Source organism: Sparus aurata, chromosome 21 (assembly GCF_900880675.1).
Source record: "Sparus aurata chromosome 21, fSpaAur1.1, whole genome shotgun sequence".
NCBI classification, from domain to species: domain Eukaryota; kingdom Metazoa; phylum Chordata; class Actinopteri; order Spariformes; family Sparidae; genus Sparus; species Sparus aurata.
The window spans coordinates 21,473,960-21,546,048 of NC_044207.1; the positions used below are offsets into that span (position 1 = coordinate 21,473,960).

The 72,089-nt window shown below is 41.2% G+C and overlaps 1 long non-coding RNA gene across 1 annotated transcript; it reads left to right on the forward strand.

Annotated features, from left to right (window-relative positions):
- Positions 1-842: 842 nt before the first annotated feature.
- Positions 843-10,225, forward strand: LOC115572017 (uncharacterized). The gene is made up of 3 exons (XR_003982016.1): positions 843-995; positions 5,984-6,401; positions 7,577-10,225. It is a non-coding gene; the product is annotated as an uncharacterized LOC115572017 (long non-coding RNA).
- Positions 10,226-72,089: the final 61,864 nt, after the last annotated feature.

Here is a 72,089-nt window from a genome sequence, read left to right on the forward strand (position 1 = left end):
AATCAGCAATTGTTTGTGCAAGAAGATGTGACCATGAGACGAAATGTAAATTGAAATGAGCTCTGAACAAGTAGCAACAAAACCTGAATACTTGCGTTGTGAACCCTCTTGTAAACAAAATTGCTGAACAATCAATCAAATGAATAAAACCTCTGCAATGTAAACACAATCGAACGCAATTCTAAAAAGTCGAGACAACAAATCGCCTCGGGGTCCTCACGAAACAAAACATACTGTAGATTGTCCGTAACTTGTTTCCTGAGGTTCTTTGATTCGCTCTGTTAATTTGGGAGGAAATCCATTTGCTAATTGATTGGTGCATATTTTGAAACAAAGCTGCTGATTGGTTTACTCATGGCCTGATTGCTATTTATGTTTGAGTTTCAACAGCTTCCTGTTGGGCAATAAAGTCTTGCAAAACACGGGGGTTCGCTCTCCAAACACTCGCTTAAGGAGATCTGATCGGGATCAAGAATTTTTTTTACTGCTGCCCTCTGGAGAGTCAATCACATTATTTATCCCGAGGAAGTCCAGTCACTCAACATTATAAACTTCATTCTGGTGTTTTCCAGAAAGGATGAATATTTGAAGGTCTTACAGGATGAACTAAGCCATAATCGACAGTTTCATGCAATGAAACCTGCCAAATGTTTAATCAAAGAGTCTTAACACTGTGCCTGTGCATTACTCAGCACATTCTGCAGGTCCTTCCTGCAGACTGGGTCGCAACATACTCAGTCGAGACAGACAGGTGGCAGCAGAGAGCCATGAGGCCGCAGCAGCTGATGCCCCAGGGTCCACACTGCAACACAATTAAAATGTATGTGTCGTTTATTCCAGTGCCAGCTCCATCTTTGTGTCACATCTCGGGACGTCCAGATTTCCAGAGGGGAGCAAAAAGCACTTCGACGACAGGCAGCGGTGACACAAAGAGAAAGAACCGCAGAGGGACACCAGGATGAAGAGGGATGGGATGCAGGGCCCGGGACAATACGGTAGAGCATGTTTTATATCACTTGTGCTGCAGAAAAGTCTCCTGCATGTTATGTGGAAAAGGGAATACAAGCAGGGTATGAATTTATGATATTGCACATGAAAAAGTAACCAAAAAATGGAGTAATATTCAAGCTGTGAGGAAAGAAAGGCTGAATTTTTGTTAATATCTCACTTGTTGAACAAAGCGTCTATAAATCAACCCCCGTCGCGATTCCTTTCTCTGTGTCTCGCCAACACTGGGGACAAGGCGAATGTTTTGTCAGGATCTGTGCGCGGTGTCAGCCTTTTTTGGCACAGGGGAGTGATTTAAGGGGGCATGGCGTGCTTGTCATGCCCCCGCGCCTGACTGTTCCAGTCTGCCCTCAGAGTGTGTGCAAACAAATAAAGCGCCGGGGCCTTTTTAATTAGCTCCAGGGCAGAGATTGACAGCTCGTAGCGGTAGAGATAGCACAGTAACCAGCTATTAATCTAAATATTTGGTAGGTTGCACCATCGAGGCGGTAAGCGTGGGATCTCTGGAGGCACATTAGTGGGTGGAAAATTGAAAACAAGTCACAGTGCACTTGTTAGTAATGTGTGTAGTAGTAGTAGTAGTAGTAGTAGTAGTAAATGTGTATTGTTAGCAATTGAGCAGAATCTGTACAACTAGTTCTCTGTGTGATTTCCTTTTATTATCTGACAAGACTATCATTTATGATAAGGCAAGAAAGGATTTTTTTTTTAAGGTTTTATTTCTCTAAATTGTCTTTTTTTGTTAAAGCTTTATTGTGTCACAGAGCATTGACAGCTCGCCCACACATGGACACCTTAAAACAATGTTGATGTTGACCTCAAGGGTATAAAGGTCAGCCTAAATCACAAACCTACAACTTGAGAGGGACAGGTCTCAACCGAAGCGTATAATGTCTTGGGTGATTGAGCTGTACATCAAAATGTAGGGATTAGAAAAAAATATATATATACACATATATTTTCCCTGTTTTAAATGAATCATTTCAACCTTCAGCTAGTTATTGGGAATTAAGGAGTAAAATGGATGAATAGCAAATGATGTGCGAAAACAAGATAATACATGAAAATCAACAGATTATTAATACCGATATCGAGACAGGAATCACAGTCTGACACTTTGTCGAAACAAATTCCAGCTTTTGATCTTAAACTCACTCCCAATAATTGTTGTTGTCATTGAGTCGGTGGGCTGTAATCCCGGGGTAATGCATATCTTCATAGGCTCTTAGAGGTTTTATTACGCTGACGGTTTTGGCACGGCATCAGAGGCGAGCCGGGGCAGATGAAGAATAGAAATTCCATGACATGTGCGAGATATCGGATTTCAGCTCTATGCAAAATCCTGCAAACCGCTCCGTGAACAACACATTACTCTCTCCGATTATCGTTCTGGAATCAGCGACAATACTTCATATGCAAATGCTACAGCGCCGAGCCGAGGTATTTGTTTATGAGAGAGCAGTTGCAATCATTCAGTTGTGTCACCGGACAAGTATCAACATGTTTCTTTCCCTGATCTTTCCCCATGCTGAATAATTGGCATGTATTATTGATAGTGTGGGTTTAGTATCTTTATTTTTAGGCCTCCATTTTTTTTATTGACCCCCTTATTAACCCCCATATTTAAAAATATCAGATTTCAACAGTACCCTGATCATGACCCTGGATTATTTTATTTTTTTACAGTTTGTTCAGGGTCATGAAAGTCATTATTTACTGTGCAACTGTGTGAGGGCATATCTGACGCCGATGGGCCTCGTGTTTATTTAATGCCGACTAAATGACGGGGTTCGGGCCTGCAGCTTCCTCTGCTCCTAAAATGTAATTATAGGGGGATTCCTTTCCTGCGCAGGCGTTTGACATCTCTGTTGAACTCTTCATGATACACTGATTCATGAGGCATTGTAAACATCCACATAGCTGAACACAGTTTTCATCATTGTTTCTTTGTTAAATTATTCGATTTTTTTTTTTTTTGACCTATTGTTTCTTAAATGTTACGCAGATATCTATAATCCCTCAAAATCCAAAGAAAATAAATGTGCAATGTAATTTAACAATTCTATCTCAATATCTCATGGCATTGCTTTTTTTTTGTAAAATTGAATTACTAATTGGAAACTCAAACAAATGAGACTTCCCATCATGCTCTGCATTTCTGACCCCACGGAAACCCCTTGGTAATTTTCGCCTGAAGTGTTACAGGATGTACCGTACGTGTAATGAGTCTGTGCTGGGGGAATAACGAAAATCATTACAACCATGACGTAGCCCGGGGGGTTAGTTTACTGTACAAGAACAATTAAAACAAATTTCCGCCTCTCTGGACAATAATATACAGTTTCATGCTGGAGAGTTGTTTAACCATTTGAACGCTCAATCGAAAACATCTCCAACTGCGACCAAAAATATTAAAAAGTCCTGTTTTATGCTACAATTTCTTTCTTTCTTTCTTTGAAAAATGTTAAATCTATTTTTTACATAATGCCTTCTAAACTTCATTCAGAAAAAAAAATAATTTCCAGAACACATGTATTTATTTATTAATTGAAGAGTCCTATTACATTTTTAGTTCTGGTTTTAAATTATAAACATTAATATTTTAGGGGTGATAGATTGATGATAGATGATAGACAAGAACCCGTCTCTCTAAAGGTCAGACCTGATTGTTAAATGTATGTGTGTGTGTGTGTGTGTGTGTGTGTGTGTGTGTGTGTGTGTGTGGATATTTTGGAGACTTGCAGCTGATCCAGTTGAGTTCATCCTGTCGGGATTTTATTTAATCTTTAATTGATCCTCTCCCGTGGATAAATAAAGTATCTATCTATCTAACTAATCCCTCTCACATCGGCGTTGTCACCTCTACGCAAATAAAGGATCAAGGTGAGCATGTTCAGCACGGCCTCGGAGAAACTCACAATTTAATTTTGGTTTGTTGGTGTGTGGAAAAGTAATTAAAACACATTCCACTGTGTCGGAACAACGATGAGGCGCTCACAATCCAAGCCATTTAGACAGGAAAGTAACTTTCAAACGGTACCAGATAAGCAAAAAGTAAAACAATTATTATTGCTCATAACACAGAATAATGATCTGATTTGTTAGGATGTTATTTGTAGATGTAAATTGCTTATTTCAACATTACAAATGAAACAAAAAAGCAGACAATTTAAACATCATTGGTTGAAAGTAATAGATTTTTTATTAAAAATAAAGATGTGAATTTGGTTTTCCTCATAGAATTCCTCTGCAGGTAGAAAATCTATTTTTTGAAGCTGTTCTATGTCTGACAGGAGTATTTTCCAGGGGGGCCTGACAAATTTGGGATTTTCTGAGAATTGTAGTGTTTGAAGTTTAAAGAGAGTTTTGTCCTACACTTTAGAGTGGATGATGCATTTCTAAGGGTGAGACAAAGGCTAGGAAGGGAGTGTGTTATATGTCTCGAACCTATATTAGCAGTCTGTCTGTGACATGAAAAAGAAAAAATGTATATTTGCAATAAATCGAATCCGCTTACCGAGAAAAATACGAGAAGACATGTTGTACCCAGAAACGTAGAACATTTTCAAACAGCTCACAGTTTCAGCAGTGTAACGTCTCTCAGCCGGTGCGGGTTTGTGATATTTTTTGCTTTGGGTGAGTTTATTTAGTCTGCTGCTCATCCTCAAAGTTTCCTTACTTGTTCTGCAATGCATGGCTGAGAAAGTAAAACACACCACAGGAAAAGAAAAAATTTTTTTTTTCAATTAATTCTTTCTGCTTATTGTCAGTCGACTCACAAAGCTATGCACAGTATAAATCAGCAACGATTAACATTTTACACAGCAGTACATAAAAAAGAAAGAATTATATTCAGTTATGATTTATAGAATATCTATGTAGTATAGAGTAATATAAATACAGCAGTATTGTCCTACATGGGAACAGGGGGATCTGAAAAAAAGGTTTGAATCACGTTTAAGAATATTATGTAATTGCTTGATGCTTTATGAGAATTATTTAATGATTTTTATACCAAAATTTTGATTTAGATATTGTGTCATCTTCGTGTGTGTCATTGTTATGCAGTATACATTCTGACTGCGTCTGTTGATGAAATAAATGATTGTTAAATTATTTACATTGGGATGTGTAAAGTGTTTTAATTCCAGAAATGTCACTTCTCAGTGGAAAATTGGAGGTAAATAAAGGTGTTGACACCGTCCCACCATGTGCTTCTACATGTGTGTGTGTGTGTGTGTGTGTGTGCATGTGCGTGTTTGTTTCCATGCATGTCAAAGAAATAGAGAGTGAGAGGTCAGACTGGGAGTGTCGGCGCGGTCGAATTTACGAGTGTGTAATGAAGCATCTCTGACGCAGACTAAACAGAGACTGTGTCAGCCTCACCCACAAACACACACACACACACACACACAAACTCTCACACGTTTCTTCTTCAGGTCTGTCCCGTTCCGGCCTCGACAGGACGTCAAGCAAGGTTCCGATGCAAAAAAAAGAAAAAAAAAAAGAAAAACAAAAGGGACGTAAAAATGAAGATAAATTAAGTCATGTGAATTTTACAGATGTAGTACTCAACACCTGGCAAGAAAGAATAAGGCAAAATTTAAACAAACAAAAAAAAACCTCAGAGAGAGAAACCGAGGTGGAATTCCTCTTCTAGGAGTATAAACCAGAGACGGAAAAGGTTTTAAAAATCAAAATTTCAATGTGGAAAATGAAAAAATACAATTTGGATAACAGCATGAAAAGGAGTACACTGCTAATAGTTGCTTCCTTAGACCCGTAGTCAACATGTGCTTACAGAAAAAGCTTTGCAGTGTCTTTACGTGACCGAGCTGTGAGAATGTAACTTGAAGAGCTGAGGAGCTACGCCTCATTATCATAAACAATAGTTCCGGTTCCTTTTCCTGGTTTTAACCATTATTTCTCTTCTTGTCTCAGAAATGTTGCTCCTTTCTTTTTCTGTCTCTTAAAGGTGAAGAAACAGTAACACCAGCCTCGAGTCAGGTGACTTTGGATGTGCTGTGCTTGGTGATATGGGAGATTGGGCTTGGATGAGGCTCTTCTTCACCCGCCCCCCCCTCTCCCTCCCCTTCTTCAGCTCTGTTTTGACTAACATGCCAGCTCTGTGACTACCAGTGAAGCGCTCACACCCCTGCAGTGGATTCTGAGCATACCAAGGAAAGAGATGTCTTTGAAAGGACAGATGTTCCTGGGCTTAACCTGCCTCCAACCCGAACCGCTACCCTCCTTCCATTGTATATTTGTTCTCGCTCTATAAATAACTGGCCGGTAACTCACAGAAAAATGTAACTGATGTGCAGCTGACCTCCAGGCCTCTAATCTTTGAGAGTGAAAGAAACTCCGGAGAGAAGTCAGTGGATACAGTCATGGTAAATGGATTTGGGCTAGGGGACGCAGTGAACACACCCATTTTTGTCCACATAAGGACTAGTCTAGATGTCTGGACTGGCTCAGCTGTCTTATGTAACAGCAGCGTGGAGTCCTGGCAGATGAGGCGTGATGGGCTCGAGCCAGTTCAGCCACATAATCCAAAAATATACTGGCCGCATTCACAGGGGAGTATACACTTATTTGAAGTTCTTCTGAAAATTTCACAATTTGACAAAAAAAAGGGAGTTTGCTCTCCTGAGAGTCTCAACGTAGGAGGTAGAGGACAAATTATCGACAAATATCAGTCTCTCACATACAGATGCATCATCACATCACATCACATTGCAGAATGTGAAATGTATTTGAAATTCCTAAATGTGTTTTTTAAAGGGACAGTTCACCCCAAAAAACTGAATTACATAATTTCACTCTTACCTGCAGCAACATTCATCCATCTAGATTGTTCTGGTGTGGGATGCCGAATTTGGGAGATATGAGCCGTAGAGATGTCCGACATCTCTCAAATAAAATAGAATTAGAGCGAACAAAAGAAAAAGAAAAAACGTTTAAAAATTCAACAGCAGTGTCTCTTTCCAGAAATTATGACCTGGTTAGTCAAGAAGGGAAGGAAGGAAGTGTGGAGCTACTCGCGGACGAGAGGCTCGCAAACCAAGCTAGCTAATGTTACAGCCGGGGAGGAAACCATTCAGGGTTCCAGGGTGCAACTATTTATGTCGCACATGCACCCAAGAAAATCAAATATTTCTTGTTGCCACTGCTGTGATTTAAATTAAGAAAAAGGATAAGGTGTACATCCTGCGCTGTCACAATCATGACACTCTCGTCCTCGAGTAGATGCTTCTTTCTGTGCTGTGACACTGGCGGATGTAGTTCGGTAGAAATAAAATAGTTCCTACTTGAAGCTGCAACACGGTCTATGGACTATCTTACCGTAACCGGGTCCTTGCGGTTGAGTTTTTAAAAATGAGCACCGAAAGCCGAGTGCCATCGAGTTCCAGTATACTGAAGAGAGAGCAGATATCTTTACTGATCATATCAACAAAACAATCTAGATTGATAAACAGCACTACAGTTCAGAAATATATATGTATTTGTGATTTGCGGGAGGTGAACTGAGCCTCATTACTGATCATACCTGCTTTTTCTACATTAGTGAGCCTGCAGAGTGTTTGCCCTCTCGCCGTGGCTGCAGGCATGAATGGCTGATTGTTCGAGGGCCCTTGTGACGACTCCCCCGGGGCCCATCAATCCAGCGAGGCTCCTGGAACATCAGGTCATGGCTAACCAGGCTCTGAAGCTCCAGCCCGGCCTAACTCTTGCCACAGTGCGAGCCTCAGGACCTCCGGGGCGCACAGCTGGGTCGCTTAAAAAAAGTCCGGCTGAATGGTTTTAGAAACACTGCAGCTCCTCTTACCCTGCGCTCTCTCCCCACTCGCTCTCAACCCTAGCACAGCGACGATATCAGATACTGTGTTTTTTACTTGATATGTTCATCTTTGCTTGCCAAAGCCCCTGGAAACCATATTAAAGTCTGCATTCCATATTTTTAACCAAAAGGCCTCCTCAGTTGAAGAATTTGTCCAACATTTCCATTATCCCCTCTCTCCTTCTCTTTCCTGTCCTCTCTTTTTTCCTCCGCAGCCCTCTGCGTTTCCCCGTCTCTTCCCTGCACGCTCGCACACATCTTAATTTTCCCTCTCTCCCCTCCAGCGCTGCTATCGTGGCGTATCAGTTACAGCTGACCACCAGTCAGGTGGGTCTGCGGGACATTTTAGATCGCGGAGGGGCAGCCGGCTCGCTCAGCGCCTCCAGCCTGCTCCCAGACTCCAGTCCCAGGCCCCGCTGAGGGCCTTGTCCCAGGCAGGGCAGAGAGACACCTGGCCAAACCGCAGAAACACTTCCAGCTGCAGACTGCCTGATGCTCACCACGGAGAGAATCCAGGCCAAAGGTGGAGGAGCCGAGGAACTACTGCACTGCCATATACGTTTCTCTGAATTTCATGTTTATTTTAATCGCAGAACATAAGGCGAGACTTTTCACTTGCTTTTTGACATTATCAAAATGTTTACACTGTGTCACAATAAAAAGTTTCCCTCCTCTCCGAAATGGAGAACAAATCAGGGCGGCAGGACCATTAAACTGCACTCCTCAAAGTGAAAGTGGGAGAGTGGAAGGCAGCGAGGACAACAGCTCCCCTTTTCTCTCAGACCGGTCGACATGAAAGACCACATTATGTCTGAGATTAGAGGCAATTACACTGGGAGTGCGCTTTAAGACCTTTGTTTGCCAACATGACAGGAGGGAGCAGGGCTGTAATTTGATGAGGGGGCAGCGTGAGTGAGAAACTCGGCATGGCCAGCTCCCAGCGGAGACGAGGCAAAGAGAAGCCTTTGTCCGTAGCGCGGACATGGCAGTTGGTAGCAAATGTGAGAAATCTGGAGAAAGATTAATTCACCTGGGTTTGATAAATTAGCAGAGGTGTCTTCATCCACATTGTCAGATTTATTGTGTGGCTACTGTTTGTGGCTGGAAAAGTGAGTTTAAAAGAAACCTAATAGCCCCAAAAGGAAGCACTTTCATCTTTGCCTTTTGTTCCAGGTGACTGAAAAGCTACTGTCTATTGTTTTCAGCATTTATATTAATTCAAATGGCACAATTGTGTCGATTCATTCAAATGTCACAAATACTGTAAACATATGATTCAGCCTGAGCCTGCGGTCAAACAAAAAAAGATCCTCAAGACGTGACATCTCCTCTATTCTGGCCGGGCGCATTGTTCGAACATGCTGCGAGTTTTTCAGGACAGGAAACGAGCAGCTTGTTCCAGCCCGACCGGCAGAGCGGAGCACGTCTTTATTTGAGGGAAGTCATTCCGTTGATATATAAAACACCAAAGCAAAGTTTCCTTCCCCCTCACTTTCCTGGTGCTATCCCCTTCAAAAGGACACGGTCCTTTATACTGGGCTCACATGCACACACGGGACCAGAAGAAAAACAAACAGAGGCCATTTAAATATCAACCTGCCTTCTGTTTGAACGGAGGAGCTACTGCACAGCCCGGCCCGGGCTCGTCCAGTGCGCTCGGCGCTCTGAACCATGGAAAATGGGGGACAATAGCAAACAAAAGCATTGTGGTGGTCATTTCTGCAGGTATACTGTTAAATTCATTATATTTTTAAATACATACATGCAGAAAAGCACTATCATAAACTACCAAGCACAGTTGACATGAAATGCTTGGTCAAATTCTTATTCTTGTTTACTTATTCATTTATTTCAATATTTCAAGTACTTTGTGTCAAGCAGTGTTTTAAAAAGTACCCAAAAGACAAACTTGAGTAAAAGTAAAGACATTGTGAAAATATTACAGTGGCTGAAGTGAAAGTCAGCTATACAAATAGTGCTTGATTAATCTGATAGTGAATGTACTTAAATATAACAAGTGATTTTCTGGCAATTAATGCACAAAAAGTAAAAGCGTTGATTTATACACTGTATGCCATAAGTAAGTACTATGGATCAACTAATATATCGGCCACTTCTCACCATTTTTCTGATTATTGGATTTAGTTGTTTTTCTTATGTGATTGCTGATAAAATGATCAATTAAAAATGTGCTACTGTGGCTCTGATGCAGCTTGCAAACTGCAAAGTAAATTGTAACGTAGTGGAGTAAAAGTAAAATATCTGTCAGTAAACTCATTAAGTTACATCCCACCACTGGTGTGAAAACAATTATACTGTAACAGTTCTTCTAAGTGTGGCTCATTTGTTAAAAATAAAAAGGGGTTTTGAAGAACATCTTTATAATCCTCGATGTAAGGTATAGAAAAAAAAAGTGTTGTTCAAGGTTCAGCATGACTCTCACTGGCTTTAATTTAAAGTCTTATAAATGCAGTCTGGTGACGTCTCTACGTGAAGCTACATCAGTGAGACACAATCTTACAGTTTTAAAACTCCAAGAGCCAGAGGAGGACAAAAACAACCACCAGAAGAATCCACTCAAGACTCACTAACTCGCTCGTTCTGGAGCCAGAGTTATCAATGTTAAATATTGCGGACATGTACGTTTAAATTGACAGTCTTCTACATGTAGTCTGGTGATGTCTACGCAGGTGGGACGTCAATTTTCTCCATTCACAAAGATGTAGGTGCTGTGCGGTGAACACAATGAGAACAGATGGGATCAAAACAGAACAAGCACAAGGGCGGTCCAGTGCAAGTAATATTTATTGTGGTCGTTGTTGAATAAAAGTTTAATGGGTGATGAATGCCATCACGCATAAAAGTGATGTGTCTCGTTTTTATTATAAGCAAAACAATGCCTAACGCATAGCAATAAGAAGAAAATGATGGAAGGGGTAATAGTGCCATTAACATCCATTGCTGAAGTATCAGTGCTGAAATTCACCAAATGTTTATTGGTATCAAAACATTTTAAAACAATCCCTTGTCCTCCCTTTCACCCTTCCCTGTCCTGTTCCCCTTTACCCGATTTTTCCCATAAGGGTGTGTGAAAGGAGGAAAAGGACCACCTATTAAAGTGAAATCTTAGGAGTGATGGATGGGAGCTTGTTGAGGGGGAGCGGAGCAGCGCACACCCCAGGGGAGGGGGATGATGAACAGGGGGGGGTGGCAGGGGAGAGAGCTCACTAAATCCCCACTCACACCTCTCGCTGTGGGTGGAGGGGATGCAGACCTCCCATGCTGTCCGACTTAGAAAATGTGATTGATTCGGTCCAAAGTGCTTTAAACTTTTGCCTGTTTTCCCTCGAATCTTTTTTACTTTCATCTGCATTGTTTGAGCTGAAAGATACGGAACTTCAAGAGGCAGTTAATATGTAAAAATGAGCTACTTTACTGCCGCTAGCTCCGGTCTACAGCAGTAGCCATTTTAGTTATGTTTTTCTAAATACTTCCTAGATGAAAGCGAGCAATACTTCAAGAGATGTGGTGCTGAGCGGATTAGTCAACACTCACCTGACGCATTTGAAAGTCCTTCCAAACTTCTATTCCCGTATCTAATCATTCCAGTTGCAATGTGATGTTTTCGCTGGATGTCAGTCATTCTCTTATATTTCTCAAAAACTTGAAACGTCCTCAAATTGGCAGCTACTTAGCGTAGTCACGAAGAGCTTTCTATCGCCATGTTGACATAATAGATACTGGCTATCCCGTATGCTGATGATGCTTTGTCTGGGTTACAAATGCGCAGATGTGGGATTGTACATATTCAGTAAAAGACACGATGGCTGAAAAAGAATCAGTGCAGCACAACCAGAGCTATCACCGTCATAAACCTGGAGCCTCCATTACCCACAAATGCAACCTGACTATTGGCAATGTGGCTAGAGATTCAGGTGTGTTATGCACAGATCTTCACATCTTTTATTTTCAAACTTGTAGTCTTCAGAGCCAACCAGCACAAGTGATGTTTGTCGGATTTTGCAAAAGCTTCTTCTGAAAGCCATCAAACGTTTTACACAGCTTTGTCTATGCCGTACGTTTAAAAGGAATGTATGTATTTAACAGCATATAAAACAGCCCTGTTTTTCAGTTTTGTGACAAAGATTTTATAGCAAATCCACATCGATTTTGTTTAACAAGTAGGAGAATTTGCTCAAACCATGTAGGATCACACACACACACACACACAAAAAAACAACAACCCAAAAACGTAATTTTCAGCATCTCCCAGAACAACTGTTCCAAAAACAAACAGATCTTTGGTTGAAGTTTTGATATGTTCAGGCAAGAAAACTGCTTGTTAGGTGTTGGTTGCTAAAACTACTTGGTTAGGTTCAGGAAACCATTGAGGTTTGGCTTCAAATCAGTATGTTACGTATACTATGTTAAAGCATACGTAATGTATTGATTTTAACCCCCCTGTTACAAATGTGGTGACATTACGTAAGCAACTTACATTACGTACGTGACGTAACTTTAACCACATTGGTAAGTTCGACTTTTGCTGTCATGCTCGACACCACCAACGGTCTCCTGAATGAAAGTCCTGCACTTATTTAACCTGATCGCCTCCCTAAACTCTGTATACTACTACTTCTTCTCACCTCCTCCTTTGCAGCCCTCATAATAACCACAGCAGTACAGAGGTCGCCACCTAACAACAAATGTAAACATGGGTCGTAATAAGCAGCTTTTATTTTTTTACTTTTATGGTAGTTTTCACCAGACATGATGCAATTACACACAACATACTTTCTAAATATAGTATTAACCAGTCAATTAAATTTTTTGGCACATGGTCGTGGCAAATGATATAAAAAGGTGTCTCAAAATTCAAATGAACTTTTATGTACTGTAAACAAATACAACCTCAGCTCAAAGCTATATATGTGGGTGTAATGCTCATGGTGTGCACTGACAAATGCCTGCGCGGAAAAACATCAAGAGCCAAAACATCGGAGTAAGAATTTGCGAGACGTCGAGGTCAACTTTTTGTGAGTAAAATTAAATCCTGTAGTCACATTTTTAGGACAATAAATCTGCGAAGAAGCAAATGGAGCGGCCACAGCACTTGTGGTTTAACGCCTGGTGTGTGGAGGAATTACTGCTGTAGTAGTTTGCCTTTAACTGTCAGGAAATGACCCATAATCTGCAAGCGTTTGACTGCTGCAGCATTCCTGTGAAATGACACAAGTTGAGGTAGATTAGGGGTTGGGTAATTAGCTCATTAGTCAACATAAACACATTGCATGGCTCCCCCATTGCTACACACCCTGCCCCCCTTTTGCCGCCCACAGCTGGTGGCGAAAGTAGGTTCCTTACATATACACGCACTCTCTCTCTCTCACACACACACACACACACACACATAACTACCTGCACAAGCACACACGCACTGCACTCAGGCCACTTCATCATTAATCCAATTCTTTTCTTCTGGCCTTTTTTTTTTTCTCAGTTTTCCATGCTTTTTTTTCTGGCCTCATCATCTCATCTGTTCTGCTCTGCTCCAGACAAGCCACTCTTTCATATTGTAGCCCTGAGGGCTGAGGGCCAGCCACTTTTCACCAGCACCTCGCAGCTTATCTGAGCACTTTATCAGCCTGAGGGGGAAAGAGATGTGGGTTAAAGCTCAGAAAACCAGCAGGCTGTCAGCAAACAAGTATTTGTAAGCTGGGGCTCAGAAACGTGTGCCTTCTGACAAAGAGGAAAGCTTCAGGGGTCGTGTGTTTCACTGTGTGTTTAAATGTGTGTGTGTGTGTGTGTGTGTGTGTGTACATGAACAACACAGGACATCCTTTGTGCAAGTGAGCAGAGCTGGTCCCCACACACAGCCTCTCTTGTTGCGCGGGGGACATATGCTGAACACTGGAACCTGGACAGCCCTTCACACCTCCTAAATGCAGCAGGAGGCCTTAGCTTTCTCCTCCACTTAATTTCGGGACCCTCCATTCACCCCTCTGCCTCTCCCTCTTCTGCAGCGCACCCCCCTCCCCCCCCGGTGATCGGCATAATGCTCTCTTTCATCAGCGCATCACAAACCGCATGAAACATTTTGCAAACTTGATTGAGAAGGTGTTGAAAAACGGAAACATTCCTGAGTTTCAATTCCGCCACTTTGATAAAAAAAAAAAAAAAAAAAATCCTGCAGAGAGAATCTCGCCTTTTGAGTTTCAACACATCGGAGTGGCGTTTTAGCACCTCGAATTTTTCGGTTCACAGGCAACTTTTTCATTTCAGAACAGGACTGGGTGTGTTTGCCTCAATGCCACTGGAAACAGAGGGTCTGTTTGATGGCGCTTATGATTGATATGAATGACCATTTGTGTGACACTGTACAGAGCTTGTTGCGAGCCAGGCCGCTCGGGGAGTTGAGCACCTCGGCCATGTGACGCTTGACGGGGCGGAGGTGGAAAAAGCTGTCAAGAGAGAGAGAAAATACTGTACAAGAAATCAATCAGCTGTGGTTTGCTAAATTGGAGGTTGTGTTTGGGAAGAGCCACTTAATCAGCAGCTAACACAGCTGATGGATCCATCCATCATCGCATGAAGAGACAGTAGTCAAAGCGACCGATCGCATGTCATTTAATGGCCAATTCAAAGAGGGCAAACACACTTATTCCCCATTCTGTAGCTCTGTTCTTTCAGTTCAGTGCGGAAGAGACTGATTTGTTTTTTGGATAGGCTCGACTCCTTTGGCGTATGTGTGTGTACTTCACAGATTGTGCAACTCAGAGGTTTGCTTCAGGTGTGATGACTCCTCGTCGGGTTCCAAAGATTTCAGTCATGTGTGGAGAGTTAACGTGCGGAGGCAGACCTGAATTACCAACCAGATGGAAGAGGTGGAAAGACAAACACACATCTGTCATTGTATTGATGTTTATATCACCACACACGCCCTTTTTGGTTTCACGAGTCACTACGTCTGTTAGTGCATGTTTGTGTTTTCTGTTTATTTATCAAGGAATGATTTGAGGACGTTTTATTCATAGTAACATTACTTCATCTACATGCGGCGTAGAGACAAGCTGACAAAACCAGTTAAGAGTGCGGACAGTGATTTCACATTGATTTTCATTTTATCGTACAATACTTGTTAATAGTCTGTTGGATAGATTTATTTCTTACACTTTTCTGTGTTATTTGCGTCTAAATAGTGTAAAAATATTTTTTAAAAGGCTGAACTGTTCTATAATAACATTTTGAGTGATTGTCACGAAAAATGTGTCTTTTTCACGTATATTTGGGTTCCTGGCAGCTTTATACTTCCCTAAATTGACAATGGTTGAGTATGTGCTGAGTGTGATGAGAACTTTTCTAAAAAATAATCACGTGTCTACTGTCTCTTCTTTCAATTTGTTCAGTACAGACATTTAAGGTGCAAAATGTTTTTTTGGAATCAAATTTTAAGCAGATGAGAAAACATGCTCATGTTATGCTTTGTATGATTATAAGTCCTGTCCTTAAGAGACAACACAATTTCATTACGTTTGACTTTGTTCATATTATAAGACCTTTCTCTAAGTAGCCATCTTTCCATCAGTTATGGAAATGGAAATCAAATAAATATTTCCGAGCTCGTATTGTTATCTAATCGATATTGTATATATAAACATTCTGAGTTGGAATTTATTTCCCAGAACTACGTAGCGCACCTTCAATAGTAAGACTAAGAACAACAAACTGGCTGCGAGGGACGCTATCACTGACAGTGATTGGTGAGGGAGAAGTGCCACACCTTGCTCCTTGGCAGCGGGCCACGGCCTTATCAGGCTTGATGAATTGCATTGACACCCAAGCTATCTTAATGACTCCGTCTATCTACTCATCTCCCCTCTCCTTCCTCTCCCTTCTCCCTTCTCCCAGCCCTTGGCCTTGCTCCTGCATCCTCCCACAGTTCAAATATCCAGAGCTGATTTCTGTCCTTACGTGTGTGTGTACGTGGGTGTGTGAAATGGAAGTACTTCTGAGCCATCTCTCAATTTGCAGCGAGGTGTGATTTAAGAGCATATAAAGTTATCTTTTATTGACAGCCGGTGTCAGCGGCGACGGATGACTCACAACGCTGCCATGTTGTCTGAGAAACAAATGTGATACAAATAAAAACACACCTGTCGGAACGCTAACCACAGCGTGACGGGGGAACACACGCACCAAACACTGTCGTCTATTTTTAGAATATTAATTTCATCACCTTTTTGTCCTCGATGACTAAACAGGGCAGTCCTGTGGTTGGTTTCTGTGTCTGACGCATCTTCAAATTAGCGTGTTGCCACCACAAAAGGTTAAAAAAGACACTGCGGAGTGAGTAAGTATCTCACCGTCTGACCTGATCCGAGGTGGTGAGCAGTTGGTATCCTGGAGTCTCATTTCCTGGTTTTTAAGAGGGCATCCTTCCTTCTTTGACTCCTACTTCCTCTGCTCTATAACACCCATTGTGCAAAGCTTTGCTTCACAGGTTCTTGTAGTGTATGTTTGAAGGTGCTTCAAGTGGCTCTTGGACTTTGGCTTTCATTTGCCAAGGACAAATGGCCTCTAACGGCAGCCGTTCTCACCACCTGTCCTGAGACGAGGGTGAAACTGTCATTGACCATGGCTTTAAAGGATAAATCTCAGAAGTAGTCATCATTCAGGGAAAAGTTGTGTCCTTGTTGAGATGGTTTGTTGATGTTTGCTTTTACTCTCCTCCGAATGAGTCAAAGCAGATGATGACTCAGTGACAGAAGACCCAGGCCTTTAGATGTTGTTGTTTTCTGAGAAGGCAAATATTATTCCGCTGACTGTCGCAAGGGCAGACATGTTATTCCTGAACCAACAAGAACAATTTTACGCGTGGAAGTCATGTTTAACACACTTAATTCAATCCAGTCGCTAGAATAAATGTTGGCAATGTCAAGTCTGCAAACCATGGATATATTAAAACCCTACATTTGATATGTTGGAACTTTACAACTATTTTAGGTACAAAGACCACGTTGTTGGGATTGAAAAAAGATCATGTTCTGACTTACCCTATCTACAAACAACATTGAAAATTTTTTTTTAATTGTCCTTGTCTCGTTGAAAACACACAGTTTTCACCCAGTAAAAAAACTCTGGTATTGTTGGCCCTAACACGCCTGGAAAAGGTCCCGAAGTATCATCCAAAATATCCAGTGGCTTAATGCTTATAAAATAAAAGTTTAAACGCCTCGAGCACTGATCGTCCCTAGCTGCCATTCTACCACTGTCCCCTGTTCACAGGCTAATAGACAACTAAAGGAGACAGAGAAGGTCTTCTTATTCATCATGGCACAAAGCGCTCACATATGGCCAATGAAAAAAAGGGATTTATTTGCAGTTATCTGCTGCAAATTGTTGCAAGAAGCCACTTTAAAATGGTAGTGTTTTGCCGTTATTATGCCTTTCTCTAATTTCATTGATTACAGCGTGGGTTTTATATGAAAACGACTTGTCTACAACTATTTTTAACAACCTAAATTCACTGTCTTTGCAAACAAACATTATATATATCCATATGTATACATTATTATTATATTATAAATGTTTGTTTACATCAGTAATGCTGCACTATAGTTATTTCCTACAATTCAGGCTCTTCAAACACTAATGTGATAATACTGTATGTCATATTCAAAATCCAAAACTGACTGACTGGACTTTGTATTAGGGCTCAATACGAACTTAGCTTTGCGTGGATATTTTTGAAGGGTACGGTTAAATTGCTTATCTAATAACAGCCTCCTTACTGTCATTAGCTGAAACCAAGACTAATGTTTGAGGCGGCCAAGAGGAGGGGGGGCAAGCTGGGAACTTTATCCTTCACTGTTCTAATATTTCTACCCACATTTGAACCTCAGGTCCCAGTCCACCATTGGCTGTCTCACATGAACGCCAATTAGGCGTGATGCAGGACAGAAATAAAAGGCCGATGCACTTTGCTACGAGGAGCATTTGTTTTTCCTTCCCCGTCAACGTCAGAGCGGGTAACCAGTGTGCGGTCCAAGTATTCTGGTCGTAATAGTAGCTCAGTGTTCCGGGAACTCCTGGATAAAAAGTGAAAAAACAAGGCGGTGATGTTTTCTGGGTAATAACTCCATCTTGCTGTATTGCAGTGCCGGAGGGAGGAGGAGCGTTTTCTCTCACTCACTCCCTCTTTCTCTCTCTCTCTCCCTCTCTCTCTCTCTCTCTTTCGCCTCTTTTTTTCAGATTTTTTGTTCTGGCAGGTTCCATAGCCTCCTGTCCATGGAAAGCATACTCTGCACATTCTGCAGACAAGGGTCTTCAGGGAGGAAATAGAGAGGAAATTGTGCAGAAAGTGTAAAAAATCAGTCTCTCCTTCTCTGTTTCTCTGCCTCTCTGTGGCTCGCCTCGCACAAAGAACGACTTCTTGTTTTCAGTCAACTTTTAATTACTTACATTTATCCCTCAGGGGACAAGTCAAGACAAGAATTTTGAAAATAAAACATATATCCATGCGCAAATGATATACATTAAATTGTTTTAGAGGTAAAATTTGTTCTACATTCATCCTTTTATTAAATGATTCTGGTTATCTTCGGGGCTCGCTGCCAAATGTCTGCCCTTCTTGACCGCTCTAAGAAGATCATGTGAAATTAACACTCTGTTCGGGTGTTAATGCACGATCAGAATTTTAAATGTAACTCAATGCAAATTCGGCGAGAATCGATCTCTGACCTCCTGCTCACAGACGCTGAGTTTCTTTATAATCCCAGGCTTCGGCAAGAATGTTGAGGACAAATTTGATGGAGAGGAAACAGGAAACTTTAGCAGCTTTGCAAGATTGCATCCTCTCCCCCCATTAGACAAATCATGGCAGAGCTCATCTTGCACACCCAGTTTGTCACTTTTACACTCCCACGTTTTGTTTCGACGAGGGCTGGGGGAGTGTGTAGGCATTATGTGGATGTGGTTCGTGTGTATTCCTGCGTGTCAGTCGGGGTTTTTTTTTTTTTTTTTTTTTCAGCAGCAGAGTTGAGATTTAAGAGCTAAAATTGGCGAGGTGAGGTGAGAGAAAGAGTTTAGTTTAGGGGCTGAGGTTTCAGATGAGGGGTTTGTAAATCTCCTCAGGGGAGCTCATTTGTGCCAGGTGGTCACACTTTCGGAGTTGGTAACTAACCTCTACCACATGCTGTCACCTGCATGTGAAGTTACGATGCGGTTTCATTACGGCACCTCCCCTGGCGTCCAATGGGTGGTGCTGTCTTTAAGAAAAAGAGACAACAGTTGCCCAGGTAACATCCAGAACTGGGTAACAAAATGAGGCAGTTTTTCCCCCCCAGAAATTATTCTATTACGAGCCAAAACCTTTTCCACATAAACCTTTTCCACCCCACGCTGTGTATTGAATTCTAATATGTGTGTATTTCCCTATCCAAACACAATTAATGCATTTATATTGAGAGAAAAACAGCTTTTATAATAATTTTTTAGAGTTAGAGACAGTGGTGGACCTGTGGCCTCAACTCAACGATGGAGGAAAACTAAAATACAAGAAATAAAGCCTGAATTTAAAGAGAGAACGACTTAATGCTGGAACAAAATATCTGCCTGTGCAGCAAGATGATTTTACATGACAAGGAACACTGAAACAAGCTGGTACAGTCCAGAAAGAGGTAGGAAGAAGGAGAGAGAAAGGTCAGAGAGACAGGAAAAGGGAGATGGTCAGAGTACAGGTAGAGAGAGAGTCGGATCAGAGATAGACAGGTTCAAAAGAGAGACAAGGAGTGCAAGAGACACACAGCTTAGCGAGACAGACGGGCCAGGGAGAGAGACAGGAAGAGAGAGAGACAGCCAGTTCAGGGAAACAGACAGGGCAGAGAGACAGGCAGGTCAGAGAGAGAGACAGGAAGAGAGAGAGAGACACGAAGAGAGAGAGATACAAGTCAGAAAGAGACAGACAGGTCAGAACAGGAAAGGTTAGAGAGAAAGACAGGTAGAGCGATAGTCAGGCAGGTCAGAGAGAGACATCTTGGTGAAAGAGAGAGGTATGTGGCATGAACTCTGATCTGATGTCGCTTGTTTTACCAGTTAAAATAATTCAATTTTAAGATTTCCTCACTAAGTGCATGGTAATCATACACTTAAGAATACACCACAAACTCGAAGATGACAGTGATTTGAAAAACAAGATAGTGAATCTCGTATTTCCAAATCTAAGATTATTAGTCCTTGGCAAGCACAAGAACTTTTTGCAAGCAAGCGTGAACGGTGTTAAAGCATCTGCCAATCAGCCTCAGATGAATTTAGGTCACTTCCTTCTCATGCCATGCCAAAAAACAAATAGAAAAATCCTCTTGTAATCAAACACTGCTGATGGGATTTCAGAGGAGGATCTTCATGTTTTAAGTGTTCCACAGTGTTAGAACAAAAGTGAAAAAAAATGTCTTTGGTCGTGGGCTGGGAGATGACCTGAACGTCAGTAGCATTGTGAGTTTGTGAGTCTGCTATGAAGTTAAAATTGTTGTCACCCTGGATCAAGGGGTTAATAAAGCAAAGACGGACGGGAAAAGACTTCAAAGAAACTTCTAAGTAGATTTGGCAGCGGGGTGCCTTGCCACAAAAGACCATGTTTGGGGTTGAATGAAAAGAAGCATGTCACCGGAGGGAAATGTGGTCAGGCATGTTGAATGTATCAAAAGAATATCGCTGATAAATAAAAGGAGGATGGAGAGGTTGTAAACTTCACAGCCTGAGCCGAGGGGGGAAGAGACCCCTGCAGTCTGTGATTATTTAACCACAATGCTTACTCCAGTGTGTGTCGCGGGCTGCATCCTAATAACAAAATCCCACAAACACACACTCATACGCACACACACAGAGAACCTCGCGTTCGATTACTGAATCATATCTGACTCGAACAATGTGAGTTAAAGGTGCTGCTCGAGATTAGGACTGCCTTTGATCGTGATGATGCACGAAGTACACAATGCTGATGCACTGTGCTTTGAACAGAATCCTGTAAATGACAAAACAAAAAGTACCTACAGCCACGATTATGTCACTACACTAGGGGAAGACAAGAGGTTTAAGATGAAGGAAGTAAGAAGTTTGTAGTTAAAGGTTCAGTGTGTAGGATTTAGTGCAATCTAAAGGTGAGGATCTGGATAGCAACCAACTGAACACCCCTCATCTCACCCTCCTCTATGCTGTATGCTAAAAAATACATTCTAACAGGGTAGGCCATCTTTAGACGTATAAAAGATCAATTCTAAGGTTAAGAAAACTCAATGTTTCATGTTTTCATGTGATAATAACAATCATGAAAACATAATTTTAAATCTACTTTATTCCTTTCTTCCACTAAACTGCCCTTAATCCTATATGCTGGCCCTTCAAGAGGGATTTTGAAATAAATAATAATACGTTAAACTTCTTTGTGATATGTGGCCTTTTTCTTTATCTTTTGGATGAAAACACACTGTCAGTACATCACTGCTGTGACTGGATGCTACATTCTTATTTTGTAAACAAAACTTGTATGCAGTGTTGTTACCAGAGTCATTGTGTGTATCCTGGAGGACTGACTACCGTGTTGAATGCATTTCCTTCCATTTGCAGGGCCACATTCTTTGAATACTTTCAACCTGCATTGTTTATTTTCATATTTATGTCCGCTGGTACCTTGCTTTTTGTGGAGATGCTGACAATAACAGGAATATTGATATTGAGGATTCAAAATGTCCAACATTTGGACTTTCGGACTTTTGAATTCCCTGGAACGTGTCAGTTTTTCGGCATATTGTGTATGTGTTTGTTCGTGTTCTAGTAGATCCCTGAATACAAACTAAATGAGGACTTGCTCGTCAAAATAGTTGTCTATATACTGTAGTGTCACCAGTTGTGAAGGACTTCACTGAGTAGCTTAGTTTTCTATTTGAAACTTTGTACATTCAGCCTCATTTACTGTGCGATCAGAGGGGAAAACTTAACCGGACAATGTTGCCTTCAGGAACGTTTTTCCCCTCTCTCATTAGACGTCTCTGGCCAGACAAAAATGTCTACGCCAAATGTCCTGTAACAGGCAGTCATGGATTAATCTGCGTGTTGTGCCTTGACTTCGCTGGGGCCTGACAGCCCCAGGTAATGGAGCGTATGAATGGTCCAGATTCTGCTACAGGTAGAGAACCCGAGGCCAGGAACCTTTCAGAGACCCAGCTGATTGCAAAAAAGGAGAACGCTTCCACCGCTGGCTTGGTAAAATAAACAAATATGGCATTGAAACCCATCAGTTGTAATAGAGTTGCGGGGTAGACTTGGAGGGCACATTATTTTCTCTCTTCAAAGGCAAGAGTGGGAGAGAGAGAGAGAGAGTTTTCCGCGTCGACAACAGGGCAATTCATCTCCTAGAAGGTGAGCAAATCTCAGGTCCGAATATTCAAGAAGGGGAGGAGGAGTCGAGAGCTGTGTTTGGATCTGAGAAGTGTTAATCAGGGAGAGGATGTGGGCCTTCTGGCCTGTACCTGATTACCACCAAATGGGTCAGCAGCAGCAGCAACAGCTGGGCCCTACAACAAAGTGGGGGTAGGAGGAAGGTGGAGGGGTGAGCAATGGAAGACACCACATAGGGGGTTAAGGGACAAAAAGAGTGATTACACATGGAGACTTTCCATAATATTTCAGATACAGCCTCATGCTTAACTTCTCGACACTGACCGGAGGAGTTCAGTCTGTTCCTCCTGTATCTCCATGACATATGATGTGTTCAAGGAAAAAGGGTCGACTGCTAATTGTGCTGATGGGAATAGCTGACTATTTAACCCCCTGTATCCCTCTTGTGCCATTATCTGTGGTTGCCCCTCACAGGTGCCCCTAACAGAGTTTGTCAGTTCATTAATCCCAGCTGCAGAGGAAGAATGCTGTTTTTTTCTCCCCCTGGATGATTGGTCCTGACAGTCAGAGCGAGCCAGTGACTGTTAAGAGACAATCAGGGGTTTTCTTTCCTCCCTCGGCCCGGGCTCAGCACATCGCTCACCTCCGCCTGCCAAGTTTAAGTACATGACTCAACATTGTGACATCTCTGATAAATTATGGACCTCTCTCTCTGTCTCAATCTCATCTTTTGTCTCTCTTGCTCCTGTCAGTTTCACTCCCTCTGCTTTTCAGATATGTTTTTTACGCAGTCCTGCTGCACAGCCGTTTAAAGGCCAGTGATTTTAACTAGACAATAAAAAAGGGAAGCAGGTTCTATTCGGTTCTCTGTGTGTCCTTAGTGACCTGATTTAGTAGCTGTTGTACAATCACCTATGTTGATGTTTTCCCTCATCTCTCATGGCCATGATCAAATCTAAATTCTACCAATGGACAGTGTTGGTTTTCTCTAGGACCAAAACTTATCTGGTTTCCTGTATTTGTTTAAAGTAAGGTCACTTTGTTAGATTTTTACAGTGTACCAGTGTTGAAGAACAGTATGTTTGCAGTTGAGAGACAAGAATTTGCTGCCCAGAAAAGTCAAAGGTTTGTTCAAGGTCAAGCAGTGGTTACGCCGCAGTGTCATTGTTACACAGTTTGCTAATCATGCAACACTGAAAAATTCGAATTTGAACTGTAAAATCTCCTGCTCAGTGCTTTTCATAGTTACAATTCATTGATAAGCAAATCTAAGGGATCTTTATCAAAAGATCAAAACATCTGTTAACTTGTACATGTAAATTTAAAGTGTAACATGTGGAACAACATTTCATGTCTTGTTATTATACTTACATATCATTTATATACATATGTTTACGTGTGAACCTTGCCTCTGATCGATACAACAATGAGTAATACTGAACAAAAGAGAAAATGATCTATTAAAGGCATACTGCAAATAGAATACTACATCTTGGTTAGTCTATTGACAATTATACAAATTTGTTGATCTGTCAGCAGCAGCTTACATTTATATAGAATTAAATGATCTTATGTTATGTTATATTGTAGTAGTAATTCGTTGCTCTTGTCTTTAATCTTGAAAAGCAGAACAGTGGGGTTGTTTCTGTGCTCTAGATGTACTTGTAAATCTCTAATTAATTATAAAAAGACCTTTATAAACCAGGTTGTACTTATTTATAAATATGGTGTTAACAGAACTTGCAGGGAACCCAAAGCACTGTCTGTGACCTCATAAAGATCAATGTGAGGCTTTCACAGCGAGAGAAGGAAATGTAACAATGTAACAATATGATTGTTTTGCACTTCCTCGAACATGAAAGCCAGACGGAAAGAGACGGGTCTATTCTGAGCCATAAAAGGCTCATTTCTTGTCTTATTTTAAAACCTGTTTATTTCTGTTAGGAATATTTAGAATATTTTTAGACAAAATGAAAAGTGTCGCGGGCTCGGAAAAAAGGGGGGGTCTGAGTTAAGCAGGGCGCAGATGTTTCAGACACGCGCGCATGCACATGGCATCACACAACATTACAACTGTCTTGTGAGCGGCGCAGAAAAAGACGATATCACAACATCCGGCTTTGTGCTTTGCGACCATAAAGCGACCACCAAAACACCTCCACCTGTGAAGTGATCCAGCGTGTGATAATGCGCTCTGGGTGCCCTTCATGTGCAGCGGTTCATTCTGTCATGGCTGCCTGAGGCCAGGTGAACGTCTCCTTCCCTCACTCTTTCCTGTTCCTCTTAAAAAGCCGGGCAGGTGAGGCAGGCAAAGCCCACTTAAGATAAGTGGATTACATAGCTTGTATCTTAAGCATTGCAGTGACCGTATCAGTCTGCTGTACTGACACTGGGTATGTTTTTGTACTGAAATTGTAGGAGGAGGTTCAACAGAGCTTCCTTTTTTCTTTTCTTCAAATTATCAGCAGATACTTTGATGAGCAATTCAAGATAATTCAGAGTGGATTACGTATGTTGTTTATGATGATTACAAATAATTTTTAAAGATGAGGATGAGGTGAGGTTTGGTGTCAACTTTAAGCAAATGTTTTGGCCACTTGGAGAGCTGTAAACACAACACCGACATGTAAAGACTTTGGCAAACAGTTGCCCATTTACACATCCAACAACAAAATTAGCCCCCATCTGGAGTCATGTTTCTGCTCGTCTGACAAATGTAAATTCATTTTTCCCTCTTCTATTAGCTCTGTTTTGGTCTCCTGCAGGAAAAATCTGACTTTGAGATTCATGATCATACCCCTTTCATTAGCTTTGTTTCCACCTAACTGTCAGGCAAATTTGAAGATAACTTTTGAAATGTAGCATAAAAACAAACAAACAACGATGCAAATTTGGCAGGTTACCATCAGCTGGTGAAGCATGCAAAGTGTTGTTTCATCAAAAGTTGGCTGTTTAGAATAAATTATGCACGGCTGTAATAAAAAAACAGTCGAGGTAGCGGAGGTCACCATCTGGAAACAAAACCAGTCTTTTGCCAGCTGCTAGTGAATCTCAAGAAGAACAGGAGGAAGAAACAAAAACAGTTGCCTTTGAGCATCTTTGATGCCAAGGCAACTTTTTCTTCTTCTGTCCAAGCGAAAAAATGTTATCAAATGTGGTCAATATTCAGAACTTATTTGGTGTTTCCATCTCCCACTAATTGCATAAGTTCTCCTTTCGAAAGGGGCAAAAACCACCTCGAGTGAGCGTGAAAACTGTTCTGTTTTGCTAAATGAACGATTGTTTTTCTGAATCATGCCTTTCCCATCAACCTTTTCTAACGCGATATGTCAAAATGCGCCCAAAAGTATACTAATGGAAACACGGCTCTAGTAATTTGATCCATTGCTGATATGAAAATAGCGATTATTGCATACCGATACTTGCTTGCTGAGAGAGCGCACAACTGGACTGGAGTTCTTCAGAGCCAGAGAGAGCGATGGAGAGGGGAGAACTGGGAAAGTGGAGTTTGTTTTGGGAAAGCGCGAGTGACCTCTTCAGACTCTCAGTCCAGAATAATCATTTTCACTGCCACAAGAATAGCTTTGTAATTGTGTGGAATGCAAAAATTTGTGCAAGTCCTTGCTCCGGCTTCTCTAAGTACCATTGGCTTTATGCTGTCAGTAAGCTGCGATCCCCTGATGCCTCTGTTTGAGTGATAAAGTGAGGAAAGGAAGGGGTTTGCTGAGTGAAACATGTACAGACAGTACATGGGGAATAAAGGCTTTTACATCAAACCTGAAGGAGCCAATGGAGCTCAATTTACACAGATATTACTTTCAAGTGATTTTCACATTCCAGCCGCTGACTTCCAATTGTATCTCGACTGAAAGACATGAAACAATCGTAACTTCAGGAGCCAAACTGAGAGCGCTCGTGTCTGCAAGAAACAACCTGACCATTACTGTTGTCCGACGCCGTCTGCTATCATGTGTTGTTTTGGCTATTTAAAGCTCCCAGTGATCTCAGTAATCATTAAACAAGCATGTTCCTTTAGTCACGACCTGGGAATTTGGACGATTTTGACAAGACTCTGTACAGTCACAGAGCAGGCACCAGTTGGACTGACATGTGGGTGGACGGAGCAGTCAGAGACACAATCAAGGCTGAACTCAGTGCTGCTTTTCTCAGCTTTGCTCTGCTTTCTCCATCTACATCAGATTTGTCAGATAATACAAGGTTCCTTAAATGTACTCTTGCACTGAAGTAATTTCCTGAGTAAGTGAACCACAGCATACATTTAACGGAGAACAATCTGCATTTCTTTTGTTACATTCGGATAAAGAGGGGGATCTTTCCCATGTGACCTATCTCTGTTTTAACATTAATATTTCTTTGTTGTAACAGAAAACCACTTCATCTTGTTATTACGCAGTGCTTTCTCATTATTATACAAAACTACTGTATAATATTAACCCAAGAAAAATCTGTTCTTGGCATGACACACTGACTCACCATGTAATAAATAAGAACTGATTAAACTAACCAGTATTAAATAAACAACTCATGATGAAACATTTACTTTAATACTGTAGTATTTTTTATTTTCTGTGACTTTATACTTCCACTCAACTTCACTTTGGAGTCAAATGCTGTACTTTCACTGGACTAAATTTATTTGATAACTTAACAGAAGAGAATTTTCTAAATTATTTATTTCACATTTTTCTTTATTGATAAAAAAAAAAATCACTTATATTAATAGATGGGTAATCAGTTGACCTCTAGTTACATACATACTTTTCTACTCTTCAGACAATATTCTAATGACTTCTACTCAGTAATTGTATTTTAAAGTAACTCTGCTTTCATTTTGTACAGTATGTCTCTATTTCCAGCCATCAGTGCTGATATCAACGTTTAAAATGTGCACAAGCTTTCCATATGTACACCACAAACATCCCAGTTCCCTTGTAACTGATCCAAGCTCTGCAAATCAAACCTGAAATAAACAAATGTCCTCTGGAATATAAAATGATCATAAGTGTTCGGATCAGATTACTACAGCTTCCCTGCACAAATGTGTCACTGAGACGTTGAAAAACATGTCCCAGACTTCCCTTCTCCAATAAGGGAAAGTATGACAGGCATGCACGCTGCCTCCCACACTCTATTTGTTGTCCTTAATTCCCGCGACGCGTATAAGAGGGGAAAAATGAACGTGATATCATTTTACATCTCGGTCCTTAATGCTCTCTGGTGGCTGAGGAACCCCCATCTTTCCAACGACCCCCGCCCTCCCCAAAAAAAGTTTAAAGCCTCTCGCTCAGCTGGGTTCTCCCTTTGTACAGAGAGTGTTCAAAGTCTAACACTGTCACTAATCATCCATGTTACAACATCTCGAGCAGCGAGGGCTCTCACTCTGACTCCACCAAACCATTATGGTGCCACGGGGTTGAAGGAATAGTCCACTTTGATCTCCTCAGATGAGAGCTATGGAGACATCTTTCAGCCTCTCTGCTGCCTCTCCTCGCTCCCCTCCTCTCACCCCTCCGGCTCTCCTCCCCCTCACTCCCTCCGGTGAGAGACTTTAAACAGTAGGCTGGAGGCTGTTATTTTGGGAGGGCTGAGGGGGCGAAGGGGGCGAGCGAAGAATAATATCTTGTACTCCAGGGCCCGGACGGCTCCCCCAGCCCATCAAAAGAGTAACAAATGCGGTTACAGAGCCATAAAGAATAAAGGGAGGGGAGAGAAGAAGAACGAGGGGGCAGCATTTTTCTGACACAGTTTTACGGCTCTGCTTATTACAAGGAGCAGCTTAAGCTCTCCCTCCTCTCCTCGCACAGCCCGCCGCCTCCTTTATCAGTCATATCTGCACATTCCTGCAGGGCCGGAGGGGTGCAGGATGGAGGGATGAACGAGGTGAAAGAGTTGACAAGAGAGTGGGGTGCCAGCATAAAGGAGGGCCGATTGACACCTTTAAGTTTGTCTTTGGTCTATATTCTTAAAACTTAAACTGAAATGAGGATTTTAAGATTGATGCAAAGGTGTGAAGTATTTGTCGTCCTCCATTGTGGTGTTTCAGTACCTTTTGTTCCATAATGCTCTGAAGAATTAATTGGACATCTGATTCTTCTGTTGGAATTTCAATGTATTTACTTTAACACGCTGAAGGAACTAATTATATATTTATTCTACATTTCTAAATCACATCGTAGTTTTTTGAGTTACACAAAAAGTTAAGCTGCAAAGCATAAAATGATGTGCTTACAAAAAACAATATACTGGACTTAAAAAACATAATCACAACAATACTACATTTTATTTCAAATTAAATATAAATTGAACTTAAGTAATCGTCACAAGAGAACTTATAATAAAACTTGCATGAGTATAGCACAGTTTCCCCAACAATCATAATTCTTTAAACAAATTGATATAAATAATTGACTGATTTCATGCGTATCTTTGTGTTTTTATCTGATCTCAGCCCGTTTGGTCAATACATTGTTGTTTTTAAACGCTCTCTATAGATAAACTGACTTGAATATATGTTGGAATACAGATGTTTAGTAACATTTCAATCTAAATAGCAGAACGAAGGTTTTATGCACATTAAGTGATCAGACTTTTCTAATAACTAATACGCTTCACAGATATATTGATTTTTGTAGTTAAGATAAGTTAAAGTTAGCCGAGGTAGTAGGTGTCAGTGACATGTGGCCTATATGAAAAATATGATTGTCCAGGTCTACATGTTATCATGGAGTGGTGTGTGAGTGCATAAGGGAAGGATTTCAGACACAGCCAGTGAGAAACACGCTGAACCCCTGGATTTAAACACGTTACACCAGTAGCAGCAAAAGAGCAATTATTTAAAAATTATAGTGGTTAGGTTACCTTATGAGCTTTCCAGTAATTATCAGTTTTCTCTATATGGGTACATTGCTCAGTAACTATAATATTTGCTTTACCTCCTTACTGAATTGAGCACAGCTGACCTGCCCAGGGGTAGGAACCTTCAAAAACCTGCTGACGGCTCAAGAGAAATTTCTTTCTGTTGTGGTTACATTTTGAAGCTGTCATATTAGAGGACTAATTTTCACACTTGTTTTTTTGGAAACAATTCAAATTCTTTAGGGAAGTGTCAGTAGTTCACACATCAACTAAAAGTCCATAGCCTCTAAGAAACATCCTCAGGACGTCAGGATTATATTGTTTAATTTAGTTTTATGTGAGGTGGGTTTAATTTAGATATAAATAATCCTACCACAAGCAAACGGAAGCAGTCAGGTCTTCATGAGATTAGTTTTGCCAGGAGGCAAGCAGTGTTCAGCAATATGTTAATGTACTTTAACTTTACTTTCTGGTGTTATTAAACCAAACTGTAACCATCTGTATTTACAACTACAATAACACCTTATCACATGGTCCTCTGAACACACACATTAGGATCACCTTTATTTCATTAAGTAAATTGTACTCCATATAACGCCAGTGTTTCGTTCAACTATTTTTATTTTTTTTCAATTTTTTTTATTGTGTTTGGTACACAGTCACAATGGTTAAATGAGTTCCCTGATCCTTTTGCCTTCCCTGCTCCGCTCTTTCTGTCCATGTCTTCGCTCTCGTTTCTACTCCCAGCCTTTTAATGGACCACAGTTCACTGACCAGTGAGATGTGGCTGATTAATTCAGAGCCAGAGAGGCGGCTCTGCCCCCTCTCCATTTCTCTGAGGGAAGCAGGGAGGATGGCTGGACATCTCATCCTCACTCAATTAAACTGAACCCTCAGCCCACACATCACCTCCCCAAAGGAGACAATTTGGCTGCGCTAATTTGGACAGCACTACATCACTCAGCTAAAACTGTACACTGCAATTAACAACGTAGCATCAACAGGAAATAAAACATGTATTTTTCTTTTTCCTTTCTACTGTACAGGCCCTCACTGCTAAGACTCGATGTTGTAGAAGTGCCTGGCAAAGTGCTTGAGTTTATCATGTTGAAGGAAAACTTCAGCATTTTTGAAACTACTCAGACTTACATGCCAAGATAAAAAGATTTATACAGCTATTATATTGCTGTTGCTATAACTAGCAGTCAGTTAGCTTAACTTAACCTCAAGACAAGAAATTGGGAAACAGCTAGCCATGTTTCAAAGATACCAGAATCAACCCGAACCAGCACCAAAAGATCCCTAATTCCCTAGTTCCCTCTATGCTAAACTTAGCTAAGCTATGCTGGTGGTAGCATTGTATTTATGCTCCAATAAACAGATCGGTAGGCTATTTATGTCACCCAACTTTTGGCTTTAATCATACAACACAATAATACAGGTTAAACAACTCAACTATATGGGTTAGGGTTAGGGTTAAAAAAAAATCTGGACATGGTCTGTGAAAAGTTAGAGTCAGGGAAAGAATATTTTTACTGCTATCAGAAAACAGCCTCAATAAAAAAAGGCTAACACCTGCACACAGGAGTTTTTACAATGACAACTTCTTGAAACTACTTTGTCGGGGTCGATTCTTCTGACCTTAGTATGAGTACGAAAGTACGCGTTCACAGTTCCCATGAATGGAGATGACGCCAGCGCTATCTGATATTAAACCTCTAATTCCATAGCCAACTGATGCTTTAAGGAGATAAAACCGAGGAGGCGATTAGGTTTCATATTCTTTGTTGGCTAAATGCACCACTAACAGCGACGGTGATACGAGACGTGCCAGACTACAGTACAGTGATAAGCCCGTGGGAGATAAAATTTCCACTCTTCCAGGCGTAAAAGAATGTATGTCACCTTCTCTCACTTTTGTCTCATCCATAACAACTTTAATAATTAAAGGTGACCTCGGGTGACATTTCTGGTCACCCATTTTGGGTGTGTGTGTATCATTGATTGAGTCTGTAAGCATGATAAGAATCTGCTGATGAACCAGGCAGCCATGAGAATAACAGCCTCCCTGCTCCTGTGGTATCTCCTGTCAACCATGAGTATAGAGAGGAGGGGGTGGTCCACCAAGGGCCTGGGACCTCTCACTCATCCCCCACTCATCCTCTCTGCTAGCGGGTGTTATCATCATGTGGACATCTCCTTACCTGTGAAATATTATCACCTGGCTTGTCTCCACGCAAGTGCTCTTTCAACAAGGCCTAATAGTTCTCCTGTTTCACTCGTGGATGCCAAGGCTTGCCTGTTATGTATACTCTGTGTCTGTCTGTCTCTCTGTCTCCCTTTGCGTAGTAGCATCTGTTTCATAGAGCTGTTGATCGCCCTCCCCACTTCCACCCGACGCACAGCCATTGCCCCCCTATTTACTGTCAGTGCTCTGGTAGTCTTTTGTAAAGCGGCTGGCAGCGGCGAGCCAATGAGGAAACCCTAAACCGTTTATTAGAAGCACTTTGCACCCTTCAAGCAGAGTGGAGCCACTGTAAATAATGGCAATAGCAGACCAGCCTGGATCAGGCCGGCCTGATAAGTCAACTCGTTGTGGGGATTTTGAGAGGAGTCACGCCTGTGCATGCCTTGCCGAGGAAAACCATTTTTAACCTCAGTACTTGATAAGGGCTTTTGTCAAACTAGTGAAACTCTCAGATGACCACTGTATGACTGAGTGTCTGGCAACATTGGGTGCTTTACAAAGTTTTGGTTGCTTTCATTGTTATGTTGTCATCTTATCATGATTCACCAATGTAAGTGCTTAAAACCAAAACCCCCCAAAAAATGGCTTGTTCCTCAGAAAAACTGTGCACAAACAAGTTACAGTAAGTACTGATAAGTCAAAGTGGTGAGTCAAAGTTAAACCAGTAAATCAGTGTCTACACTGTGATGAATTTTTCTTTTTGTTTGTCAGTTTGTTAGCCTCTGTTTTGTCTTCTAAATACGTTTGGTATGATTGTCTTGAACAATGTTTTTACCAATCCCACAAAGACAAGACTGAAGCTGAAAGAAATCCTGAACTTTTCATCAAGGATTCTTCAATTTCAGGTCGACTAACTCTGTTATTTTGTCGCTCAAAAAGAACAGAGGTTCCTTTTTGGCTCTACGTATGCTTCTATGTGTCTTTTTGTCAGAGTCTATTACTAAACCACTAGGAGCTGGTGAACGCATGGGTTAACCTGCTACCAACAGGCAATAGTTCGTTCCCATTGCCAGTCTCTCTTCAAACTCACTGAATGTTGCTAAATGCTGATGTTCGATCCCTGCTTTTATGAAAACGTAAAAATGGTCACACGGCATCGTTCTTAAAGGGATATTCCGGTGTAAGTTTAATCCATGGTCTAAATCATCGTGAAACTGTGTTAGACTCCCTCTCGAGAGATCAAGTTAGCAGACCGCTAATTTACGGAGTTTTATCAACCTCAGAAACGACTGCATGACAACAATACACTGCAGTAAATGGATCCAAATATAAACCACCACCAAAAAGCCACAAATAATGCTCAGAACAGCAGTCCGGGGCATTAAAACTCCGCTAGCTTAGCTGGATTTCTAGTGAAAAGCTGACAAAATGTACCACTCTTCTGCAGCAGCTTCCTATTGACGGGAAGTCCTGACGAGTCGATTACTGAGTGCGGTTAGAAATGCTCAATTCCGTTCTTTTCCCTGTCCGCTCTCGATAATAACTGTTATAAACTGGCAGGTAAGACACGCGGAACTCTACTGCACTCGTGCTGTGCTGTTCTGAGCATTATTTGTGGCTTTTTGGTGGCAGTTTATTTAGATTAGACCATGGATTAAACTTACACCGGAATATCCCTTTAATGTCGACATGCAACATGATGAAAATTTGCATGCACACCCGGATGTCATGTTTCCTTCACCGCCGACTGAAGCTGGAGCTGATAAACACACTGCAGAGCCCTTTGACCCGGCAATGAATGCCAATTGTACCTTTCCCACTGAAGACCAAAGATGTTGGTGGGTTTTTAAGCCAGTGTGAAATAAGTTTTTTTTTTTTTTAAAGATTTTTTCTGGCATAGACACCTTTATTAAGCAGGTAGACAGAAAGGAAATAGGGGAGAGAGAGAGGGGGATGTGACATGCAAAGGACCTCCGGCCGGAATCGAACCGGGGTCAGCTGCGTATGTAGCATGCGCTCTAACCACTCAACCACCTGCGCGCCCAGTGTGAAATTAGTTTTAAAGTGTGCAGTAATTCCAGTATTTTTAAACCTCCTAATCTTTATTTTAAAAGTACACAGTTAGCATTCAGGATCAAGCTAAGCACATCACTGTCCGTCTACTCATGTCAATCTATCCATCCAGCGACACATAGAGTATTAGGTACTGGTGGTAAATTTGAAATCTGCCATTAAAGAAACGAGGATCAGAGTTTTTCTCCTATCTGGTGTGTGTTTCAATGAGTTTTACAAACATTCTGTTAATGCAAGTGCGGGCAGAATCATTTTCAACCGTTAATGTCGATTTCATATTTATTCAGTAACATTAACTATGACCTGCTATTAGCGCTCACAAACAGAATGTGTCACAGCATGAAGATTAAGAGTCTCAGTACAGGCCCAACTTAAACTTTAAGCACATAATTGTCCCAATCTGAGAAATACAAGTCCAGTGGGAGAGCGTTTATGAAAAGTCAGGGCATGATTACAGCCCAGCTGGGGCCACTAGTGATGCTAAGAGTCACCTGCCCGTGGCCTCGCCGGTACTTTACAGCACTTAGCCTGCAGGGCTGAGGTAACAGCTATGACATCATTGTCTCCAGAAGTGCTGGGGAGGTACGGTGCCACACAGTTGCCAGACTTCATAGCAGGAAATTACTTCACCTTCTCAGTTTTCGCACGAGGCCTGTTTACCAGTTTTACCCATGGGAGGTGGTCAACGTGGGGCTGGCTCACTCAATCACAGCTCGGGACATTAAACATAAGGAAAAGACACCATTGAGGACTTTTCTGAGCTCTCCTGGGTATCTACACCTGTAGTTTGTGTTACAGCACCTGGTTGCTATAGATACTGTTAATATGCTGTACATTAGGGAAATGCTTTGCCATACAGCATGTATAAAATTGTATATAAATCTTTGTATTTGCATTACGTGAATCATTAGTTAGATTTACTTAGATACACTCCTGCTTTTATAAGGTCATGACTACGGCCACCAGCTGAGGCCTAAAAAAGAAACGAATTAGCATCAAACATTTTAATTAATTGAGACTCTAAAAACACTGATGGCAAAGTTTTATGTTAATTGTTCAGCACACATTTTGTAAGTTGGTTATCTGAACACACAATGGTTGTTTTTATTTGCTTAAGTTTAATTTTGCATAGAAATGCTGCTGCAAAATATATTTTTTTAATTGTTCACATTCAGGATTTTTATTTTGTTTTTATTCTTGTCATGTTTAAACGTGTTAATACTGGAACTGTAGGAAATTTAAATATATTAGAAATGAGAGTGAAATGAAAGAATATCAAAGCTCCTTCACTTTGTGACTACCTGAAGTTCAGTACTGTGGACTTTGGCAGAGCAAAAAACAGCAAACGATCCGCTCACATATAGTGTAAAGTACCACTATGTCCACTTACACACTTGTTCACTCACCGAAACTGATACAGGGTGCAGACAAACAAGAAAATAGACACCTAAGTGCATACACACACATACACATGTGTATATGTAATTACAAGCTCCTTCGCTGAAGCATGATTATGTTTTGGTTTCATTTCAACAAGTACTTACTGCACAAATATGTCTTGAATCCAGCAGACAGTTAATGCCACATCATCTTGCATCAATAAATCAATGAATATTTATTGCATTAATAAATGTATTTATTAAAAGAATAAAAATTGAAAATAAATTTAATTAGATTTTTTCTTTTTTAATTTTTTTTATATGAATGCTAAATTTAAATATTACAGTTTTCAACAAATCTCATGGTCCTGAACTGAGTCCACAGAAAAATTGTTATCTCAAATGTCCCGGTGTTGATCTTATGATGCATATTTTGAGACTTTTTAAATAAAGAAAAAAACTAAATCAATGGTTAATTGCACATTAAACGACCAAATATTATAGAATTGTAAAATATAATCATATAGTTAAATGAGCCTTCCACCATAACAGTGAAAAAAACCTGTTTCAAATAATCATTGTGCAATACTTTTCTCTAATTCTAAAAATTCTAATAGAACTGTAAGCAATTACTACTGAATTGTCAAAGCTGATATAATGTTGAGCCGAATATAGCTATTCACAACTGCTATAATCAACAATCATTTACACTATTACAGCTTTTAAACAAAATTAAAAGGACAACATTAGCCATTTTCTCTGGGTCGACGCTCTAAATTATATTAAAATCGTATTTAATTTTAAATTAAAGTGATTACTAAATGTTTTGACAATGGAAGACACTTGACTTACCTGTCCTATTGTTCTTTTCCCTCTAAAAATACATCAAACATAAAAAAAAAAATAACAGCAAAAAGAATCTTAGATCTGCTATCTTTCATGCATTCAAATCAGGCACAGTCACTCCCTCATAGGGCGGTTTGTCTTCCTGCGCATTTGTTGGTAGAAAGGAGCTTCTGTTGGCTTTAGCGGCCCGAGTGCTGCAGATCAGGCTGCTTGTTTTTCTGGTTTCGGGGCTGCCCATGGACTTTGTTTTTTTGATTTTTTGTTCTAGTGAGAAATAGGGGAGTTCAGCGATGGGGCGGCCGGGTTGTTTTCTGGCCTGTGGGTAGGCTTTAGGAGCTTGAGAGCCAGGGTGGTCTCGCAGGCCTCCAGCAATATAGCCTCTGATTTACTGAGCACCCAGCACCCGCTTCACAAAGCCATTTGTGTAGCTTTGTCCATTTTCCGTTGATAAACTCAAATTCCACTAGATTTTCTTTGGCCACCGGCCCAACGGCTGATACTGACCTTATACAAATGTGTTGTGTGGCTGGATGAGAGACGTGGAAGTGAGAATGCCGAGCTTTGACTTTTCATGACGAGGCTGGACTTCCTCTCACGGCACGTCCCGGGATTTTGTGGCCCGCGAAAGGCTTTTTTAATCTCGTCTATGATTTCATTCCCTCTGAAATATTTTAATTTTCAACTGCCCTAAAAGAGCTTGTTTGGGTTCATCTAATCAGGAAAATAATCACAGTGGAAGAGATAAATCGTTTGGAAGACTATCTGAAATCGGCGGGACCTGAAACGCTCTTAGTCACCACAGTTACACGTTATAGACAAATAAAGTCTTACACAGAACAGCTCATAAACACACACACTCACACACACTCCCATCCTTCACAAGTGCGCATACAGTACACGCCCACTTTTAACCACCCAGTGGGAACGTGTTTTTCTAGTTCATTTGAAGCCGAAATATTTGAGCTGCATGAGTCCTCTTATGAAGTTCTGCCAAGAGGGAGTACAGAACTGCTGAGCCCCTCAGACAACAACTCCAGAATTCCCAGAATTCAGCAGGGCCAAAAAACACCCACTTTTGTTCCAGATAGTAATGCCGCGCAGGAAACAGAAAAAAAAAAAAAAAGCCAGACAAACGGACAGTTTACGTCACAGAGCGCGGCGCAGAATAAAGCCTTTATCAGGTGTTTTCATTGTTCTTAGAATACTGTTGAATCACGTCTGCATTGCTAATGTACAAAAACATATTAACAAATGTCTTGTTTGCCCTAAATGACAAGTATTGTTATGTTTTTATATAAATTATATATTCTTTAATTGTCAACAAATCCCATGAAAAACCGGCACTGAAGTTGATTTTGAATCAATACCACATACACTGTACTGCTGCTGCAAGTAACTGATGGTGGACCAAATCTATGGCTGCAAAACGTATCAAATAAATAGTAGTTTAGAGTTTAAGTAATAAAGTAGTAAATAGTAGTAAGAGTTTTATTCTTTAAAAACATCCCTAACATCAAATCTGTAGACTAACTAAGACCAATTTCCCTAAATTCAAGAACCAGACACAGCATGGTTTCAGACACAGATCGAGATTAATCACTGTCACAGTATTGAAAATGTTTATAACGAAAACTTGAAGGCTTTACAGCTCATACGTATACTGCAATTATAAGGAGAGAGGCTCCTCAATTGTCCTGCGGTAGACTCTATCAGAGCACAGCAACACAATATATTCTGTTAGATGGGCATTAGAGACTTATTTACGAGTAAAGGGTGAAGTAACTCCTTGTTTATTTCATTAGCACCGGCAACACAACTTGACCTAATGACTTGACAACCCGAGGCAGGTGGCTCGTGAAACCATGACACAGATGTGGGTGACACACAGGCAGACAGCCTCACAGCCTATTTGCAAACATGAATTGAAACACCATATTGAAAGAAGTTCAATTTCTATTCTTGCACAAAATATTTAATTTCAAGCAAAACTCATGCGTATTTATGCCTATTTTCAAAACCTTTCAGGCCTTGTTTTTTTCCGCCTCAAATTCATAAAATGTCAAGGGTTTCCAGGACCGGTGGGGAAAAGCAAAGTATGTAATCACAACTTATTTAAAAAGTTACGTCGAACCGCTGCTGCTCACATGTGTGTTTGTTCACAGACGGTGTTGCTGCTGCCAGGTTTCCCTTTTATAATGATCAATAAAGACGATGATCTAATTTCCCTTTACCCTGATTGAAAGAGAGATAGAGAAAAATAGAGAAAGAGATGGCACCTCACAAATACCGCACTTCACTTGTTATGTTATTCTTTTCATGTAGTAAACAGGTTTGATGTCAAAATCACTATCCAGTCATGTGTGCGTGTGACTCAGAAACAATAGACGGGACTCAGAATCTCAAGATGAGCCTGGTTTTTGTGAAGATTTGTTGAAAATATTGATAATAGAGAATATTGCCAGCCTTATCTTTTTAATGAAAAACTGCTCTTGGCTGAAAAGTTTGAGGCCACAATCAACCAAATGATGAGAGGTGAACGGGTCATCAAGCTGTGTGTAGAATATAAAGAGATTATGGTCAGGAGATAGTGGGAACTCACAATGTACACACCAAACTCCCAAACTGTTTGTTTTCATTAGTTTTAGTGTCTCACAGGTTTCACGGTAAATAAAAACCTGTGTCTGTTTTTACGGCGGATGGTCGTAGTGGTCAGCGTTACGGCTGCTGGTTTGGATCTTCGTCTGGCCAAGCATCATTTCACTTCATCTTTCCTCAGTCTCTCATAGCAGACTTCAACCCAACGAGCTCCCCAGATATAACAAATAGTTGGAGCGGCACCAGCCCGGTTACTTAGTGACAGCATGAAAAAACGAAAAACAGTCCGATTATTGATGATGCAGATTTTTATTATCTCCTGTAATGGAAATTCCACACCAATATTTGATATTTACAATCAATAAATGCACAGTATGTTGCCGTGTCACATATACGGGGGGATGAATGTACCTTTGTTCAGGATGACAGCTTCGGGAATTCCTAAACTGTGACTCCCTCAGTAGTTTGGAGTATCGTTTTGCTGCTTGTTCCCTTCTGTGCAATTACAGCGCTCGGAGTGATTGAAAAACACCGGTGCAATGTCTCCTGTTTCAGGGCTGCCTTTATGCCGAACAGTAAATCTGTCTCAGCCATTGGTCCATTTAACCAGATAAGGAGTTATTCCAGGCCTCACACAAGTCTGATGTCAGAGCCACTAATGACTTTGCTGGCGTTCGGTGTTTTTTTACATAGACATATCACAGGAAATAAACTGTTAAATGAGCCTGCAAAGCGCTGTTATTTATAGGCTTGTATAGAATGAAAACGTTTGATTTGTGTAGCTTGGACAAATGTGACCCGCAATTTTGCGCAAGGTGCAAAACCGCTCAGTTCATATATCTTCGAATATGAGAATGACTTTTTCCTGGAATTGATCCCCCTTCACTTAGGATGACCCCCAGACAGTGTGTTTTTACAGAGTACGCTGCAGTCAAAGTGATATCATACTTTAAGTCAGGTTTTAAAACAGTAAAAATGATCAAATGTACGTTATTTTTATCATATTCGCCAAGTTGTGCATCTCCTGTGGCTCCTTGGCTGTTGAAATCAGCAGGCTTATCACAGTTTACTGTAGTCAAAGATAGCTTAAAGTGTCTACTTTTTTTGTCTTCACACTAAATTCCTGTTGCTTCCCAGAGTCAAGATGCCTCTTTTCCCCATTTATCCTCCAGTCAGGGGACGGGAGACGCTGAACAGTGAAACAGTCCTGCGTGAAACCTGAGCTACGTTTAAGCTGTCGCCCAATAAACCCCGAGCTGTAAAGTGAAAGCCTCCCATGTTGATGGGCAGTTAAAACACGTGGGGTCCCAAATCTTTACTGTCAAACTGGCTTTGGTTCTAACTGAGCACCTGGATTACAGGAGAGGAGGACAGATAGAATCCTGCAGCTTTGCCACAATTGTTTTCATGATTGCTCCTGTTCATCACTGTAAAATTAGATGCGATTATTTCCCACCATGGTCACTCAGACGGTTTCAATCCCCAAGCAAAAAAAAAAAAGAAGGGTCGAATGATAGCACAGGCTCGTCATCTGGAAGTAAGCCACTAGAGTGTTTTCAGGCTGAAATAGGCCTTGTCATTGTTTTTTTTCCAAGGAGGCCTCCCTCACTGAAAAGTGCTTTTCTCAGCACCGGCCTGTCTGGCTGCGCTTCCTGTCCCTCAGCTCTCCCATTCACGTTGTTATTAGGCCCACCAAATGGCCCTGGTTCACCGGTGGTCTCCCCTAATAACTGCCACTGATGGACGGGTCTCGCTGCTTGTGGCCTTGGGCTTCACCAGACATCCAGCGAGCGGGGCCAGGCGCACTTCACTGTAACATATACAAGAACCGCTGTAACGTGAGCACAGAATGAACTAGATTGTAATGACTTAAAGCACATCTAATTAAGAGAAAATATTGTAGGGCCACCAGTTGCTTTGGGATAGTGGGGTTTGTTTCCGTAACTGCGCTGTTGAGGGAAGTCGGGGGAAAGAAAGGGTAATCTGATCTGCAGAGTTAATCTGGATAAGTAAAGACATGTTTACACCACAAATGAGGTCTGAATATTCTCCAGCGCACTTTGCTGAATTAGAGTTTCAGTGGTATAATGAGGTGTATATGCCTTTTAAATGTGATTTACACGATTCCTCAAGCATGTAAAAATGACCTAAACAGAAATATGATCCCAGTCATTTTGAGGGGAACAGACCAACTATTTGTGCAGCCTGTTACCAAATGAACACCAGATACTACGGGCGTGCTAATGACAGTGGCGCTGACAGTGTGGGTACTTGTAACAACGGTGGAGGATGACGATGATGATTTTGATGATGATGAAGACAGTGCTGATGAGGGTTTGTCCACAGCCCACTGTTCATGCGGTTTACAATAACAGAGGCAGATTTGCTACTCAAAATTCACAGTGATCTTTTAAACAGTGAGTATCGGATCGGACACAGCGGTAAACAAACGCAGGCTTCTTATTTGTAGCAAACTCTCAGCCGAAATGGTGACTTGCCAGCAGATTTGATCAGCTGAGCTAGCCCAGCATGTGCTAATGCTAACTCTGTGAGCCCCGTGGAAGGTAATGGCATATGCACATTGTAGGGACGCCCCGGTCGCTCACTTGGTAGACCATGGGCCCCATTTACAGAGGCTGAGGCCCTTCGCTGCATGTTATCCCTTTCTCATTCTCTCAGTCTGTTTCATGTCACTTTTTAAAGTTTACATTTTGAAAATAAAGCCACAAAATTGTGGCCCATGACATAATGCCAAGTGTTTATTTGTGTCTTTGCAAGGTACAGCTAGTTAGCACTGGTATTATAGGAGCTCTGTTTTCTTGACAAAACGTGATTAAAATGTTTTTTATTTTAATATAACCCCTAGATTGTTTAAATGCTATAAAATCATACCTTAATTGGACATATGCTTTTTTGTTAAAGAGTGAACGAGCCTATGTTTTTACTTTTATGTTACAAGAGAAAGGGATAAGGACTTACCAGGGAATCAGTACGTGAATGTGGGCCTACCACTGGTTGGCTTAAGTTGCTAGAGAGTAAACTTTACTAAATCCAATAAATCACAGGTCAGAGTTGTTAGCGTTAGCCTAAAATCTGGCCTGCAGGACTAGCATCTACCCATTGGAGAAATACTACATGGGCATGCTGGTCATAAATTTGTATTTTTTATTTTTTTCTAGTATAACCTGTAGCGCCCCAAAATCATGCCATAAGCAAGAAATCATGGGAAGAATTACTGGGCTTGCTAGTACTATAGGATGGTTAGCATGTACAATTGAGCAGACATTTCTTACACTGTATCTTAATCGTTTGACTTTGTTTTTGGTTTTGGGAGACAATTAAAAAGAGGAACCTCGACCTGCCTGCCTAAAAGTTAACCTACGATTGGACCATTGTTGGTTTGTGGGGAAGGTTTTAGCAAATGGTCAACATCATGATTAATGGACTAATGAATGTAGGTCTGTTAGCCCAAGCAGTCTCACAATATTTGCCCTATCGTGCTCGGGTGTCATGATACATTTTATTGAGTGTCTTTAAAATGGGTCGCTCAAATTCCCCCAGAGGATCTCTTAAGTCTCAGTTTGCTGCTGGCCCTCAAAGTGGCTCTTGTCTTTAATAGCACAAACCCCCACAATCTAAACGAGGAGCAACAGATTAGACTTTTAAAAAAAAACCTTCATCTTTTTTTTTTTTTTTGGCATTTTCTATTTATAAAGACACATTTCTTGCAATATTAGCAATTATATGTCTATGAAAAGAGGTCTTGCTTAAAAATATGTTCTTAGGGGGTGGCAGCTGAATTCCCCATTTCCCATGGGTGCACTGAAAAGTGGCCGTCTCTGGCCGATGTGAGGGAAGGGGATAGGGAGAGAGATATGAGTCTGCGGTGCTCAAAAGCCCCAGCCTCGACCTCACAAACAGCCCAGGCTCATTCCACTGTTGGCAAGAGCTCAGACTCTGTTGCTCTGTTTCCCCTCTGGCAACCGTGAAGTGCTGGCGGGAAGATTTCGGGACAACATGAACCCTGCTGGCTTCTACACCAAATTTACAATGCAGCACTTCAGGTTGTGGCCACTGGGTTGTATTTCTTCTTTCATTTGTGACCTCTACACATTCTGACACCGAAGGCTGTATCTTTAACCAGTCAGACATGATCACTTTATTGTAGCGCTGCTGCAGAAACTGAAGGATTTTGGCAGTGACGTGTCTGGTCTCTCCTGTGAAGATATTTCCTGTTTCCCATGAATCCTTAGTTCGGACTCCAACCAGCCTCTGGCCCGCTGATTTAAACCTTTGAGAGGCTTTGACTCATGAGAAACAGCTTGACAAGTTTTCTTTCAAAAAGCAGTTTCTTTTATTCACTTAAGAAACTATTATAATCTTTAAAACATCTTACCATTCACTCATTGACTTGTTTTCAGGATTTAGGATCATCAGAATGTCAGAGCTTCATATTGTGTAAATTTCATCTTGTGTCTTTGTTTTAGATTTGCAAAAATCTCATTTCCAGTTGTAGAGTCATTGAATTTGAGCATAATTTAAGCTTTATTTATTTTTTATTTTTTTGTCACTCTTAACATTATTTCACTTGTCTCACAGTTCAGAGAGACTTGATGATGTTGACTTGCTGATTGTTTCTGTCTTCAGTTTCAGTAGCACGTTCAGTCTGTTGCCGGTTCAGCTCAGTACAAACCTCTGCCTGTCCAAGCACGGCTGCACGATTGTTTCTGTTGGCTGTCTTTTATTAAGCTGTTAATGAGGAAGTAATTTATTGTGTATCACTGCAGAGCTGACATTGATGCTTTCAGTAACAAGTCTTTCTTTCTTTCTTTCTTTCTTTCTTACTTTCGTACACATCTTAAAGATGCAGCATGTATGAATTCTTCACCTGTTAAATTCACACTCAAAACAAATAAGAGGAAGCATAGCACCAGATTAACCACTAATTGCTGCTGTTAGCTAGTTAGCTCAGTTAGCCATGCAGCTAGCAGGTCTGGACTGTGAGCTTGGAGCGCCGGGGGAGTGTTGGTGCTTTTACTGCTGGAACGGGAACTAGTTAGCCTCAGTAGATATCTCCTCAACATTATATATAGACACCATGTCTGCAGTTATTTGTTCACATGCAGTTACATATTGCACCTTTAAACTTACAGTTAATTGGAAATATGCAATAAATGAATGAAATAACCTTTTCTGACCCAGACTGCTTATTACAATCTTATTTTGGGCATCCATGAATATATAGAATACATTATATAAAGAATATACACTGTACTACACTAGATATTGTAAAATATTTGATATTGGTTATGAATCCACTGAATTCTCCCCCATATTGTGACTTCAGATCAGTGAACAGAAAGGCTGAAATGAGCAAGGGAAAAGCGGTGGCAGCCCTGTAACAACAGTGATGTGTCTTCACGCCCCAAGGTATTTTGGGATTCGACGTCTAGACGATAATGCTAAAAGGCCCATAAATCACAGCAGACTGCTGGATTCAGAGCCAATCGGCATTCGGAGTCAAATAAACAAATGGCAATGAGAGGATTTAGTGATCGAAATCGACGTTTTTTACAAGTCCGCTCTGAATACGAGTGGCTTTTCTTTTTTAAAAGTGGCGCCAACTCCCTGTTGTCATTTCTTAGCAAACATAAATTAAGACATCTAATCTCTTTCCACAGCTGGATAAACAATAATCAGAGTTCAATCAGATTGTAAGTGTAATGCGTTTTCAACTCGCTGGTTTTTAAATCGAGCTTTTGGTTGGGTTTTAATGCTCGAATTTTCCTTTGGAGAGCTGAACGAGCGCATGAGCACAACCACGTTGTATTGATGTTTTGTGTGTGATAAGAATGAAATATTTGTTTGCTCTGGTCAGCTTTTTTTTTTTCCTTCTTCTTCTGAGATCTTGAACTTCTCAGCTGTCTATTGGTGTAAAAGTTGACTGTCATAAAGCCCTTATCAGAGGGAAGCATGTTGAGGGCGTGCGGCGGCCGAGGCTCGTAAAAACTCCGGCACACTTGGCATCTTTTCCACAACGCGTGGGGATTACTGAGTCAGCAATATAACCCCCGCCTGCGCACAAACACGGAGACAAACACACAAAAGGCGCACACAGCCATCGCATTCCACAGCACGGTGTGGGCCGTTTTGTGGCTACCTGATGCATGTGTTAGATAATAAAAAGAACATCCTATTTTACATTCTCCTCCTGCCGTCCTGAGAGGAGGCCTGGGGGCGGTGAGGCGGGGGAGGGGATAGGCTTTCCTGTGTTTCGCCGAGTTCAGATGACTGTCATGATTAAGTCAAATGAGCAGAGGAGGATTTACAGTCCCCCTGTGTGGGGAGATAAGGCGAGAGGAGTCACTCTGACTGACAGCACATGCCTGGGAGGGAACATAACCCACCTGATGGAAAGAGCTTTTTTCAACTTTCATAATCTTTCCCTCTTCCTCCATCACATTCATCATCCCTTTCTCTCTCTGTCTCTTTCTCTGCTTGCAAACAGGAAAAAAGAGCCTCCGGCGACGACCAGAGCCTCCCTTTAGAGCGAAACATCCCAAAGCCACCGCCTCCCTCGTCTTCACTACCGCTCCATCAGCGTGTTACTCACCTTATTCTCAGTCACTCTCAACCCTTACCAGTTTAACACTGCTGTTTCTGTGTCCACCTCCGCAATCCCCTCGAACACACGCCCTCTACTCTCCTCTTTCCTGACTCTGAAATAAATCAATGCTGGTTGGAGCTCAGTTGTAATAAATCAGGCCCTGTCCTGGACTGGAGCCTGCCCAGTCAGCCTGTCACTGCCTGGCCTTCACTCAGGATTAATTAAAGGCCTGATATAAAGCCCAGATGTGCTGGAGCAAGGGAGCCCTGAACCCCTTAGAGCAGCTTCAGGCTCTCTCTCTCTCTCTCTCTCTCTCTCTCTCTCTCTCTCTCTCTCTTTCTCTGCAACACACACATGCACATACATACGCAACAACATGTGCACACACGAGGTAACCAAAGGAAGCATGCATGCACCTTTCCAAGGCACGCCGCCAGTCACACACGCAGACATGTGGCAAGAAAAGGTCTCCACATGTGTCCATGTTTTTCTTGTAATTGTCATACGGTCATATTGTGCTCATCATGTCCTCGCTGTCAGGACCTCTGCGATATTTCTACATAAAGTGAGCAGAGGCGGGGTTTGAGGCGGGGCCACAGTAGATGTATCTGCTGTGTGTGTGGTTTTTTTACCTACTTACAGTCTGAATCTAAAAGCAAAGAAGTCACTTTTACTTAACTGGAGATGTTAAGAAGTTGTGAGAAGAAGTAGAAGTTATGGAAGTAAAAGTCCCATCCTTTTTTCTCACATAGAATATTGAATATTCAGCAGTTGAAAGTCTCAATTTTGTGTTTTAGTTTTAATTGATTCATCCACCGTATCATTCTGTTATGCTCCAAACTGCAACACGGACCCCAAAAAAATGTCACGCGTGAAACTGGAAAGACATGTGAAAAGTAAAACGTGTGGAAAAAGTGAAACAACGACACTCATCAACTGGATGTTTTTTTTAGAAGTAATCAACTTTACTTGCCTGTTTTTTTTCACATGTGGATTAGAATTTCCACATGTAAAAAACAAAACATTGCACACGAAGTCTTGTGAAATTTGCTTCCTCTCATGTGAATTCCACATGTTCACATGTGACTGACTGTTATGAATGAAAATCACCACATAAGAAATGTATATTTTCACATATGAGTTACATAGATTCACATGATCTTGAGTTTTCCACATGTAGAAAGAAGTATTTTCAAGCTCCTACAGCTTTGTGCTTTTGACTGTTTTTGTCTACACAGCATTGATGGCTGTGTGTATAGAAGTATTCAGACTCATCCGCAATTCCTATCCGACAATAAAAGAAGAATTCTCAGAAACTAATTTAAGAAAAATCCAAATTGTTTCAACTTATAGTATCATTAAGCTATTAATTGTTGTTTATATTATTGAATCTAGTTGGTGAAAATGCTTAAATGTGAATTTACAATTGCAAAAAAATCTCCACCCTTTATACAACTTTATTGTATCAAACCTGTTGCACTGTTTCAGAACGAAATGAAAAGTTTCTTCATAAATGCTTCTGAGGCTGTTAATTGCTCTTCCGACATATCTTTACCTTTCTCTTCTTTATGGGTCCCTTGGTGGGGGTTGGCAGGGGTGGTGCTCGCTGGAGGGGTTGCTCTGACTTGTAAGGTCAAGGGTTGCGAGGCATACTTTATTGCATGATGACTGAGAGGGGGATTAGATGAGTAAGATATCACTCTGTTTTCTGGTCACGGCTGAGCGAGGTTAACTCACAGTGGCCCTGGGGCATGTGCTGAGAGGAAAGTGAGGGGGGGTGGGAGAGGGTATCGGGAGGGCAGGGGTGGCTCGGGGGACTAGTGGGCTGATTTCTGATAGCCGCAGAGCGGTCTGGCCTTCCCGTTCTACGGCAAATGCTCACACAGGAAATTAGAGGTCTGGGCTTCCCTTTTTCACACGAGCTCCTCTTGCACACAGACTCTTTCTTTTATTTTTGGGGATCAGCGTGACACTTCACAATGCACAAAAGACTGTTTTGACAGAATTAGCATATGCTGCTTCATGTGAAAAAAATGTCATTTTATAGACTAAATCTTCGCCTTCGGAGCTATTTTCCAGCAACGTTTTTGTGGTCACATGAACGTCTGCAAAACCTTTGTCCTGGTCCAGGGCTCAAACTACACACTGCGGAGCCCATTCATTTGTCTGGTCCGTGGGATGTCTGCACCATTAACACATTTATTGTTATAAGTTCAGGACATATAAATGACTATCATCCTTCTTCATATCTCTGCTTGAAGAGGTCAGTCTGTAGATGTGGGGGCCCACGCAGTCAGAGATCATGGCTTAAACAGATTGAGGGCCATTCTCTTGTGTCAGATATGATATAGCCGCTTGGTGGCTAATGGGGCTGGAAAAAGAGGTAAACATGTCCTCGACCCTGTGAATTCCATTACATAAAGAAGTTGATTTGCAACTCTGGGTGCACCAACGGCAACGATGGGACTGAACTTCCCAGATAAGCCCCGAAAGCTTGATAAGCCAAGGCCGCAGAATTCGCTGAAGGAAAAACGCGGACAAATAAACACACTGCGGGGCTTTTTAAATCGTAACATTAACATGTTTGAGTGTATTATCAGATAATCGACAAATGAGTCTGCAAAGTGTTCTCACTTAGACCTTAAGATACAATCAACACCCAGGATGAATGTAACTTGGTATCCAGGCGTTAAAGCAGGAAGAAAAATAAACCCAGAGAGTAATTGCTGATATGTTCCTAATGTGCCCCCTCACCCTTACCTCCCCTTCTCTGTACCTCCTGCTGATAGGCCACCCCTGATGGCTGTCACACCTGGTGTTGAAGACGGTAGGGTGTATTTTATCTGCTCAGGGCCCATTGGGGGGCTATTCGTCTTCCTCCAGTCTGGTGTTGGGAGGTCAGGGACAATCCCTCTGTTTATCCCCCTGTCCGTCAACGCTGCACACATCCCTGGAGTTTTCTCCAGCATCTCCCCCGTGAAAAGTGAGGCACACTTGCACCGCTGGGCTGGAATGCTGAATTAGGGCAATCAAGACGCTTGACACCAAATCCGACGAGGAAAGGAGACGTGCTTTAAAACATATTTAATGCCTGCACACGTGAGAAAAAAAAACCTATGTTGCAATTTACGAGTCCTGTCCCGACACAGAGTGTGGTGTGAGCTGTAAAAAAATGAATAAAAAAGTTTCCACCAGAATGACTTTTCTTGAAATGAACACACTTGTATTTGTGTGTACTCTTCCACAAAAAAAGAAAAGTTAACTTGACATTGTTTGGATGTGGAGTGTGCCCAGTGGCCAGTAAGAGCACTGTTTATCTACTCTGCGTTGCACTACTGCTTCTGCATGCACACGTGTGTCTGGGATTCTTGGATGGGTCCCCTGGGCCGACGGACCACACATGTGGAGAACGTGAACTCAGCGCTCGAACCAGTTCCTCCATGACACAGAAAAAAAAAAAAAAGAGGAAAAACAAGAAATCAACAGTTGCAGTTGAAACTAATGTTTTTGACACACAAAATGTGCATGAGAAGCACGCATTCATCCCCCGCCATAAAAGTGATGTGTGGGTGCACAAAGTTGCTAGAATAAATAAATCTTCTGCATTTGAAATTACATCACACACAGATGAGGTAATGTCTTGCTTTAGCCATCAGGATATCTCAAGCCACATATTTCTCTCCCAGCGAACCTTTCCAGTAAATCCAAAGGCTTTATTGGGCATTAATTAAAACAATGTTGAATGTTTTATGTCCTTTCTTTCTTTTTCGAGAGGAGCTGATATCTTTGCATGTTTAAAGCACGGAAGAGTTTAAAAAAAAAAAAAAAAAAAAAAGAAAAAAAAAAGAGAGGAGACAGAGCGAGGGAGAAAATGAGCAGAATAGGGGAGGAGGGAGGAGGAGTGTGTGAGCGTAGAAGCTGAAATTTGACTCACAAGCTTGCACTCTTGCCTCTCTCTCTGGGACTCCTCTACTTGGCTTCGACTTAATTGCGTCCCCGATATAAACAAGGGGGTTAGTGTGAGAGCAGACCAGCAGCTGAGGGGCTCAAGCTGAGGGCCAGACTGGGGATTGAGTTCAGAGGGGTAGGACTTAACGCAGAAACTGATATAAAATATGCCAGTGCGAGCGCAAAGGAGAGGGACATGGACAGAGGATTAAAGATGGAAGGGAAGAAATGACAACTCCTAAGACTAGGCAGAGATGACAAAATTAGCAGTCTGGAGGAGAAATGTGCCAGCTTCACTGTTTCACATCTCGCAATATTTTTGCATCAAAGCCGGCCCTGACTGGCGTATCGAGTGGTAATGCTGCGCCGTAATGCCAGAACCGGGGCATCAGACAGTAGCCCTTCTGGCTCCAGCACAGTCAAAGATGCCTCTCTGAACATCTCTTTCACAGATGCTCCCCTCTGATCGATTAGTTCCAGCCCTCTCAAACAGACAGCTAGGGATTGGATTCCATTATAAGTGATCCCTGCTCAGAGGCTTAAGCCCGCCTGTCCCAGGCAGATGCAGCTGAGGTGTACCTCTGGATTAAGCCCCTAAACTAACAAAATAACTGAGGTAAGGGCCACATACAGTACGCTTTACAGTAGCAGCCGCAAATACCTGAGGCGGGTGCAATTTGTGAAAACAATTTACTGACAAGGTTTAGTTTAAAGGAGAAGTCTGACGTTTTGGGAAATATGTTTGGGGTTTGATGAGAGGATCAATACCACTCTCATGTCTGTGCAAAAAAATAGTAAGCTATCACCAGCAGCTGGTTAGCTTAGCTGAGCATATTACCTGAAACAGGGGATAAAAGCTTGACTCTGTATAAATGTAGCTAAATCTGAAAAAAATACAATTATTATAATGTTGAATTTTAATTCGATTGTTGTAGCCGCGTAACCTGAAGTGTAGGAACAACACGTTGAAGTTAAAAAGGGGGCTGTGTACAAAACAATGGGCCTTTTTCAATATTTTTTTTGTATGTGTACTTGTGTCCTACTGACATGTAATCAGTCAAAGCACAAGTACTGTGCAAAGTGCAGGTTGTTTTACATCTGAAAAGCTTTTGGGCCGATCAGTGACGATGGCAGAGATTTTCAGTCACAGCACAAAGCTGTCGACATTTTTCACCCGTGCACTGCAAACATGTTCCTTCACTAAGTTTCGATTATTCTTTCTAACGAGAAACTGACCATTTCAATCTCCATTATGTGATCAGTTTATCCAAATGCCTATTGGAAGTTTGCTCCGACATTTGAGAAGCCGCTGTGAGGCCGAACCGGTCGTCTCATCAGCTAGCAGCGTGGCTCCCGAGATGATCAGCGAGGCCAATAAGTGATATTTCCAACAAAAACAATGTCCTTTAAAAGTCTTTGTGGCCAGACGGACTTAAGTTTTTTCCAGTGAGTGTTTTACATTTGTTTTTTTGCCTGTTTCTGAGCACCTTGTCTACATACTGTTCGTGTAATATTCATATCATAAAACACATAACAAATGAGCTGATGCATTAACGAGCTACCAGCGTTGGCCACAGAATGGAAATCTGCACCTAACCCTTATTAACTTTGTAATAAGGGTTAGGTGCAGATTTCCAAACTTTGACAGAATCGTTTCCTGTAAGGGCGATTAAGGCTTATTAAGGCTAAGGTTATAAGTATTGTGCCACATAAAAGCTTACTGAGTAATTGCACTGTCCTCATGTATACTGACTTTTTACATGAAATAACATCGTACAACCTTTGGGAAGGGGGGGACGAAATTCTTTTAAGGAAGGACAAACGGGTCTTATTCTGAAATTTTTCTACATTTTCTGCATTACAGCAAATTAAGTTCAAAGGTGCTACTTGTAAAAAAAAAAGTTGATTTTTGACTCTCATTCCAAACTCGAATAATAGTGCTCTGGCTCCGGCTCAGCGAGTCGGGAATGAGACTCGAGAATCAACTTTTCTTACAAATAGCACCTTGAAACAGATTTTCTAAAATTGGGTCTGTTTTTGATTGAGGACATATTGTGTGTGAGACACAAAGGTGGTCAGTATTTATGTGTTTCTGTGCTCAAGGAGATTTTACACTGACAGAAATGATAAGCTCACTAAAACATATTCTACACCACCTTTCAACATAAGCACTGTACCATGAGTGCGCAGGCCAGAGTGATTAATCGCTGCTCATCTGATCTGATTTTTCATTTTCTGACGATCACTGTGTTTTTCTAATCACCATCCTATACGTAGTGGAATACGAGAGTTCCCAGGACACTGGTTTTCAACATGGCATGCTTCTCAGGACCGTGTTGGGACAAATTGTGTCTTGGGCAGCTGCCAGGGTGTAAAATGCCCAATTTCAGCCCCAGCTATTTAGGCGGCAATCATCCACAAGGTCAGGCCAGTCCCAGCACTTCATTTCTCATCTATTTTGTTTCCACCCCTGACAACTAAATGATGGCTGACGTCGACTGCCATGATTTGCACATTGGCTGCAAAGTTGTAGGAGACATGTGTGTGTGTGTGTGTGTGTGTGTGTGTGTGTGTGTGTGTGTGTGTGTGTGCGTGCGTGTGTGTCCTGCAGCCCTGACCCCTCTGCCCATGTCCTGCAGGGGATAAAGGAGTAGGACAAACACATGTGACATCATTCTCAAACCAGGCTGTTATTTGTGTGTGTGAGTCCACTTTTTTTTTGTAAATGATTAGGCGATTTGCTGAGGCATATCTCCTTTTTTTCATCAAAGTTCCCATGAACTTTTTTTTTTTTTTTTTTCCCCACATGACATCTGGATGCCATCCTATCTGAAATTAGATTATCTTTCATCTCAGACTGCTTGCAGTATTTGTCAGTGTGCCTTATGGGTCGAAAATCCCACAAGCTTAGCAAAAGAAGCGTGTTATTCCAGGCACAATCAAGTGGCCCATTAGCAAATCAGTGTCAAAACTTTGCGGCCCTGTAGAATTTGCTCTTAACTGATGATGAAGCTGCCGCGCAGAGAACGGCCCCTATTGCAGCCCTGTTTCTGTACCAGACACACTGCTGATAGCCACAATGTATCAAAGCGAACACCATGAATGGCGCTGAGTATATCTCAGCTCGGAGGATGTGATGCTGTGCTGCTGCATCTCTCTGAAGTTGACTTCACAGGGGGAGGGTAAAAAGGGGGGAAAGAAGGTGGGGTAATGACAGCAGCTTCCAACACACACACACACATACTCACACTCACACACATATGCACATCATAGGCTGAGAGGGCAGGCAGCTTAAGGTTGTTCCCTGCTGAGAGGAAGATGGAAACAGATGCTTGTTTTTCACTGATTGTGTAACCAGGAGCTTTAACACCAACTGACAATCTATCAAATTCTATCACTCCAACCAGGTTAATAGAGTAAATAGATGTAATTGTGATTGTGACTGTTTCTACACTTTCACACAGTCCAACAGCTCCGGTTTCTACGTCTCCAGCGGCAGCTTCACGTGGGAGGTAATTTTTTCAGTTTTTTTTTTTTTTTTTTTACATAAACAATCGTCTTAAATTTCCAAGTCTCTCGTAGAACGCTACGGTTGGAAATTATTTTCAATTCTCCTTAATGCTTTCTTCCCCTTTTTTCAGAGACTTTTGGCAGCATCTCCAACCTTAGACTCTGCTGACAGACGTCGTTCATCAACAGCAGCAGCAGCAGATTACCATCGACTACCCAACAACCCCTTCTGGGTACTTAGCTGGAATAAACAATTACTGTGTGAAGGCTTTAAAGCTCATCAGCTGCCTGTAACAACTACATGCTAGTAAATGGTGATAAGAGTCAATAATCGGGGTCTCTTTCTATCAAATGCAAAGAAACAACCACGGTAAGACTCTGTGGTGTGGACACCTCAGGCCCACTTTCTGTCGGAGCAGCTTTTCTTCTGCAGAGGTTTAAATATTTAAGTTTAAAGAAGCAATCAAGCAAATCATGCTAGATCTTTCTGGTACTTTTTCTCTTAACTACGTTTCCCTTCCCAGATTTCAATTATTTTCAGAGGTGCTAGCCTTTTCTTTGTTTGCTCATCCATTAAACATGTCTCTTTCCTGTGCTTCAAGAAAGTTTTCTCTAAAGAATGAGGTTACCCGAGAACAAAAATTCAAAAATGTTTCTATATACTGGACACAATCTTAAACTGTAGTACACTGAAATATGTCTCTCAATAATAATGCAAAAAAAAAATAAAAAATCACTTGGATCTTTTACTTGATATCTTTATCTATAATGTACTAAAACGAGAAATAATTAGGATGAAAAGCGTGAAAATGTCAATTGTAAGATTGTAGACTAGCATGTTTTCTCTGTTGACTGTGTGTGTTCGGTATGTGTTGCATGTTCATACACACACACTATACTATATGTGTGTGTCTGGTCTTCATTAGTGAAGGAGGGCTAACAAGAGGTCACTTCAGTCCACAATGTAAAGCTCTGCATGTTTGTGCAACCAGGAGCCGGAGTGTGAACCTGTGTTTCACCTGCCTGTCAGACAAAACACGGGGCTGAACCACTCTGAGGCTTCAACTTTAAAGAAGGATTTTAAAGAAACGTAGACAACTAATAATCAAATGTAATTAAAACCGTTCACTTATACACTTCAACACTGTTTCGTAGGGTTGCTGACTGAGTGATCCAAGTCCGGTGTGTCATCGGTGCCACTGCTACTAAACCACCAGGGTGCAGATGGTCTGATTGTGTGTGAGTGAACGAATGTAGGAATTACTACTTCCTGAACACATGAGGTTTTCGACATTCCCGTGTATTCCTGATTCATTGTGGGTTATAGGGAACAATAGTTCAAACATGACTCTTATCCACATCTGTCACAGAGTTGCAACACTAGCACCTCCTTGGTCTTGCACAGCTCACTGTGGGTTGTATGAAAAATAAAGTCACCCACGGAGATCTGATGCTATCACTTTTGGCGTGAGAACCAAATCCTTCAATGCAACGTTCTCTGTTTTTGAGGTGTCCTCAGGTGATGCCGGATTGGAACCAAAACTGATCAAGATACATTTTACACAATCAGAACGAGCCAAAAGAGGCCTGATTAATTGTGATCTCTTAAAGTGATACCAGTGCTCCCTCTATTCAAGCTGACTTGTACTATCATTCTATAAAAGTAGGCCCTTGCTTGATTCAAATTTGATCACAAGTAATTACAAGTATCTGGGATTCTTATTATATACTTTTGTAGTGCGTTTACAGTTGTGTTGCTTTAAGAGAATATATTAAATCCGTCAAAGAAAAAGTTGTAATAAAATATTTATTATTATTAGATCTTACGTAAATGTGGTCATTTTTACTCATTTTAATACGTTGATGTCTGTGGCGTGCGGCTTTCCTTCAGGATTAGGAAATAACAAATATTGGATTGAGACTCTGCAGACTTTCAAATAACTCTGCTCTTCATCAGGATATAGGAGTAGAAATGTGAGCAGGTGGTGGTTGAGTGAGTTGTTTCATATGGGACAGAGAGTAGGGTTGTGAAGCCAAAAACATCAACACCTGGCTGAGTGCTCGATGGCCTCACGCTGTATAACATCTGCAGGTACTGCATATCGTGGTCATCTAGCGCAGTGGGACTGTAAAGAACCTCACGTATGGTACCTTGAAATCACATTTTATTGAACAGTTGAGCGATGGACCTTTGAATTTTCGAATGAATTACTGAATCATTACATCTTTGCAACAATGTTAATGATCAACTATGGAAACCAATGTCATCAAATGCATCCCTCATGTAGAGTTAAAGCCTAGAAGTCAGAATAAACACACAGGGAAGAATGGCAGCTGTTTAATCTCTTCTTATCCCTGGAATTTTATATGGAATTATCCTAAAATGCTCATCCCAGTCTAGCCGAAAAGTAAAGTCAAAGCTATTATTGAACCAAATATACTTCTTAACTGCCTTATTTTCATTAACTTGGTGTAAATAAAACAGTCAAGTCAAAGAACAATATGCCTAAAAATGTATAAACTTGCATAATTTCCAACTTTGTGGCTTAAAAAAACTGTAATAAACTATATACAACTGGATTTGAAATGTCACTGGATACATGATTCATCAATCATTCAGAAACTGACACGTAATTGTCTAAGGAGAGAATAAAAAAGAAGAGAGAGTGGGGTCACTCGTCTACACGATCACCTATTGGCTGTTGTAGGCTCTAGGGCGGGCATAGAAGCTCGTATCTGCTCAAATGCGCTGTCAATCAAATGGAAAGCATCTCAGCATCAGGTGTAGAGAGCTTATGGCACCGGCTGTGAAATGAGGAGTTTGTGTGGTGTGTAAAGTGTGTGCGATGAGTTTGTCACAACACAAATGGAATTCCTGATGTGGAAACCAAAAGATTCTTTCTCTCTGTATGAAAACATTTGAGTGTGCATATCTTCAAATCTTCCGCCAAAAGGCCCTGAATCTCTATCAGCCTGTGCTTTATGAACTAGCCGTGTAATGGTTTACCCAGAGCTATTCTCAGGTACACTTACTATGACACTGAGCAAGCAGCTACTCATTGGCCATCATGGTCAGACAGTAGCATAAAATCACCCCATTAAAAGAAAGCTAAATATTGACAGAGGGTTTAGGCTTGGCTGACTGGAAGTCAAAATTTAACATGTGTGCGCTGCATTAGGAGTTTGTATTTTTAAAGCAGCTTTCAAGCCTTATAAGAAGCTATTTGCCCCGTCTATTATTTTTCAATCAAGCTGTGAAAAAAACAATCACAATCACCCTGCTTTCCCCCTCTCCTCTCTTCTGCCTCTTTAATATCACAGATGACTTGAAAACAGTTGACCCCCATCTCGGGTTGATTATTTAGCTATGCCTTCACTCAACACTCCGCCTCTCTCCCCTCACTGACCACCTCCTTTCCCCAGAAGACCACTATTCTCAGGTCAGATTTACTGCAAAATGTGTGTGTTCCACCATATTTGTGAAATTCCCCATGTGTCAACCTCCAGCTCCCCTACGCAGGGCTTTGAACCTGCCCGCGAGCTCGGGAGTGCACATAAATCCAGCACGCCCAATGCAGAGGAGTAGACCTTCTTTATATAGGAGCCTAATTGCTGAACTTTGCCACAGCCGAGTTTGCAGAGCTGAATGATTTGTCAAAATTCCTGTCTCTTGGTAATAAATTACCCAGCCAGCTCGGGCAGCCAGTTAACATTTTAAATAAAAATGGGTCCCATTTGGATTCTGTCAGTTGGTAACAACATCTCTCTCTCTTTTCTGAAGGTTTAACTAGGGCAAGGTTGCTTGACAACTGAGGAATGTTTTGACATTTTTTGACCCTCCCTATTAATATCATTATGAACTGGCAGCGCAGGGCCGTCATGAAACACGAAACACAGCTCTAAATCTATCATTGTCATTCTGTGAAAACATATAACATGCATCACATATATGTGGCAAGAAAAGTGGACATTTCTCTCACAAAAATTAAATTACATCTGGAACATTTTGTTGTGATGGGTTTCGTGACCACCTAGTCTGTGTGACCGTGAATTAGGCCGTTCTGGGGGATTGTGGGAAAAAGTGAGCGCGCCGTCCCATCAGAAGCCAAAGTGAGTGTTTGTTTTGACTTGGAGTTCTCTTTGCACTTGGACTGACCCTCCACTATACTGACTTAGCTCAGTAACAGTGCGTTGGCTCACGCTCCGCTGCTCCCTTTGCTCATTTCCATTTTGTCTATCCGTACTTACTCAGCTTCTTAAGCCTGTCCATGAATTTTCATATTCTCCCTGGTTTATTGCACTGGCACAACATACGCTGTAATTCGGCTCCGTTGGTTTGAAAATTAACACGGCACATTCATCCAAGTACTGCTCTTAAGTACAATTTTGAAGTAGTTGCACTTTATTTGAGTATACTCAATTGCTGCTACTTCTACTCCAGTTTTCAGACAAAAATGTTCACACACATCACATTCGCAGATTCACAGATTCACATGGCAGTTGTAGGTGATCAACTTAAAAAATCTGATTGATTATGTACCAAACAGCATATGAAGAAGTTAAAATTAAAGACACTACAGGGGACTCACAACACATATCTGACACATATAGATTTGTTTACTCATAAAATTCAGCCTGCAAAACCAGTTGAATGTTTTTCTGATGCTCTGGAGGAGCTTTGACAAACATGATTAAATAACTCTGGTGATGTCGCGTTTGCACACAAATCTACGATGAAAAGACGCTGCTTGCATTATGAAAAATGCAGGATCCAGAGCCGTCCTCTGCTGAGTTGTGTTTGACCATCATTTTTTTGCCTCAATGCAAATCCCCGTTGTTTTACTTACACTTCACAGCATTCCTTTAACATTCCGGTTAGATATATGCATCAATGATAAAGATATGAAAGACTTGTCTTTGTCCTGGACACATACAGAGTCTGCTGTCATAATGTCACACAGGTGTTTAACACTCATCATGTGCAGTAGGAGTAGAAAAACCTCATCAACACAGTGTTATCATATAACACTCTGAAATGAGTCATTCATCAGTTCTACTTCTTTGATTCTTTGATTGTATTTAGTCATTAATTGAAATTAAGTCTTTTACATTGTTCGGCTTTTCATGAGTAGAAGATCTAAATATTTCTTGCAGAGGTGTGTCTGTGAATTATTGTAATATATATATATACTATAAAAATTCATTCATAATTATGTGAAAGATGCTGTGATGGAATGTAGCGAATACAATTACTCAAGTACTGTACTTACTGTAACATTTGAGGTAGTTGTACTTTACTTGAGTGTCTCCATTTTACTGCTATTTTATACTTCCACACATTCTGGAGAAAAGTGTGGTCCTTTTTTTACTCCGCTACATTTATTTGACAACTTAAGATACTAGTTACTAAGCAGATTGGCCATTTTGAAAAGACACTTCTAAGGTATCAGTCACAGCTGATCTGTACGCAGATCTTCCATTTCACATACCCTTGTCTTTTAAAGTTATATGTTCTTGAGTATATCTGCACCCTGCCAGGCTGATCCAAAGGCTTTCAGGTTTTCCAGCCACATCAAACTGGGAGCCAAAATTCTTCACCCCAAGTTCCTCATGAGTGAGGCACTTTGTGCTCCGAGCTCAAAATAGCATGCAGCTCTCAATTATTGGGTAAGGAGCAAACACAGGTGTGGAATCCCAACCACCGCCACCGGTGCCCCTGCCACAGAATAAAGCCACTCTTGTCTCAGGGAGCATGACTAGGAAGGCCAGATCCATGCCAGGCTTTGAACTGTAAAGACCACTTGGCCTGTTTGGTGCCGAAGCTAAAAGAGACCTTTTAAAGGTGTGGAAATGAAACGTCCCACATCAATCATGCATTTCCACTTTTGAATTATTCAGCAGCTGCTGCTGCCTGCTGACTCCCATTGCCTTAATGTATGTGTGTGTGCTTCTTTGTGTCTCTAAAGTTGTGTCATTGTGTCTTTATCTAGTTTGTCTGTCATTGTCTGGTGGAAATGAATTAAGATTAAAGGTCTCTACTTATTAATGTAAATAAGCAGAGCATACTGTCACCGCCGAGTTAAATCTTTGACCTCTGGTTTTGAAAGTTTTATTTTGAACTGCAGTGGAATGATCACAACACTCATTTGTAACTTAACTACAAACTTTTAAAGCTGTTCTTACATCATAATTGACCTCTTAAATCCTAAAAGTTATATTTCCCATGAAATGTATAACATGCTACACCAACAATAAGCCCTATAAGTCTCCCTCGCAGAGAGAAACAGTGAGAGACAGTGTGTGAGGAGGTGGGAGGGGGGCGACAAAGAGCAAAGCTCAGTGGTGTCTGCCACAGACAATGAGCACTCTGTTTGGCTGGCTGTGATTCTGCTGGTGTGGATCAGGAGGCCTCGCTTTAATTCCAGGTTTCTTGGCCTCTCTCCCGCTGCTCTGCTTTTCTCTTCTCAGCACGTTCTTTACGTTTATTGGGCAACCGGGTCTGTCCTGCGAGATGGGTTTCAGCAGGGCGACCGGGGCCTGTGCACTGATGGATTGCTGACTAATTGGCTCAAATCAGAAGATCTGGACCGTGTCTCACAGCCAGGTGTTTAGCTGGTCCCTCACTCACTTATCCACACAGTGAAAACATAAGGAAATAATGGCAATAATGGTCAGGAAGATTAGTCATCAGCTACTCTTGAATGAGTAACCACTGATGCATTCAAGATTAATTTACCTAAAGGGACATTATTTATTTATTTGATTCTTAAATTCTCTCATTATTTAACATAACAATTGTATTATTTATTTATATAAAATGTGCCCCTCGGCGCTCTTTTGCTCTGAGATTGTGGGAAAAATCATATTCATCAGAAAATTGCTTTGCACAGAGGAACAAGTATTAAATTAATCCATTAATTATTTGGTTAACTTTTCATAAGTGGGAGACAAAGCCCTTCACTGAAATCTATTTTTACAGTCCAAATAATGATAGTGGATTCCGAGTCTTAGTTTCGGAGTGAAGTGTGTAGCCAACAGAGATCTGTGTAGTTGTGTGTGGCCCACACAGGAAATTAAGAAACCTCCGCAGCTTTAAGCATATTTGTGTCTGAATTATCTTGGAACAGCGGATTTAAACAAAAGTGAAACAAGGTTCAGCATGTGCTCATACCGGACATGTGTGGTCAGTAACAACTTTGACTTCTTGACTTTAATGTTGTAGATCTGACTTTGGTAGAGTTGACCAGGGTTTTAAGGTAATAGGTAAATCATTTAAAAAGAAGAAAAGTGTTTTTTTTTTGTATAGATTTTTTTATATTTGTAATACATTTTGTTAAGTATTTAGATATTTATTATATTCATATTTGTGTCGATTTTTTATATTTTTAGTTGTACATGAAGTTTTAAGGTGTGGTTAATTACTTCAACTTGAAAAAAAATGATAAAAAATTGAAACAATAAAGAAAACCCTTGAAAATGAAGACATCTGCAACACACTTGGGCCTCAGCTTGTTAGATTAAAAGCACCGTTAGCTACCGCAAAAGTGTGTGTGACAGATAACAGTGTAAGTACTTTATATTTAGATATTTGGAATAAAACATGCAACTCCCCCACTTACACATGTGAGAATAAACCCAGTTACATCAGCGAGTGTGTGTGTGTGTGTGTGTGGGCGGCTAGGGACCCAACAGCAACAAGACTTATTTATTTTAGAGTGAAGAGCAGAATGAAGATGAGACAGATCCCTCTTTGAAAGTCTCGAGCCAATCAGTTCATCACAGCCCTCTCATACAGTATGCTGCAGCCCGCCAGTGTCCATCCTCTGTGGGCATGAATTTACACAGATGGTTCTTATATCAGTGGATTAGAGAGCATATTTCCTCAATAAGTGAAAAAAACAAAGGCTTCCCTGAATTTATTATGTCTTAATTGGGGAGACCTACGTCAATGTATATTTGTGTGTGAAGGAACCTGGATTTTTCTTTTTGTTTTATCAGTGGAGCTTAAGTTCAGACACTTAGAAACAAAATTCCTAAGGTAGGTTCCCTGGTTTGCTGTGTTTTGTAACCCTTCTGTGGGAAATAATGTTGTTGATAATGGTTTCAGTTGGAAAATTGCGTTCAAAGGGCTTGAGGAACATTGTACAGTAGACATTGTATCCTAAAATTAAATGCTATTGCTATATAAGAAGCAAAGGTTCTTCTAATGTTGCACAGTTGTGCTGTTTTTGCACATGTGTTGCTGGAAAATGCATGTTTAGTAAAGAAGCAGTATCATGTAATCCAGCTAGGATTAGCAAAGTAATTAACCAACTAATTAAGTAGTTTACCTACTATACTAATAATCCAGCCAGTACAATATAAACCCCCAGTAAACTGTTATATTAGCATGGACAATGTCATAAGTCTTGTATATGGTATCTGCCTTGCTGTATATACATAAATATAGTGTTGTCCAAAGTACCGGTAAGTCATATTTGAGTAGATATGAAGATATGGTGTTAAAATATTACTTTTATACAAGTGAAGGTTCCCCATACAAATAATACAATTTTCTGGCAATAAAATTAGTAACAGAAGTAATATGTGTGTACAAAGTCCATACTATGGGTGCTGGCCAAATATTTGATCTGTTATTCATCATTTTTGTGATCATCTGAATCATTTTTTTTGTTGTTGTTGTTGTTTTTTTAATCTGATAAAATAAATGAAATAAATAATGTTCTTATTTGACATAAGATCATCATTCAATCATTCAATCTGCAAAGTAACTAGAAGCTAATGCTATGAAAACAAAACAAGTATTGGAGTAAAAGTCAAATATTTAGGTCCAAAATGTAGTGGAGCGCAAGTATAGTGTAGCATAAAATAGAAATACTCAAGTAGAGGACAAATACCTCAAACTTTTAATTAGATACAGTAATTGAGTAAATGTACTTAGTTACATTCCGTATATACTGCATATCTGAATTTCTTTTCCGTTTTATTCAATTCCCTGTTTTTTATTTTGATTTTCTCTGTTGAAAACTCTAAACTTCCTCATAAGATGAATGTATAATAATCTTTTATGTTGCCTTGTTTTTTATGTTGCGCATTAAGGCCTTTTCGTGTCTTGTGGAAAGTACTTTCAGTTGCCTCGTCGTTGATCCGCGCTATACAAATAAACTTGCTTTGCCGAAATTATTGTCCTCTATATCTCATATCCGTCTTGACTCTGAATCTGATTTACAAATATTGTTTGAGCATCAGTTATAAACAACAGAAAAAATACACAAAGCTTCTATTCACGTGCTAAAAATGGCTAAAATAATGATTCACTTTTCTAGTAATTACCTATGAAAGCACACACTGTTATCTACAAGACAACACATTTAATATGTTTGATTTAAACTCTCTGTTGTCATGGATAAACCCCTGAATCTTTGACAATAGTAAATTGAAAGTAAAATATCTAACATTTTAAAATTCCTTCCTGTCCACAGAAGCAGTGTAAATGTAAGCAAACACAGACATTCTGAGACGAGTTTAATGTTCAATGTATACAAGTCATTCTAACATGTTAACAGCGATGGTGTAGCTGCCTGGACTCATGGTGCCCTCCAAGGTGAGCTCTGTCTCCACCGGGCAAAGGGGACCATGGGAAAGCTCACATGCCGATTAATCACGGCTAATGAGCTGGAACAGTGTAGCTCGAGCTGCCTTCCATGACCATCTAACCTCGCTCACTCTCACACACTCACACTCACACACACACACGTAGTCCCATATAATGTCAGACACAGACAAACGTGTGGAGGTCAGACTAACAGACACATTTATTTTTACTTGTAACGTTAGTCTGTCATTACATTTAAACATAACCACTGATAAAGAAGCACGTATCTTACACTTATTGGGATTAAAATATTACTTTTATTTTTTTATTTTTTCGGGCAACATGATCTTAAACTAATTACTTGGCTTGAAACAGTAACTAATGTTGAAGGAAACTGTACTAAAAAAAAGCACTACATTGTCTCATTTTTAGAGTAAGAGAGAAAAAAAAGACCATTCTGCCAAATTTCTTTCTTCAATAATGTTAACAAAATTGCTAACTTACCGTTGTGTATTCACAATTCTTGGCATCAAAGTGACCTTTCTGCAACCAGCGGGTTGTAATGAACAGAGTTTAAACAAACAAGAAAGCAGCGCAATGAAAGAAGGACGGAGGAAAACATTAAATAAGTGATGTCACGTTGAAAGTGACGAGTGACAGTTGAGGTTGATATATATACTCAAAGTAGTTTTCAGCACTGAAAGCCATGCCATGCTCAAATGTGTGTGTGTGACTCCATACTGCATGTGGGCAAAAAGTGGGCTCTTTACATCTATTATTTGCCTTATATATCTGCCTAACACACAGTTATCACATATAAAAACTAAGCAAACCAAAGTGGTGTAAGCACAAAAAAATAATAAAAACATCATCCTTACATGGTGCAGCTGTTATTATTTCATGTTGCATATGGCAAACCGTACATAATGTGGTTTCGCGACCTCTCTCTGGCTACTGAGGAAGCTACAGCTGTGGGCCTCTTACTGTAACAGTAATCCTTGTGGCACATATATCTTAACTGACGCCTGTGAGTGCACATTTCAGTTATCATTCCTGCAGGCACATATATCTTTAGTCCCACTTCTGTTGCAGCGCCCCCCTGTCCTTGCACCCTGGCAGGTGATGCAACGGAGAAACCGTGGAAGGTGATTGTCATTTAAATTCTTGCCGTTCGGAAAATAGATCCGTTTGGTATGTGATTAGGGTCTCTGTGGGTGGAGGTCGAAAGGGCGTGGTGGCCTGTTTGTTAAAGAGAGGTATTCTATATGTTGGACTTGAGCCAAAAACTCATTTTATTACGAAACGCCTCATTCTGGGATTACGTGTTTAGATTGCAGCCCGATGCCAACGTGTTAAATAAGGAATCCGAGACTGCAGACTGAACTGAGGAATGTATACCTGAGCAGTGTCATAGATACACACACACACACTCCTACAGATGCTTGCTTTTAAAGACACACACCTGTCTATGGTTTAAGAAGCGACGAATGGAAACTTAAGCAAGTGGCCCCAGCCAGAAATGTGTGGTATGGGTGTTCGTGCGGATGTCATCCAAATAAAGGAAGGTTTAGGCAAATCCGCCAACTGCTTATGGCACATATCCCTCCGTAAGGCATCCAAGCCACAGGAAACCTCCCACCATAACATGCTTTAGTTAAGATGTTATTCTGAGTGTTGCTTGCTACAGTAGCTTCGCAGTCTTGAGGGGTTTAAGTCGGTTTAGGAAGTCAATCTTTAATTTGAGGGCAGATGGGAGGGTTTTGTCCACCAATTAGTCATAAACAAGCCTAATCAAATGAGGAATAACTTTGACTCAGAGTCACCAACAAACTTGAGGAAAAACATTCTCTGCAACTATACTACTCCATAATTCTCAAATGAACCCACACCGTTCGTTCCATCAGTGTGGGAAGAGAGGAGGGTGGGGTGACCTCTTTGGTGTGTTTCTAATATCTCCCCAAAAATCCCTGCGGGCAGAATCGTCTTGGGTGTTCCAGGGTGGACTCTGGTGTTGTTATATTTAACGGGTTCCCAGCACAGAAAGCGGAGAGAAGAAAGAAGAGGAAAAGAGAGGGAGAAAGAGAGCTGTGTGATGGCGAGCTGACTGCAGAGTATCAGACTGACCTGGAGGAAAAAGCACCCTCTGTGCAAGGCTGGGGGTAAGCTCTACGTTGCCCTTTCTTTTCCCCACTCACTCTCCTTTTTCTCTTTCTTGGTGGGGAGGAGGGATGTAGGTAATGAAGCTTAAGTGAGCCTGGTGTCTGGTAATGTAATATACACAAAGCCCCTTGTCAGGTCTGGATCCAATAATGTGTCATTTACCACGTCTGGAACAGATTGGCCCAGATGATCGGAGTGAACCTTTGCCCGGGTGAAGAGTACTCACCATCCCTCGGCCTGGAGGCCTTACAAGCAGGTCCTTGCCTCGCCCCATCTCCCTTGCACCTTTCACCTCCCCCCGTACACATCGCTTATGAAAGCAGAGGCATGCTTCATGTGAGATAGTTTGTATGGGAGCACATGAGACAGTTTTTCTCAGCCTCATAATTTGTTTCGTCTTAAATTTGAGCATGTTTCCTGAAAGTTGTTTTTCTAAGCCGCTGACCAGTGTAAGAAGTGTAAAACAGGTATTGCTTTACTATGTATAACTATATTTGCAGACACTTTAAATCCTGCCCATTATCACACTGAGGCACACATTACTACACAGAACTCAGAATGTGGTTTTTGGGCACAAAACTCCCTAATCTGTCAGCGCTTTCTGATGCCTTTAACAGCACTTTGAAGCATGCACTGGAATTAAGGCCATTCAAAACAAACTCCAACAAGAGCACACTGTCATTAAACCTTGCATAAAAACATTCCTGCCTTCATCCAGAGGGGAAAGAGCAGGTGCATCTGAATATTACAAAGAAAAAAAAACTCCAATGCCTGGAATATTTCCCCACTTGCTCTAACATCCAAAGACACACAAGAATAACATCCTTGAATTATGTTCTTAGGCAAAGACAAAAGCTCAGAGTTTGTCAGCTATCTTTCTTTCAACATCAGAATCAAGAGTTCATCTCATACTCAACGCCTTTGCGCTGACTCAAGTCATCCTTCCGTTAATAACGAGGTGCCACAGGGATCTTTTCTTGGCCCAGTGCTAATTTCATTTCACATACATAACATAATTCTCCTTGGTAGTATCTTATGTCGGTTGTTATGCAGATGATACAATTTTATGTGTTTATGGTTCCACTCCACCTAGGCCCAACTTCAGTCTTCTTTGATTCTATCATTCCAAGTATAGAACATGGTTTTGTCAACACCCACCTGTGTCTCCGGCTTCACCATAAACCTTTGAATGGTATATCTACATCTCTCTTACTTAATCTAACACATAGTTACAAAAGTTTTGCTTAACAAGAGACTGCTATTTATGATCCATATTCATCTTTTAAACTCAAAATTATCATATTTATTCAGAAATAGTGTCTGACTTTGACTGTTTTGTTTTTGTTAAATCTCACTTGAAAAAAAAGACAAATTGATCTCAGTAACAGCACTAATGATTACTTTGTTCAGAGGTCATATCAGTTCTGTTGGAATGGATCACATTGTCAATTGTTATAATATGTCACAAAAATAAATATTTGGAACCAGCAGGGATTTTAGGGGATTGTGTTTTCAATTTAGATCAAATGTGTAGGTGGTAAACCCAATCAATTACATAATAAGTAGTAGTACTTGCCAGCGATATTAACCAGTGTAACAGACTGAACAAGAAGCGCTCATTCTTTAAGCCAACCATCATGAGGTACATTGTGTTTTCACAGGCACCAGGGCAGGCATACACTATGAGCTCATGTTGCTAATGACTGGTAGAAGTGAACTGTGTTTTAGAAAAGCAGCTTATCAGCAATTTGTAACTGAGGGGAGAGTGCATTCGCTCACAGTGGTAATTACAAACGTGGGGGCCAATGGAGTTGCCGGAGAGCAGGAAGTGCAGGGCTAGAAGGGCATGTGCGTGAATTTACCACTTCGTCCCTGGCTGCCTGGGTCCTGGACGCAGCCCCCGGCCCACACAGAGAGCCGGGGGCCCTGGAGGTCTACAGCTGCAGATGAGAGAGAGGGGAAAGGCAAAGAGAGATACTTGGTACGGAGGTTGAAGAGGAACAGTTTTAATCCTCCGGGTTTTTCTCAATATGGGGAGCTCTGTAGCGTTTTTTTCCACTGACTCTGGGGAATCTAATCTTTCATAATATATTAATAATGAATTGTGCTAGCTTGTGGGAAAGTGAGATGAGAGAGAATGAACACAAGAAAAGGCTGTGGCTATTTATTTTCACCTTCCTCACTCTCAGAGGAAACTCCTTAAATGAATGCATTTTTGACTAAGCGAGAGACGGAGGGAGAATAAAAGGTGAAAGGAGGGAAAAGATTTCTGTCTTTAAAACTCCCAGCACTCCTATTACATAGTCCAAATGTGCAATGTTGTGCTCACCCAGGCGGAGTCATTCTGGAGGCTCCTCTGGAGTATTGTAGCTCCCCTCCGCGGCACAGACTCTGATTTAGTACTGTTAATAAACATGATGTAGTGCTTACAGTGATTGCTCGGACAGGAATGTTTCTTTTTTACTTCTCTTTTTCGTACCTACACACAGTTTCACATGTTTGCATGTGGTGCTGAGAGAGAAGGAGAAAATGTGGGACTGCATGGTTTATTTCAGACCCTCGCTGCTTTAATTATTTAAGCAGAGGACACAGACAAATTCTTTAGGGGCAGGTTTAGCACCGTGAAATGCCACCCCATTTCCCAGAATTATTACCGGGTCCGTCCTGTTGCTTTCTGGAGCAAATCCAACAACTTGTTGGATCAGAACATCAAGGCGACAGGGCTCAGACTTGAATTATACTTCATCCACTCTAATTCTGCGGTGTTTTTCCAATGCACATATATTTGTGTTGTCTAATACCATACCAGCAAGTGTAAGATTCACTGTCGCAGGTTGTTGCCTCTGTCAAAAGTAAATGTCAGGTGGACAAAGCTGCATAATACCTGACATGCTGTGCAGTATCCTTGAGGTAAGGCCATTGCTCGGTGTCTTATGTACACAGAGAAGTCTGATCATGTGCCTGTTAGCTCGGGAGGGATTTCTCACCAATTAAAAGACAATTTGCTTGCTTCAAGTCTCCTCAAAAAAGCAACCATACCCAACAAGCTGGATTTATGATGTGCCTGCCAGCTTCTCCCTGGCGCAAATCTTCCAGCAACATGCTCCCGGCGCAGAGCCCACATGGCCGGCCACAGCTGGCTCTTATTACAAACCCATACAGTAGCCATTCTTTTTCACTTACCCCCCTCCCTGTTTGGTGACGCTTATTAGAAATGTAACATACTAGTCTAGGAGTTTGTTACAGATTTATGTTACACAGGTGCTGCCTTTAAAAAAAGCGTGCAAGGGTTACCGTGCAGTCTGCGCCAAGACAACAAAGATACAAGTAAGCCGGGAGGAGTGTGACCAACACTCTTCTCAACGCTGGCTTCCAAACAAAAGCCTATGCAGTGAAATTGGAAAACATATTCTGGATTTGGCCCAAGGTTGGTGAGAATTGTGATTTTGTTAATGTGGAGATATTTGGCAAAAACTGCCTCAGCTCATAATTTTAGTAATGTGTCGGGTCATCCAATTAGACTGTGAGTGAAAAATAATATGTATTCGTGTATTTGTTTAATTAAGTATTTATTTAATATGTCAGGTGTACTTAAATAGAAGGTTTTTCTTTTCCCCTGCTCCTCTATGGCCATGAAATGTGTTTAAATACAGCAGCTTAAAACATTTTGTGGATTATACACAAAGTCAAAACTAAAAAGTAAAGAAATGAATTTTTATTTGCATCAGTTTCTTGCAGTCTCACGCACTGGACTTACTACAAGGAACTTTTAACTGGTTAAGAAACTGTCTCAATTTAATACTGATGCCTCTATATGACCTACATAAGCAAATGAGACCATCAGTGAGAAGTTGCTGTTTTAAAATAGTAATTAATGATACCTGTCACAGTGTTGGAATCAAACTTATGGGGCTATGTTATAAAGGTAAAATAGTATTTGCTGCTCTGTAGTCTGGTGACACAATACAACACTGAATCAAGTTTATTTTGTTTCATCATCATCAAAATACAGTTATTTTTCTTACTTGGCCGCAAAAAAATACATTGCCAAACAAAGTACGTTGCTTTCATTCACTAGCTTTAAAAAGTAAGTGCTAGCCAGATCAAGATCTTTAGACATGTGGTGGGAGTGCTAGTACCGCTTTTGTCCACAGGTGCTGCCAGAATCAACAGAAATAATTCTTGAAGGGTGCATTAAGTTACCTGTATATGTTGCACCCAGCTGCTAGAACTGCAGTCAATTATGCATTTTTATGATAATGTTTAAAATGACAGATGTATTCTTTTTAGATTGTTTACAAGTAAGGTAGGATTATTATCCTTGATAATTGATGCACATATTTGTTAGCAATCACAAAATCTCCATTGTAGCATTAACTTCCGACACAAACTACATAATTAATATCATACATAATGTTCCTGTGTCCTACTGAGATGTTTGAGGATACTGCACGAGTGAATGTTTAAGCTCACAGTAACTTCAGTGTTCACTCTCCAGGTTATAAGGATTGTCTGTACTCAAATGAATATCCAGAGCTGCCTCTTGATGGACTTTGACTGGTACCTGGTGTGCCTGCTGCCTGTCTGTCATCACCAGATACCCTGAGCGTGAGCCAGTGTGTCGACACACCGTTTCAGCCCCGAGTCTGTAGCTGCTGCCAACACGTAGGGGTGGATCGCACTCCTGCCCAGAAAACGAAACGGGGTCCTGAAACTACTCCTAACTGACTCCCAGCTTTGAGCCGGCACGGACGCATTTGAGAATTAGAAAGCATTCTTGTTGCAGCTACATAACATGTGACCAAAGGTGATGAGTTCATGGACTAAGCTTTGAGTCGTAAGGCGGGGGTTCTGACAATGTCTGTCTCCTTGCATCTTTGCCTGTGTCTTCAAGTTTCACAGGCCGCCCTCCCTCAGATGTGTCCCTCCCCTGCCCCTGTCTCGACTCCTCACTTTGTCTCCACGCTCAGCTACACCTCTCCAGTTACTTGGCACCACACCTCCTGGTTGTTATCCCCTCAGCCTCTCTGCTGTGACTCCATCCCCACCCTCTCATGCTGAGGGGTGACACTCAATGCCTTTAATGTGGCCTTGGCCCCTGTGTCCCTCCCGCCCTCCCCTCCTGTCCGAGCTGATCCGGGAGCAGTGGGACTCAGCTCCACCCTGGGTGATTGATAGCAGGGGTGCCCTCTCCTCTCACCCTCCACGCCCCTTCGCCGGCTAGGCGGACAGCATAGCGTTTCATGAGCTCATCTTTGTGGCGCCCAGGAGCTGCACCTCAAACGCAGGCACCACTCTTGTCTCGTCCCGCACGACTCCCTGGGGGACACAAAGCATGTGTGACCTCCCTTTACCCAGCCTGCAACCCCCGTCTCCACACGACCCTCCAGTACCCTCACTGTATCATCGCTGTCTCCATGCTCAATCCCTCTGACAGCCAGACGTTAACTCTCACTAAATACCAGAATATCCCTCCACTCTGCATTTAGATTTTCATCCTAATCTGCTCATTATTAGATGGATGCCAGGAAAATGACGCGTCGCCAGTTCATTCAATATTATTGCTTCCGCCTGCATCTTTAAGTTGTGCACAAAAATCAGAATGCAAATGCCATAGATTTAAGAAAGTGCTTGAATTGCATGGGAAAGGTTTTTTTTGTTTGACTGAGGTTAGAAAGTGCATGTATCAAAAAAAAAAAAAGATTTTTCTGTTTCCTCTGAATGGCAGAGACAAAGGAATCATGGTTTGAGTTAAATATATATATATATGTATATATATATATATATATATATATATATATATATATATATATATATATATATATATATATATATACATAGTGGCCTTTTCTGATGGCAAGCTTAATGCCAGACGACCGTTGTTGTATAGGACAATTTTGCAAAACCTCAGATTGGATTAAATAACCAAGATTTTAACGTTCACGTTTTTTTTTATTCTCGCTTTTTTTGTTATCCGTGCATGGCAATCATGGCAAAACTAATTATGGAAATAATAAAATAAACTATTGTTAGGTTATAGTGAGATATAAATTGGCAACTAAAACATTTGGCTATGGTAAGGGCTAATTTTGTGGTTAGCAAAACATTGTGATTTGTATTAAGATGAAGATTTTTCATGGTTAGGGAACCACGAAACAGCGATAACGATGAGGAACTATTGTGATCATGCTTGAAAAAATAGTTTGTCGCTCTGTAAGAACATCACCAGGCCTCCTCCTTTGCTCCTGTAATGTTTTCGATGGCCACCAGATGGCTTTGTCACTCGAACGCAAACATATGGTGCATTAGCTGAAAGTACTAATGCTATTGTTTTTGTATTGTTTGTTTTTGTTTTTTTTTTTTGTGGGGGGGGGGGGGGGGGGGGGTGCAGCCTCACACAAAACCATCAGTTAAAACAAAAAATGTAATCTTCTCTTGGACATTTTACATTTTGTATTGGATAGCAGCAGTCAAATGATGTGATGTTTCAGCTTAATTATGTAGCATTATTACATGAATGTTTGCTGATGTCTGGTCAACTGTCTCCATAACCCCTAAATTATCAACTTACTCTCACACAAGACAGAGAAAAAAAAATAACTGCAACTGTAAAGAAGCTACAACCACGGCATGTTTAGTATCTTTACCTGACTGAAATGATTTATCAATTGATTCTATTTGGCACTGACTGATCGATAATCGATTCTAGTTTCTAAGACTCACAACATGACACGAGACAGGCTGTCTTTTTTCCACAACAAGTCATGCTCGCCCTTTCATCCAGCTGCCCACCTTACCTTAACCTCCCCTCAGGAAGCCTGGAAAGGCCTGTCCTCCTCTGCGCGTACGACATTCCAAGTGGGAAGGAATCTGAGGACACTGATCACCTAATCTCTCCGACTGAGGCAGCACCTGTCGGGTCAGCGCTGGAGGCGGAGGGCGGAAAAAAAAACTCCAGATCAGTGGCAGCTCTGTGTTGATCCGAAACATGGCTGTGTGTATCAGATGGTGCTGGCTGCTACTCAGACTTGACAACCGCTCGTCAATTTATCCGGACAGGGTGAATTATGGACTTCAATAAAACTTAATGTGGACCTATTCAAGCAAGAAGTCATCCTGTCATTTTTTACTTGTGATTTGCAAATATAAAAAAAAAACAGATTCTAATGAGATTATTTTAGCATTACGTTACTTTACCTTATCTAGTCCTGCTCCCAACGCAGAGTTTCCCCATACTGAGGAAATATTTCCCTGGGAACTTTAGAGCAGCCTGATTGCTGTTTGGGCATTTGCTGAGCGAGCCATCTGACCCGAATGAAACCAGATCATTCATTTAAGAATAGAGCACCAATGAAAAGTCATACAATACAGTCTATGAGTCCTGCCTGACAGCCAATCAAATATCTCACCCAGCTGTTCATGAGGTGATCATGTGCTGAGGAGGACCCTGGGAGACTGAGAGCTGGGACATAAATCAACCAGGAGGACGCTGCAGTTGCTGCCTGTGTCTGTGCATGGTGAAGACATTGGGATTTTTGCCATAGCTTCTTTTGAGACCCTGTCATTAGACGTGTTTGTGTTGTTATTCTGTTTACACTGGGGTTTTTGTAAACGTGTGTATTAGTAATAAATTGCCCATGGCCTATAAACGCTTCTGTTTCTTCAAAGTAATCCTATTACTTTGGAGATGACAAGCATGTAGTGCTATTAAAAAGCCCAGAACAAGCCTGTTTATTGGTTTCATTTCTAAAAATGGAATCTGTGATAAATGTTCTCTGCTGGCCTCATAAAACTGATGCGTAGACTACATGGTATGCCACATGTGTTCTTTGTGTAGACTACAGTATGAGTTTGGTTCATCTTGATAAATGAGCTGAATTGCTCTCAGAGTGAGATTGTTAATGTGGCCAGAGGAGGTCTAGTTTTTCCTCTTGTCCAAGGTTATTTAAACTAAACCAACCATTCCTTTAAATGTCTCAAATCCCTTACAGCATGGGCCACAGCCTTAATGCCTGACAGAGGAACGCTGCTTTGCATGTAGCCTGATTATTATCTGCTACACAAATTGC